This window comes from Neoarius graeffei, chromosome 11 (genome assembly GCF_027579695.1).
Source record: "Neoarius graeffei isolate fNeoGra1 chromosome 11, fNeoGra1.pri, whole genome shotgun sequence".
Taxonomy (NCBI): Eukaryota; Metazoa; Chordata; class Actinopteri; order Siluriformes; family Ariidae; genus Neoarius; species Neoarius graeffei.
The window spans coordinates 1,794,490-1,866,578 of record NC_083579.1 but is presented as its reverse complement, the minus strand read 5'-3'; the positions used below and the strand labels follow the sequence as shown (position 1 = coordinate 1,866,578).

The 72,089-nt window shown below is 42.6% G+C and overlaps 2 protein-coding genes across 3 annotated transcripts in view; both read left to right on the top strand.

Annotated features, from left to right (window-relative positions):
• Positions 1 to 2,094, top strand: part of slc8a1b (solute carrier family 8 member 1b) — an 84,071-nt gene extending 81,977 nt beyond the window's left edge. For both annotated transcript variants that reach the window (XM_060933241.1, XM_060933242.1), the window contains exon 7: positions 1 to 2,094. This exon is cut by the window's left edge and continues 1,565 nt beyond it. The gene's annotated coding sequence lies outside the window, so the exon portion shown is untranslated.
• A 28,021-nt stretch (positions 2,095 to 30,115) lies between these two features.
• edaradd (EDAR-associated death domain) lies at positions 30,116 to 64,667 on the top strand. Its single transcript, XM_060933240.1, has 6 exons — positions 30,116 to 30,200; positions 42,439 to 42,497; positions 48,259 to 48,307; positions 52,868 to 52,938; positions 62,630 to 62,681; positions 62,760 to 64,667. The coding sequence occupies exons 1-6, from the start codon at positions 30,167 to 30,169 to the stop codon at positions 63,146 to 63,148; spliced, it is 654 nt and encodes a 217-aa protein (XP_060789223.1). The 5' UTR covers positions 30,116 to 30,166; the 3' UTR covers positions 63,149 to 64,667.
• Positions 64,668 to 72,089: the final 7,422 nt, after the last annotated feature.

The window sequence follows — 72,089 nt, the reverse complement described above, 5'->3', positions numbered from 1 at the left end:
CTACTAGAAGTATTATACAGTTGCACAAAGTAACATCATTTTATCATATGTAGCTTTAAGGAATTGTGTATTAATCAGACTGCTGTAAGAAATCAGTTAACAGTTAGTTAAAGGATCGCTGGAAAAAAATTATTGGAAAACACAATACAGCATTAGCACTGGTGATGAGTTCTCTGGAAAACTGGTTAATATTCACACTCCATTTCATCAACAGGAAGGAGACAGTGTTCACAAACTCAAACGATTCAGTATTTTGAACAAGTCATAAAGGTGAATGAATCATTATTCATTCATAAATGATTCCATCTTTTTAAACGAATCACTGAAGTGAAAGAATCAGGATCAGTCGTATGGCGTCTTTTGATCACCAATAGTTCAGTCTTTTTTAACAAATCACTACGATGACTGAATCTTTATTGTGACCAGACATGTTTTATTCATGAACGATTCCGTCTTTTTGAACGAATCAGTAAGAAGAACCAATCAGTTTCGGTCACAACATGTGTTTTGTTTGTGAATAGTTTAGTCTTTTTAAACAAATCACTAAATTGAATTAGTATCGTTCACTGCCACGCACTGAGTCATTCCTTTTGTTCAGCTGATGCTGAAGGGCTTCGCTATTGCAAACCGCAAAACTGAAACGTGAAGCTGAACCACGACATTTCCAGAAACTTTTTTACGTAGTTTTATGTTCTATTTTTATTCGTCAGTGTTTTGTAAATGTCCGTGAATTGTATGAGTCGTTTGTGTAAGTGCGTGTGTGCTGAATCTTTTGGTCGGATTTGCTCCTCTGTCGTTTAGTGAATTGTTAACTTTCCAGAAGGTTCTGTGACGTTTCCTCGCTCACTTTGGCTTTACACGTTGTGAGTAAAGCTGGCAAGTCCGCTTCAGCTATTCGCAAGGCTCCCATTCTCAGTGTTCAGTGTCTTTTTCTTCCCTGATTCATTTGATTCCCATGTGCTAAATTAGCAAACACGCCCCACTTTCATGTTATTAAAATATTCGAATGTTGTTAAAATATTAAAACGTATTAAAATCTTCGTTAAAGATATATTTGTGTAGTTTTGTAAAACAAGTCCAGTTGATTTTTTTTTTAACCTTTGGATTTTATTGACTTTAAACGAGATGATTTTCAGAGACTGAAAGGCTTCATTAGATCAGCGTGTGATCGGAGTGTCGTTTCTGCCCGAGTTTACACTGATGACTGTTACACACACACACACACACACACACACACACACACACACACACACACACAAACAGTTCCCATCCATTCTTAACACACAACTATGGTCTCACACATTTCATAAGCAAATTTAACCATGCTAAAGAGAGGTACACACATCATAGCCGTGAGCTAAATCTTTCCCTCTCTCACTCACACACACACTCACACACACACACAGTGGAGTTTACGAGGGTGTGCGCTCCCTCCAGTCCTGCTGAGGTTATATAAATGAGGCTAACATTTTAGCAGATTAGCATGGTTTTAGACACAGCCGCTCGATTTAGTCTGGTTTTAAACTTGTAGATTAGCCTGAATGCGACACAGAGTGTAGCTAGCTTTATTTTTATTTAAAGAAGGTAAAGATTTCAGATTAGACTGGCTTTAAAAATAAACAGATTTTTCATCTATTTGTCCTTTTAGAGTCCAGATTTTCACACTAATCTAGAGTAGCCATGCTAGCGGTTAAGACTCGATACATTTAGATTTGGGATAAATGCTAATTGTAGTTTAACTTGATGATAAGAAAGAAAAAAAATTGCCAAAGGGAAAATTGTAAAATCGTTTCTAAAACACAATTCTGGTGATACAACTGGCTTTTGTATTCGATGCTAATGTTTTTTACCGAAAGAAAAGAATTAAAATGTAAAGTTTGAAAAATGGCCTTGGAGGACTTTCATACGAGAATTTATACAAAACTCAAGCACTGAGCACTAATTATTAGTGAATGTTTCAGCACGTGTGATAGCTCAAGCTTAATGCTGAAGGAAAATTCCAGAACTGGTTGTCCATTTATTTTTGGGTTTATTGTTTTATTTCGGGGTTTTTTTTTTCTTGTTCTTTCTTTTTTAATTACAAGAGTAAAAACAGTTCCCTGATGTTTCTTTATGAAGACAAATGACAAGGACAGCGTTGAAATACAAAGCAAACACACACACACACACACACACACACACACAAAACACAATAATTTAAAGAAAAAAGACAAAGACACAGACCCTTGGTATTCCTTGAAAAACAATATAAAGAAAGAAATAAAGGTGAGAAGAGGACGGTGGACACGTGTGAATTACAGCCATACTCTGCCGCAATGGACTTCCTGTGGGTGTGGCCTCCTGCTGATCACAGCATGTGTCTCTAAATGTGTCTGCATCTCAGTGTGTGTGTGTGTGTGTGTGGTCTCGGTCAGTCGGACGCATCTACAGCGTGTGGTCAGACTCCGATCCTGGACGGCGATGGTGTCAGGTTTATAAATACGAGTGCATGAGCAAAAACTAGCAGAAGTGTAAATCAGGAGTTAGCCGCTAAGAGACAACGCTAACTAACACTAAATGAATGGATAGGAAACTTTACTTACTTCAGATCTTTACTCCAATCTTAACATGTTCAGAAATTCTAGAACGATACAATCTGCTCTAATGTCATGTTTTATTTCTGAGTGCTTAGCGTTAGCATAGTTTGCTAAGCTAGCTGGAACATACAGGAGCTACAGACATTCATGTGTAAAGGTTTTAACGGAGTGGTCATTTATACATTGAAAGTTTCATTTCATACATTATAGATTAGCTAGCTGGATCACTTTGCAACTTTTCTTGTCTCAAATTACGCCTTTTTCTTGCATTGAGGCTGTAGTCACACGACAGCTCGAGATGGGTTTGTGAATACTTGCCGATGAAAAATTGTTCGCATCGCCACCAGTCGTGCGATACACGGTGAATGTTCTCGGAGCTTCGCGAGTTGTTTTTTGGCGTCTCCACCTTGTGAGTGGCCAAAAGCGTCACAAAATATTTCAGTGCATGCACTGAAATTTGGTGGCGATGTTTTTGTCAGCAAACTAAGCAGCGAATCCTCACAGATGTGTTTGGGAAAACTTCCTGAAGTTCAGGGAAGCATTGCCACCAAATGCCTTATTTTCATCGATAACCATCGCAAATGATCTCGAGCTGGAGTGTGGGCGTAGCCTTCGGGGGAAAAAAAACAGGTATCGTGATCGTTTCTAAAACAGCTACATTTACACTGATTTCTCTGAAAATGTTTGATTTGGAATCTTGGTTGTAAAACTGTAATGAGTAATCAGGTTATAATCTTTAGCTAATTTTTTAGCGCAAATTAATAAAACGCGCTCTTGCTTAAGGAACAGCTTCTGATACGTCGATTGTTTTCAAAACATTACTCGCTAGATTTGAATTTTTATGCTAACTTCTGAAAATATCTTTAGTCTTGTTTTAAAAACATAACAAGTAATTATGTTTAGTTATGTTTAGTTTATTTAGTGACTTTTCTTTTCCAAATTACACTTTCTTTGGTAACTTACTTATTTCAGTGAATTCTGATTTTTTTTTTTTCTTGAAAAGCTCTCATGCTTCAGAAAAAGCCCACGGTGTCGCAGTTATTAAAATAAATAATTCTGCATGTTTATGTGCTTTTTAATGATTGTTACAATTAATTCTAATGAAAAGCACCAATGCTTCTGAAAAAGACCATTTTAACCTGACCATTTAAAATATATATATAAAATGTAACAGGATCTTTAGCTAGATTTGAATTTATTTACTATTTTCAATAATAAAAATAGTTTTTGTGAGTTCACCTGCACTCTTGCACCTAAACCTGGCTATGTGTCCAGGATTAGAGTCTGATGGGGCGTGTCCGCGTCTTGGATCTCGTCTGCACCGATTGTGGGTGGGCTCGCATTTCAAAGTCCCTCCCTCTTTTTCACACGCTCCGCCCCCATCCCGACCCCATCCCTCGTTTCATATTTGGAATGTTAACGTGCTAGTTGTTGACACTGTGCATGGATGCTAACCTGTGTGTATATAGTAAGCCGTAACTCACTCATTAACGTCATCGATGAAAGTTTTCAGAAGATGTTTGTGGAGATATTTCGAGTTTATTTGCGGTTTTATCTTGCACATATGTCGAAAAGAAAAGAAAAAAGGCAGTATCTGTCGTTCCAGACAGTGCTACGAGGACTTTAATCACAGGGAATGCATGGGTACTTGTACAAATAATAACATTAATCACAATAAAAACAACAATAATAATAATAATATTATTAATGATAATAATAATAATAACAACAACAACGCCTTTTTTTTGCTTGTTGCCATGGTTGTAATATTATTATTATTATTTGATGGTAGATTATTATTGATGAAAGGCTGTTTTGTCATTGCGAGTTTGTGTGTGTATATAGTGTACAGTGAAATCGAGGCGAGTGTGTTATTGCCTCAGCGTTATCTCATATTTATTTTAAACCCTTTAGTCAACTCAAGAATGACAAATATTGCCTTTTAGATGTATGTCTTATTTCCTTCACTGAGCAGTGTGTGTGTGTGTGTGTCTCTGTGTGTGTGTGTGTGTGTGTGTGTGTGTGTGTGTGTGTGTGTGTGTGTGTGTGTGTGTTGTTGCCATTTTCCCCCTCTTTCCCCCGCTGCTCAGATGGACTCGTTTTTTCAGGGGTTTAATAATATCTTTGATAATGTTGTTTTCTTGTTTGACTCTCTCTCTCTCTCTCTCTCTCTCTCTCTCTCTCTCTCAAACATCGACACCTTGCGTTATCACCATCATCATTATCATCACATGACTCAAACTTGAGTTTTTACGACACACTGAGAAGAACATTCGACATTAACAAACTGGTTTTATTTGATCAGTTATCAAACACTAATATAATGCTGTATTTAAATAAAGACAGTATTTATGAGAAGATTGCACAATGACTCGCTTTCACAATGAAATACGTCACATTATTACTAGCTAGCATATTACACCAGTGACTAGCTCATTAACAAGCCCAAATTTGTCATCTAGCTAGCTAATAAGCCAAAACTTAGCATTCTCACAAATAAATACAATAAAATGTAACAATCTAGCTCACTGACAGGACAAAACTTAGCATGCTAGCTAATAAATATAACAGAATGTAACGATCTAGCTCACTGACAGGACAAAACTTAGCATGCTAGCTCAGCGTTTCTCAACCTTTTTTCAGTCACGGCACCCTTCAGAAGTATGCAAATTCTCAAGGCACCCCCATATAAAATATACGCAGTCATGCTGACCATACGCTGACCCCGGCAGTGACGTTGTGACATGGGAAAGGGGGCCGTGAGACAAATTTTGATGATGCATGAAGCGCCGATGATCTGCATTAGTGTAACTATCGTTTTTTGGAATTTTAATTCATTTTATTTATTTCAATGTTAGAATATATAATTTTTTGACGGCACCCCTAACGAAGCTAGACAGCACCCCAGGGTTCCGCGGCACCCCAGTTGAGAAAGGCTGTGCTAGCTAATAAATATGACAGTATGTAACGATCTAGCTCGCTGACAAGACAAAACTTGTTTCTGTCACATTTCCTCGGTCACTGTTAGCTTGCTAGTCATCCTTAGTTTCTCAGCGTTTATATATCTGTCCTGGTTTTCTGACACAAAAGTTTGCTGTTTAATCAGAATATATTTCACTTCGTTAGCTGTAACATACAGTGTGTGTTCATGGCTGTTTAATAGCTACGTTTATATCCATTTTATGTTGCTCGGCTTTAATTTCAATAGTAAAACTGCTCAAATTATCAGAAAGTTTTGGCACAAATTCCACATAACTGAATGGATTCTGATCAAAATCGTAAGCATTTTTAATCTCCTAGTTGCCTAGCAACAGTGTTCCTAACAGGAAGCATTTGTTCATGTTTAATCATGTTTATTACTTACACATTTTACATGCATATATGATCAAATGCACTTAAAATATCATACATAAATTAAATAAATTAATACAAATATAAATGAAATGATATCCTAAAGATAATATAAAAACCATAAAAATATCGCTAAGCTGTAGAATATATATATAAAACTTCAAAAAATATTAATTATTAAAAACTAAAGTAATGTGTTTTAAGTAAAAATTTTAAACTAGATAAATTATCAGCATGTTTAATTAACTTTGGCGGTGTATTCCAAAGCTTTGGAGCTGCCGATGCAAATGTCTGATCACGTAATGTCTTTTTAGTTATAAATGGTAACAGTTTCAGTAAAAGCTCATTATTAGATCTTAAACTATACTTGGACACCTCTTTGATCTTAATTAAACTTGATATATAATTGGGGCACAACCCTTAATAACTTTAAAAGTTCATGTGTTGAGAGCAAGAGGGATGATGACGCCATACACAGACTAGCTGCTAGCATACAGAGTCCAGATTAGCTGTGTGCTAATAATTAGTTGTGTGTTACATAAAACATGCAACTTGTTTTAAATAAATTAGGAAAAGTCAAAAAGAAGTTTAAAAGAGCATCAGGTATAAACTTCTCATTTACAAATTCAACTCCATGACTCGAGTTATTGTGTTGGAAATGTTTTAAATGTGTTTTTGCACGACAAACGTTTTACAGTTAACCGTGCAGTTCAGTGGATTACGCTCAGATTGTAAAGTGTGTTCTTAAATAATCACCATGAATTGAGTGATACTGAGTATTAATGTCTGATAACTGATAAAGTTCAACTCTGTTATTCCATGATTTGGATAAACACACATTATGCAACAAACCTTCAGGATGGGATTGGAACATGACCATTCTGTCGGTGCTGTGAGGAAGATACTGTTATTTTTAGATTAGACTCGCGATCGACTCACACCATGATTTTAATAAAACAGACGTTCAGACGCAAGGTGTCATTAATAACTTCTGTGTTCACTCTGTCGTTCTCCATCTTTATCTGGTTCCTATCAAAGCTCTGACCTTTACATTTTACTTTTATGATGAAGAATTGAAAATGCTGATTTTTTTCCTTTACGTTTGCACTCAGACTAATAAGAAGGAAGTCCACTAACTGTGATTGCCCCATGGTACACCTCTACACAGGAAATAAAGTTTGGGAAATCCTGTTTAGAGCTCACGGACTGCTGTGTGTCTTTATTAGTATATACACACACACACACACACACACACACACACACACACACGTTTGCACTGTGAAAACTAAGCTAATATAATCAAATGCAAAAGTTTGTGCACCCTTAGGACTATGAATAAGGATAATGTAATTTATAGCAACATTTTTTTAATCACAGGTAACAAAAAAATGCACCTCTGGTGCTGATGTAACAATAAACATAACAACAATAATAATAATAATAATAATAATAATAATAATAATATATCCATCCTTAACTTTTATGCCTGCTTCAATCCTATATTTAATCTATTTTTATGTCAGTTTTGTTTTACATTCTAGATTGAACCTCTAAATTGAGTTCAATAATAAGACATTTTTACAGCATTTAAAAACAATTAGGTCTGCAAATTTTCAGCAATCTACAGAGTTACCATGGTAAACTTAGCATTTTAGAAGAAGAACAACAACAACAACAACAACAAAGTTAAACTTATCTAGTTAACAAGCAAAAGCTATTTAGTTAACTCAAAACAAAGCAATCTAGCAACTTGGCAACCAAAAAGTTAGCAATCTAGGTAGTTATGGTGAAACGTATTCTAGTGAGTTAGCAACAAAAATTTAGCAATATAGATAGCTACAATGGTAAAACGTAGCAAGCTAGCTATAGTTTACAACCAAAAACTTTCCAAGCTCTCGAGTTAGTAAGCCAGTATGTAGATAAATTGTTTTATGATTTGATTAATGTTGTGTTTCAGGACATATCCATATTTCATTTTTGACTTTAAATTCTAATTTTACAACTCTAAATCAGAGAAAGTTGTGACGGTATGTAGAAGTTGAAATTAAAACTGAAAGCAATGATTTGTAAATAATCTTTGACCTGTATTTCACTCAAAACAATACAACAGCACATTATTTGATGTTTTACTTCATGATTTTTTTAAAATAAACATTGATTTCAATTTTGATTCTTGCAACACATTTCAAAAAAAGTTGTTACAGTAAAGCATTTCCCACTTTATAATGTTGCCGTTCCTTCTCCCAACACCAAAAAGATGTTTATGGACTGAAGACTCCAAGTGCTGAAGTGTTTCAGGTGTTATTTTTGTCCCGTTCTTCCTGCAAACAGGTCTTCAGGTGTGTAACAGTACGGGGTCGTCACTGTCATATTTTTCATTTCTAAATCTTCCACACATTCTCTATTGGGGACAGAGAGGACACGCCCTCTTCTTCCACAGCCACGCCTTTGTAATGTGTGCAGAATGTGGTTTTGTGTTGTCTTGTTGAAATCTCCCTGGAAAAGACGTCGTCTTGAAGGCAGCAGATGTTGCTCCAAAATCTCAGTGTACTTTTCTGCATTAATGCTCCATCACAGAAGTGTAAGGTACCTTTGCCAAGGGCACTGACCCAACACCATACCATGGCACACCTTGGCTTTTGGACTCGTTCCTGCTAACAGTCTGGATGGTCCTTTTCCTCTTTGGTCCAGAGCACATGGCGTCTATTTCTTCCAAAAAAGACCTGGAATACTGATTCATCTGACCACAGTACCCGTTCCCACTGTGTGATGGTCCATCCCAGATACCTCAGAGCCCAGAGAAGTCAACGGTGTTTCTGGACACAGTTAACTTAAGGCTTCCTTTTTGCACAGTAAAGTTTTAACTGGTGTTTGTGGATGTAAATCCATACTGTAGCTTGATAAAGGTTTGCCAGAGTAATCCCGAGCCCATGTGGTTCTATCAGATGTAGATGAAAGACGGTTCTTGATGCCATCTGAGGGATCGGAGATCACGGGGGTTCAGATTAGACTTGAGCCCTTTATACATCAAAATTCCTCCAGATTCCTTGAATGATTTAATGATATTATACACCGTAGAGGGTGAAATATCCAAATCCCTTCCTATCTTTCTTTGAGGAACATTGTTTTTAAACATTTCAATAATTTTCTCACGCATTTGTTGAAAAACTGAAGCTCCTCGGCCCATGTTTCTGGAAGGAGGCTCCAGCGTCAGCACTGTGTAACAGTCAAAGGGGAAGCTGGAACTTTTCCGAAAGTTTTCCGACGTCTTCAGGACAGAGGAGTTTACACTTCTTGACAGTTTCTCAGTAACATGATGGAACAAGCTGTGTGGTGTTTTTTTTTGTCTGATTAACTTTGAGAGAGAGAATAAAGACTCTGGTGAGCGAATGACTGTTTATAGCTGCTATCACATCAGTGACAACAGGAACTAACTTGTTTAATGATCATTAAATGTAGCAGTAAAAGGGTAAAAACTATAAAATGTTCTTTACTAAATAAAAAATTTAATTGTTGGTAAATTGCTGCTGTGGTATAAGAGGATGAAAATCTGCTGAGAAAATGCACATGGTCTTGATTGTAGAAAATTGTAATCTGTGAATACATTCAACACACCGTCTCAGTGGAGTAAAAACTCGACTTCACAGTTCTTCAGGAATTCAGGAACGTTTGGTGCATTTTCTGATTTTCAAGGATCATAAAACTCACGTAAAAAAAAATGTTTTCAGGATATTGGAAAAGGAAAAATCACTGCAGGTGCATGAGGATAGAAATCTGCTCTGTGTGTGTGTGTGTGTGTGTGTGTGTGTGTGTGTGTGTGTGTGTGTGTGTGATTGCTCAACTGTCAGTCACACAGAGAACACGATCACTAAATGCCACATTTCAGACGATAACGCGCACACACACACACACACACACACAAACAGAGAGAGAGAAAGTGCTGCTTGACAAAGCACTTAGCATTTGTAACATTTATTTGGGAGCAGTTATCAGAAAATGTCACACAGCGTCTCGTGATTGCCTGGTTTGCCAAATTCGTGTTTTTCTGAGTGGGTAGGTGTTCATGCATGGACTGTGTACATAATGTGTGTGTGTGTGTGTGTGTGTGTGTGTGTGTGTGTGTGTGTGTGTGTGTGTGTGTGTTTAGATTAGACCATAGAAATGTCAAATAATGACCTGAAGTGTTTGTGTGGGTGTGTAACCATTGCGTTTCATGGTTTAATGTAAAAACAGGTTACACACAGAGAGAGAGAGAGAGAGAGAGAGAGAGAGAGGAATAATTATCTTTGCTCCACAAAAATCCATCCCTAATTTTCATAAACATGTTGGATCTCCATCTCAAACCTGCTGCCAGACACCAGGGTGTAAAATATGACTGACGTTTCCTTTGAAAACAGTTGACATCGTCATGCTTTTATCATCAATTACACAGAAAATCAGGTCTTTTCTCTCTCAGCCTGATCTGTTAGTCAGCTCATTACATTACAGGCGTTTAGCAGACGCTCTTATCCAGAGCGATTTACAACAAGTTCTACCTATTCTGCATGTCTCTGAAGTGGGGGGGAAACCAGAGCACCCGGAGGAAACCCATGCAGACACGGGGAGAACATGCAAACTCTGCACAGAAAGGCCCTCGCCGGCCACGGGGCTCGAACCCAGACCTTCTTGCTGTGAGGCGACAGCGCTAACCACTACACCACCGTGCCGCCCCTCCCGATGATCAGTTATTCGTAAATGTAAATGTGTATTTCATGTTGTTAGAATAAAGTTCCTTGTTCCACACTCCCCAGAGACTCCAACAATCTCTGTTACTTCCTTCCAAGTCTTTCTTCCTTTATTTTGTCAAACAGTAAACAGGAACGAACTGTGTATTGTTGCTTTATGTTGTCTTCCCAAATTTTAAGAGAATTAAGTAAACGCAATCCTGTGCAAAATTCTTACACGCATGTAAAGAAATGCTATCAACCAAATGAAAATGAGTCTTAACATCCTCTCTCTCTCTCAGGTGGGGTTTACATTAGACCGTATCAGCGGATCATCAGATTAACGTTTTTAAAACGATTCGCGTGCACACAGCAACGCCAATACACGGAGACGCTAATCACATGACTAATTAGATGGCACGTAAGTTGAAATGTGTCAGTGCGGCTCAGCGCTTCCTCCTCAGCGGCTGCGCTCCAAATCACTCCGCCCTGAACAGCGAGTGCCCTCTGGAGGGTGCGCACTCCGGCCCTGCGCAGCTCACAGAGCGCGCGAGTGAAGCGCACGAGCAGTGATTCGGGACTGAGCCGCTGTGTGTGAGATCCCAGTGCATATCAGGCATGCGCAAGTCACTCACCACTTGCAAGTGGAAGGATGGCAAGCCTAAAGACAATCATAACTACACAATGGGCAGTATTTGCATCTTACCATGAACAACATTAAGAATGACAAAGCAAAGCATTATATTCATACTTTTATACTCTTTAATGAAAAACAAAAAGGTGATACAAGGCGGAAACAATAGCAGGAAGTGAAGTCCGCGCCGTTTTTCAGCAGTCGCGTCACATGACCAACGTGGCATGAACAATGCCAGCGAATCAAGAAGGTGGATGTCACAGTGACGTTGTCCAATGACGACGTCAGCTAGAGCTCAGCACTGCATTTCCTCGTATCTCAATGTTTACACAGCACCGGATCAGATATGAACTGGGTTGAATACGTGGGCCCTGGCGGATTCAAGTTGTTCCGCCTGTGGAGTCGTTTCCCGGCGTTTTAATGTGAACGGACAGTGCATCCGCGACGAAAACGAGACGGATACGGTCTAATGTAAACACCACCTCAATAGTCAATAGAGATCTTGCAGTCACGTGACCGGAAAGTACGCAACCGCCATCTTGTCGGTCAAAAACACCGCTGAATACTGCTGCACTCGTGTACAGAATGGATCAATTTCAACCGACGGACTACACGGCTCATTTTTCTAATGAACAGATAACTAGATATATGTCTAAAATAAACGATCTACAGATTTGTGACCCTTATGGCTTACCGGACGGAGTTTTCACGACCGGATTTTGAACTGCCAGCGGAATACCCGGACGTGTATAATTACCTCATCAACTTTCCCTCGCTGTTCAGTGGTGAAGCACTGCGTGCTTATAAATCTCTGGACAGTTATCTTTACAGAAATTCAGGATTTGTCAGCGACTCAGATGTGGCATCTTGTAAACAAGAATCCTCATTGGATGGGTAAGTCACTTAAGTATTGAGTATAGACCCTTTTCAGTCACGTGACCTTCGTAAACGCGACCGCCATTTTGGACATGTAGTGGACTTCAGCTCGAATCAGTTTGAATGCGAGGAAGGCGACAAACGAAAAACATAAAAGAAAAAGGAGCGAGATACAGAAAACACCTTCACTATCCAGAGACGTAGGGCATTTACAGGGCGAGCAGAGGGAGAGGTATTTGCAAAAATTGAGGTTAGCAGGCTTAGAGAACGACGTTTACCTGCTTCCACCAGGATTGTTCACTGACGTACGGAAGTACACGAAGCCCTCGTCTTTACCTGACTTCGGCCCACATGATCTGTATACCTATGTCGTTAAAAACCCATCGCCATACACATACACGCCAACGTCCGAGGTTCCGGAGTGCGCTCCGGCTTGCTCCAGGAGTGCTCCGTCCGAGGTTCCGGAGCGCGCTCCGGCTTGCTCCAGCCGAGGTTCCGGAGCGCGCTCTGGCTTTACTGGATTTACTAGTTTACTGTAATTATGATCCAGCAGCTATTTACACCGGATCCAGTGTAAATAGCTGCTGGAGCCAACGTCCGAGAATTAAGCAGCGCGCTCTGGCTTGCTCCCGGAGTGTTCCGGCTGAGGTTCCGGAGCTCGCTCCGGCTTGCTCGCCCTCAAATTAAGCAGCGCGCTCCGGCTTGCTCCCGGAGTGTTCCGGCCGAGGTTCCGGAGCTCGCTCCGGCTTGCTCGCCCTCAAATTAAGCAGCACGGTCTGGCTTGCTTGCCCTCAAATTAAGCAGCGCGCTCCGGCTTGCTCCGGAGCAAGCCGCTTAATTTGAGGGCGAGCAAGCCGGAGCAAGCTCCGGAACCTCGGCCGGAACACTCCGGGAGCAAGCCGGAGCGCGCTGCTTAATTTGAGGGCGAGCAAGCCAGAGCACGCTGCTTAATTCTCGGACGTTGGCTCCAGCAGCTATTTACACTGGATCCTGTGTAAATAGCTGCCGGATCATAATTACAGTAAACTAGTAAATACAGTAAAGGAAAAACTTGAGACTGAAGGGTTTTAACAGTCATCCAAATGACTGAACGTAAACATTGCTACAGTAACATACCAGCTACTATGTTGTTGACATTAGCTAGTCAACAATAGCTACTACAGAAGAACAAAGAGGTTACAATGGGTTATTTTAGCCTATTTGGTTACACACTCGCCGCCACAGAATGTTAACAGCAATGTAATGCCTTTTCTGGCTAATTTTATTTGTCTTACCTCCAACAAAGTGGTCACTACACAAGCGTTGGTATGCCGAGGGCTGCCAATCTGTTAATGGCCGCTATCCATCTTCTCCATCGGGATCCGATAAAATGATAAACCTTGCCTTGTTTGTTGATGGTTACTACATCCAGGTGCACAACAATATAGTGGCATGATGGAAGTCTTGCTGAAAATAAACACTTTCTTTGCTGCCGTTCCTCAATGCTGGCTGTGGTAAACTACTGGTAGTACACGTCCAAAATGGCGGCCGCGTTTGTCGTGACATCACGTGAAAAGGGTCCATAGCACTGACCAGCCGATTATAGAATAGAATAAGGTAATTCCAGCTGTAATTCCAAATCGTCCGTCTTGTTTACATGGATCTGGCGTTGGAGAGGTAGAGGCTTAGCAGTGGAGATTTGAGTGGCTGTTTTCTGAGCTTAGTCAACAGGCCGGCTCTGCAGCCTCGCTTTTGCTTCCTCTCCCGACGCCGCCTCCTTCGCTTTGCTTCCGATAACAATCCACGGAGACCCCGCTGGTCTCGCTATCTCGTCCGGAATGTTGTGCATGCGATGGAAATCGCTACAAACTGTCATTTTCTGCTGGAAACCAATGTCCAGTAAGTCCATACGGTTGTAGTGGATATTGAAGTCTGGTACAGACGAACAACATGCAAAAATACACACAAAAAACATAAAAAACGTGCACAGGTAGGGAGAGCTTGTAGCCGCAGCCGTTGTAGTAGAATTGTATATAGTAGGGTTTTCCAGAAGAAAAGGTAGAAGTAGAAGTAGAAGGCGGAAATATGGCATTTGACCTACAAGATGGCGTCTGTCACAATCTGGATCGGCTGTGACGTCACATGCAAGTGCTCCATAGTTCCCTTTCTTCTTTCTCTCTTCATTCCATCTCTATAGAGATCTTGCAGTCACGTGACCGGAAAGTACACAACCCCCATCTTGTCGGTCAAAAACACTGCTGAATACTGCTGCACTCGTGTACAGAATGGATCAATTTCAACCGACGGACTACACGGCTCATTTTTCTAATGAACAGATAACTAGATATATGTCTAAAATAAACGATCTACAGATTTGTGACCCTTATGGCTTACCGGACGGAGTTTTCACGACCGGATTTTGAACTGCCAGTGGAATACCCGGACGTGTATGATTACCTCATCAACTTTCCCTCGCTGTTCAGTGGTGAAGCACTGCATGCTTATAAATCTCTGGACAGTTATCTTTACAGAAATTCAGGATTTGTCAGCGACTCAGATGTGGCATCTTGTAAACAAGAAAATAACAATCCTCATTGGATGGGTAAGTCACTTAAGTATTGAGTATAGCACTGACCAGCCGATTATAGAATAGAATAAGGTAATTACAAATCATCCGTCTTGTTTACATGGATCTGGCGTTGGAGAGGTAGAGGCTTGGCAGTGGAGGTTTGAGTAGCTGTTTTCTGAGCTTAGTCAACAGGCCGGCTCTGCCTGTAGCTTCACTTTTGCTTCTGCTCCCGGCACCGCCTCCTTCGCTTTGCTTCCGATAACAATCCACGGAGACCCCGCTGGTCTCGCCCGGAATGTTTTTTTTTTTTTTTTCTCGTCCGGAATGTTGTGCATGCGATGGAAATCGCTACAAACCGTCATTTTCTGCTGGAAACCAATGTCCAGTAAGTCCATACGGTTGTAGTGGATATTGAAGTCCGGTACAGACGAACAACACGCAAAAATACACACAAAAAACATAAAAAACGTGCACAGGTAGGTAGAGCTTGTAGCCGCAGCCGTTGTAGTAGAATTGTATATAGTAGGGTTTTCCAGAAGAAAAGGTAGAAGTAAAAGCAGAAGTAGAACCAGAAGTAGAAGTAGAAGGCGGAATATGGCGTTTGACCGACACGATGGCGTCTGTCACAATCTGGATCGGCTGTGATGTCACATGCAAGTGCTCCATTGTCATCTCTTCATTCCATTCTGTTGTAAACGACTCTCTAATTGCCTGCTAATGAAGCTTAAATCTCCTGCCATCCCACTCACTGAGTGAATAATAGTGTTATTAATGTGACTTTCACACTCCAGCACCTCTGCTTTCTCTCGGAGAGGTGCAAGAGCTCGTCTCTGAGACCAAACTGGGCGTGTCTCAGGTAACAGGTGATGTCAGTTGGAGTGAATGGAATTAATGCTCTTTTAAAAAGTGTTGATTCAGTAAACATTCAGATAGAGATGTCTTGGAGTGGTGTGTGAAGTGTCCAGGCTTGTTCTCGAAGACATTAGACCTGGTTAAGAGAACATTAGTTTACTGAAGGATGAAATAGTGCTTGGGCTGGAATTTAGTGAATTAACATGAAACGTTAGAGTTGTTGGGGCTTGATGTGGGGAGGAAGGTCACCAAAAAATCCACTTTGTTTGAGGAAAAGCTCTTCTTTTATTGTGTATATCCCACAGCTTTAGAGAATGCTCATGACTGGAATGAAGTTTCTAGTTGAAGATCAATGATATGATGTCATATCAATAACATGATCAACTGTGTCACTGTGTGCTTTTATTTAATCCTGAATTGAGATTGATTGATTGATTGATTGATTGATTGATTGATTGATTGATTGATTGATTGATTGATTTGTCACATCAACACTGAATCTTAATTTTTAATCTTCATTTCCCAGAACAACACACAGTCTACAAATATAGCCACTGAAGACTACAACACCCAACTACCACTACCATACTGATCACACTCACCTGTGCACATTTACTGTCACACTATTTAAGGACTCAACACACACACACACACACTGTAAAAAATGTCCGTAGAGTTAACAGTGAATTTATGTAAAATCATGACATAAAAAAACTGTAAATACAAAAACAATGAAGCAGTGTGTAATTTACATCAATATACTGTAAAACTCCTAACCAAATACCACTGTTAATTTAACAGTAAGAATATGTTGAATTGATCATATTTTTTTTGTAGAATTTACAAATTGTTGTAGTTTAAACACAGACAAACTATAATACTAAAACAGAATGTGATAGTTAAAATTACATCATTGCCCTGTTAAAAAAATTAAAAAATGTCAGTAGAGGCTCTCCAGCACATTTCGTAAAACTCTAAATCAAATAAAATATCTGTCTAGTAGATCATTGCTTGTAACCATCATTTTGGAGCCACAAAAACCAATAATCGAGAACACTCGCAATTCATTCCTAGATGCTTTTTTATTGTACAATGAATATCCGTAAAATTAACAGTTATGTATTGATTATTGTACATTGAATACCTGTAAAATTTACATTTAGTTATCATTAATTGTACATGGAATCCCAGTGAAATGTAATGTTGTTTACATGTTTCACTGTATTTTTAACAGGATTATTCTGGCAACCACAGCTGCCAGTATTTTTCCGTAAAAACAACGGTTTTTTTTACAGTGCACACACACAAACAAACACTTTGTGAAGTATATGCTCTGTGTTTTAGCTAGCAGTCCATACCAAGCCTCACTACTGTATTGTTATCTGATTTTCTTTACTGATTGTTACATAGTCTGTCTCAGGTTGTTTTATTGATCACCTGACCATTGATGGTTTCCTGATTGCAATTTGTCAGGTACGTGAGGGAGGCGGATGTATGTGCAGAAGTATTCAGTTTAATTAAGTGCCAATACACACAAAGGCAAACAGTCCAAAACGGCAGGCTACCCATAGATCAGAGACGTGAAAACAGGCAAAAGGGTCGGTTGAGGCGCAAATAGTACATGAAAGCCTAAGTGAGAACAATAACGAGAAACGGGCACAAGAATCAAGAAACCAGGAAAACAAGAACACGGGTAGAAAGGCTCAGTAATGCATACTTAACGTAGCGTAATACTTTGCGATGCACTTGCATCAGCACAGTCCTTAAATAGGTAAACACATAGTTCTCTAATTGAGAACAGGTGCGCCTTGTTCACAGCACGCGTACTGGAGTCCACTCAGCGCACGCACAGCCCGAGGTGCACTTTCAGGTGCACGCACCACAGTGCGCAGGACTGACAGAACCCCCTCCCAAAGAGCTCCTTCTGGGAGCGAAAATCCATAATACTTGGATATTACTTGGATACTAACCCTAACCCTAGCTTGGATCCAGGACTGAAGGTGGTCTCAAGCTCCAGGCTGGATTCGAGTTCTAGAGACAACTTGAGCTTCAGCAACGACTCTGGCTCCAGCTCAGGAGATGAGTCAAGCTGGAGTTCTGGAACTGGCTTGGACATGGGGCTGGAAGTGTGCTCGAGCTCCAAAGATGACTTGAACTCTGGTGACAATTCAGGCTCTGGAGATGGCCTGAGCTCTTGACTGGACTCTTGCTCAAGCTCTGGAGAAGACTTAGGTAGGAGTTCAGGAACTGGTTTGGGCTCAGAGCAGGAAGCAAGCTTCGACTCAGGCTCCAGGCTGTATTCGGGCTCAGGGGATGACTCAAGTTCTGGACTTGGCTCAAACTGTGGACTTGGCTCTCTTTCAGACTGTGGACTTGGCTCAGGTACAGGCTCGAGCTCTGTCAGTGCACTGCTTTGGTCTGGGTTAGGACCTGGCGACAGGACGACGCAGACGTCTTCCTGGCCGAGTGAGGCAGAGGTTGTGCCGACATCCTCTGGCACAGGTTCAGGAACAGGCTCCGGTTCTGGCCTTAACTCTGGCACTGGCACTGAAGCTGGCACAGGTGCCGATTCTGGCGCTGGCTCTGATGCAGGTTCTGATGCTGGCTCTGGAGTAGACTCTGACGCTGGCTCTGGAGTAGGCTCTGATGCTGGCTCTGGAGTAGGCACTGACGCTGGCTCTGGAGTAGGCACTGATGCAGTCTCTGACGCTGGCTCTGGAGTAGGCACTGATGTAGGCTCTGGCACTGGAGTAGGCTCTGGCACTGGTTCTGGCACAGATGCTGACTCTGATGCTGGCTCTGGAGTAGGCACTGACACAGGCTCTGACGCTGGTTCAGGCACTGGAGCAGACACTGGCGCTGACAATGGCTCCAGCTCTGGAGCAGACACTGGTGCTGGCACGGACGCTGGCACTGGCTCAGGCATGGATTCTGATACATACATGGGTTCAGGCATTAATTCAGTTTCTGGTTCTGGCTGAGAAACCAGCTCAAAAGAGACAGCCTCCAAGAGGGGCTTAGGAACAACAGCCTCCTCTGCTATCTCTACATCAGCCACTAGGGAGAGCTCTGGAGCAACAGTCTCCTTGGCTGAGTCGGCCACTGCAGAGAACTCTGGAGCGACATCCTCTTCAGCTGGGTTGGCCACTGGAATGATTGCCCCTCCCCAAAAATTTTCATGGGGTTCCTCCTTTTCTAATGATTCAAAAATGAACTTGAGCATGGCAAAGAAAGTCTGTGAACTTCGAAGGCACAGGTGCTCGACACGAATCAGGTAATCCACCCATCTGCATGCTCGTCCAGAAATAAAAGTTAGTATGAAACTTACCCAGATGGGTTCGGGTGGTTTGGGCTCTTGGAGGTCCTCATAGAAGAAGTCAAACTGTAGCTTGAATCCCATAGGGTGATACATTCCATAGTAGATTGCTGGGGGGCTCCAGTCAGTCTTCAGCTGAAAATACAAAGCGAGGGGCTGAGACAGGGAAACCCGGAAGCAGTGTGGGATTGCATACTGAAATGCTTCTGCTACATCCATTGTATGGCGAAGTATTCTGTCAGGTACGTGAGGGAGGCAGATGTATCTGCAGAAGTGTTCAGTTTAATACAGTGCATATATATATATATATATATATATATATATATATATATATATATATATACACACACAAATACATACAAAGGCAAAACAGTCCAAAATAGCAGGCTAGATCAGTGACATGAAAACAGGCAAAAGGGTCAGTCGAGGTAGCCTAGTAAACTAGACCCACCCGCCTAGCAGCCAAAAATATTTTTGCCTACGAGTAAATATTCACATTTAGTCTGGCTTGCCAGGCTACAGTTGAGGTGCAAACAGTACATGAAAGCCTAAGTGAGAACAATAACAAGAAACAGGCACAAGAATCAAGAAACCAGGAAAACAAGAACACGGGTAGAAAGGCTCGGTAATGCATACTTAACATAGTGTAATACTTCGCGATGCACTTACATCAGCACAGTCCTTAAATAGGTAAACACGTAGTTCTCTAAATGAGAACAGGTGCGCCTTGTTCACAGCACACGTGCTGGAGTCCACTTGGTGCATGCGCAGCCCGAGATGCACCTTCAAGTGCACGCACCACAGCGCATAGCACTGACACAATTTTGCTTGTCGATTTGGATATGTATCACTAAAGCCTCCTCACCCTGCACTTGTGTCCGTTCCTGCTGCCTGACAGTGTGATATTAAAATTGTACTTGAATCAGCTGTCAGATTAGAGCAATCAGTGTTACTCTGTTAGTATATCAGGATAATCTCATTGCTCAGTGTTGAAGGAAAGATCTTCTTCGGCATTGTAGCGAAAAGACTGGCTGATTTCTTCCTCAAAAACAGATACATTGGCACTTCAACGCAGAAGGGTGGCATCCTGGGGGTTCCAGGCTGTTTAGAACACACAGGAGTGGTCACACAACTCCTCAGAAAAGCAAAAGAGAATAGGGGTGATCTGGTGGTGCTGTAGTTCAATCTGGCTTACATCTACAGTTCACTGCCCCATAAGGTAGTGCAAGAGACACTGGAGAGGTACCACATTCCAGCCTCAGTAAAAGACCTCATCATGGACTATTACAACAACTTCAGCTTGAGAGTATCAGCAGGGCCAACTACATCAGAGTGGCACAAACTTAAGGTGGGAATCATCACAGGCTGCACCATTTCAGTGATCTTGTTCACCCTGGTGATGAACATCCTGGTGAAATCCACTGAACCAGAGTGCAGAAGCCCCAAATCCAAGACCGGGATATACCAACCACAGATTTGTGCCTTTATGGACAACTTGACAGTGATCACTGAGTCAGTGCCTGGAGGCAGATGAATCCTGAAGGGGCTGGAGAGGTTCATGGGATGGGCCAGAATGTCATTTAAGCCAGCAAAATCAAGATATTTGGTTTTGAAGAAAGGCAAAGTAGTGAACAGGTTTCATTTTTTTAAATCTCAGAAACACCCATCCCTACCCTCTCTGAGAAAGCTAGGAAAAGTCTTGGAAAGATCTTCAACAGCAACCTCAGGGATTCAGCAACAATAAAGAGCACCTGTGAGGAGCTGGTGAGATGGCTGAGAGATGTTGACAAGACTGGCCTTCCAGGAAAATTCAAGGCACAGATCTATCAGCATGGGATTTTGTCAAGGATCATGTGGCCCTTGCCCCTCTATAAGTTCCCGACCTCCATCATTGCAAACCTGGAAAGGAGAATCAGTCAATAGCTGCAAAAATGGCCAGGGTTACCAAGGAGCTTGAGCAGTATTGCCCTCTATGGAAACACCTGCAAACTAAGGCTCCCCCTGAAATCCACTGAGGAGTTCAAGGACTTGCATGCAATGAGGTGCTGCAGTTCCGAGAGTCAAGTGACCCTAATGTCTCTGGGGTGGAGTAGCAGTCAAGACCGGCAGGAAGTGAAGGGCTGAGGATGCAGTGGAGCAGGCAGAATCATGGCTGTGCTGTGGAGTCCTGGTAAGAGTGGTGGCCAGAGGAAGAACTGGGCTAGGAACCTTCACAACCCCCCCACCCCCATAGGACGAATCTTGGGGAAGGGACTGGAGGCAACTAGTGAAGAATGAGGTGAGGGGAGTTATCAAGGAGGAGAGGTCCAGCAGAGCAGTGGAAATGACATGGCAGGGGGTTCTGGGCAAGATGGGAGCAGGCTGCAGAGAGAAAGTGCTGACCTGTGGTGAGCAAAGCCATACCGTATCAAGTTCTTGGTCCAGGTAATCTATGATGTCCTTCCCAGCCCATCTAACCTGCTCTACTGGGGCCTAGCTGACACACCAGCATGCTCACTTTGCCAGAGAAAGGGGACTCTCAAGCACATCCTCAGCTGCTGTCCAAAGGCTCTGGGGGAAGGCCAATACTGCTGGTGACTCAACCAGGAGCTCAAGACCATTGCAGAGAGCATCAGTGCCATCACCAGCTGCTGGAGAGAAGCCAAGGAAAACACCCAAGGCAACATCATCAATGCTCAACACCACACAGGACTGGCAACTGGCAGTGGATTTAGGCAGACAGCTCGAGTTCCCCCCAACATTTATCCAAGACCACCCTGAGACCCGACATCATTTTGGTGTCAGAGGCCACAAAGAATATTGTCATGCTGGAGCTTACTGTGCCATGGGAAGACTGTATGGATGAGGCCCATGAGAGGAAGAAGGGAAGATATGAGGACCTCATCACCGACTGCCACAAACAAGGCTAGAAGGCAAGGTGGTTATCTGTGGAGGTGGGGTGTAGAGGCTTTGTAGGGCAGTTTCTCTGCAAACCCTACACTGCATTCAGCATCACAGGTGAGAGAAGGAGGAGAGCCATTTCCAACAACACGGAGGCAGCAGAGGAAGCCTCTAGGTGGCTCTGGATTAAGACAGGGGATTTGTGTCAGAATGCTGCTAGGGCACAAGTTGAGGCTTGATCAACCTCAGCTGGGTCGCCAGAGGGAGGGTGTCTGATGTTCTAAAGACCCAAAACACCTGATGATTTCTAGAAAAATGTAGCATGTTAAATTAATTTTACAATTTTTCGTCTTTTCAGTGTTCAGTACAAGTTTTCATTCCCACTCCGTCTTCCACAACGGAAAAGTAACGGATATCATGTATTCTCACCTGATTGTATTTAACAAGATGGTTCTGGTTCCAACTGGAGCCATAAGAAAAGAGTGCTGGAAATGTTACTAGGTCAACAGGGGAGAGTTTAGTTTAATGTTTCAACTTTAAATATTCCATTTTGCTCCCATTCCCATCAGATACCATTCCTGCATAATCAGGGAAAATGTCAGGTTTTCACTGTGAGGGGGAATGGGGTACATGATCCTTGTTAGCGTGAGAGCTCAAGGGCAAGTTGTTGAATGTTTGAAGAATTTATATGGAATTATCATCATCACCAACACAATGAACTGAATAGATTTTGGACTAGAACCAAACAGAGGAAAGGTCATAGTAAGGTCAAATGTCACATAGTCTTTGTTTAATTGCTTTCTTCCTGTTTGAAGTGTATTTTAAGGGTATTGGAGGACATTAGAAACCAGAAGAACCAGACGTGTTGGCATCAGAGGCGACCCCGTCCGTGTTTCCATCCACACCATTGGCATCAAGTTCTATTTGTTGTTTATACAATTTACCATTTTTAACTTATTTTTTTACATCAAATAAAGTAATATCAAACAGGTTTTTTTTTTAAATATGACTACCATTTTACCTGGCAGTTTGTTGTACTGTGTGTTGTGTAAATGTCCTTAAGAATTGTGTTGTGATGTTTTGTCCCTATTTCTAATGAACAGTTTCCATTTTATATTCTTGAGTTTGAAGTTTGATTAAGCTTTTTGAAGACTTTGTGTCTCTCAGGAGCTTAGTGAGGAATCTGAGTTGCTTTTCACACAATCTGGAAGACGTCCCACATGCTGAGGAATCACATGCTGCTTTTCCTCTGTTCGCAAATTAAAACTGCTGATCTAAAATAACTAAGTTTTATTTTGGAACTAAATGTCATACATAAGCCTTTAGATCAAAATATCATTATGATCTGAGGAGTCAAACTTACAGCTTTCTCAGCACAAGCTCAGAATCTTTGAGGTGAAATTCTTGAGGTACTGGACATAGATAGATAGATAGATAGATAGATAGATAGATAGATAGATAGATAGATAGATAGATAGATAGATAGATAGATAGATAGATAGATAGATAGATAGAGATGCATGGATGGGTTATTTTTTCATCCGCAACCGCCTCACAAAACCACTATCCGCCCGCTATCCATTTGCACAAACGTTTTTTCACCAATTTTCAAAACCGAGCCCGCCCACCATCCGCCAATCGGAGCCTCAATGAAAAAAAAACGTAGCTCATTTATTTCAAATTTTGCTCCACTGGACAACGTGAATGTTCCCTAATTGTTTATAACAACCAACGAACGTCCGTACTCGAACTATAGCAATTCAAATGCCTATTCCCCAAGTAGGCACTAGTACAGTGTCTGGCTGTTTTCAACTGATAGGCTATCGAAACAAGAGTCATCCATGACCATGAGCCTGCATGTTTGTCTGATAGACGAGACGCGACATACAGCAACTTGTGAATTGTTTGGGCTTGTGTGTGTGTGTGTGTGTGCGCGCGCGCGTGTGTGTGTGTGTGTGTGTGTGAAGAAGGGGGCGGGGGGGGTGCTCCGTTTAATATCGGAAAAGACCAAATGCGCGACAAGACTGATGAACCTTTATTGATATCGAGCAATGCCAAATCTGTCAAATAGGGATGACGTGCAAGAAAAACATGAAAATAAATAGGCCTAACAAAAGAAAATATGTCACATGCCCTATAGCCACGTATGTAGTTGAATAGTTTAGGCTAAATAAAAATAATAGTGGGCCTATGCCTATACAAAAAATAAACGGCATAGCATCGGCTAACAAACAAAATATCTGCGCATTGCCTATAGCCACTTGTGGTTTGGTAAGTTGTTGAAATAATTTTAAAAAATAATAATATGTTAATACAATAAAATAAAATAAACGGCATGGGCCTATGTGCCTACAGTAGCTTATAAACCGTTATCAATCACCCGACACAATCTTCAAAACATAAACGACATCAAATACCACACAATGTGTCTAAAGAACAAACAACAAAAGGTGTGTCTAGATTTTTTTCTTTGCACTATGCAAGAATAAAATGGCATCTACTGTGTCGGGTTTCAGGCGAGAGCGCCTGGCCTCTATAACGCCCTGCTGCGCTGAAGGAGCGCTCGCTCGCAGCACTTGTTGCTGGAATGCATAAAATTCTCTTGGCGAGGTGCTGTAGTCGTGGAAATGCCTGCCCATGTTTCTCCCAAAAGGAAAGTAGATTTTCCTCTGCTGATCCATCGATATGGAAGTTTGTGGAGGAATACTCCCCTACTTCCACAAATTCACCTCCTGCATCCTCCTCCCATTCCGAGAAGTCAGTCCTTGACTTTTTCGATTGTGCACCACCAGCTATACAAAAGACAGATGAAATAAAATGTCATAAATACTCTACAATGCAAAGATGCATAATTGGGATAGTGTAATTAAACAGAATAACCTATGCCATCTCATACCCACCTTGCTCTGTGTCCGTCATGGGCTCTGGGTTGCTTTCATCTCCTTCATGTCTCACATGGACGCCTCCCTCAGGTAGAAGTTTGCGAACTTGCTTGGTGACTTCTTGTCTGTCATTGTCGGTCAGCATTTTCAGGGACTTAAATTTTGGGTGAAGAAAAGTGGCGATTTTATGAGTAGCTGTGGGGAGCATCTTCTCATCAAGAAGGGCAGACGCACGGAAGCGGAGACTTCTCATGAAAGGCACGTCTCCAAACTTGGGCTCGCAGTGTTTTTTAAGTTTAGAAAACCAGAGTAACACCATGTGGATGGTTGGGTAATGTTCCCCTTCAAGCTCACCGATTGCTAACTTGAAAGGGGAGAGAAAGTCGATCACCTGTGTGAGTTGGTCCTGGTGGATCCCATCAAGGCGATGTTCTTGGTCCTCGCTCTCCAGCAGCTCTCGTATGCCCTGGTATTGTGTGTGTATAGATTCCAACATGGTGATTTTGCTGTTCCATCGTACATCACAATCTTGGTGCAGAGTGTGCTTGAGGCTGGCCACCGCACAGGTTCTCTTCAGGTAAGCAACAAGCTCCTTGCAGTAGTCGATCATGTCCAGAACATTTTGAATGCCATCGACATCAGCATCCTTTGTACCGAACGTATGTCTCAGCACCGTGTTAAGGATGTGTGCGGAGCACGGAATCCAATGGTAGCATCAGAGAGCGGCCTTTATATTGGACCCCTGATCACTGACAAAAACTGTTTTGTCGGGTTGTATTCTGTAGGAAGCCAACACACTGGTAATTTGCTCGTGAAGGTTTGCGCTGGTTTTTTTCAGCGTAGGGTCAAATTCCACCATTGCCAAAACACGGTTTACCAGCTTCCATTCGCAGATGTAGTGGCACGTAAGGACAGTGTATGCCCTCTTTTTAAACTCATCCGTCCACATATCTGTGGTTATGGCAATACCGCTGTTGGTATTTGGAGCTCTCTGGATGTCGTCCGAAAGTTTCTGTTTATCAATGGATGCCTGCTGCTTTGCCCGATCACATACAGTTTGCCTATGTGGCAAGATGGCAGCAGCGTCAACTGTACCGAATTTGGCGCCTATGTCAATCAATGTCTGGGCCACTTGATGGAATCCTTCACCAGATACTGTGTCAAATGGGCGCATATCAAGACAGCATAGGTCCACACATGCATCTGTCAATTTTGATTTGACATCCTGTGGTACTCTGTTTGGATCTCGACGGACAAAACTTGCTAAGGTGTTTGGGGAGGTTTGGGGTTTAGAGCACCTGTGATGCACCATGTTAGACGTGCCCGTCTTATGACTATCGTGAACATAAACAGCTTCACAAGTTTTGCACATTACATAACCTGCACTGGTGTCATCTTGATTCACCACCTCAAGAAATCTTTCCCAGACAGCACTTTTTCGCCCTTGTTTTTCCTTTGTTTTCAGTTCACCTCCTTTCAGTTTCTCACGTACCGAGTCCGACTTCGCTGCCGCTGCCATATTTGTTCTGGCCAAAACAAAGCAGCATGCAAACAACAGGGCCCAACTGCCTGATAGAAAAGGTGTATTCGTTTGGTTTTCAATCGTTTGTTTTCGTTCGGAACAAGATTTTAAAATGTTTTTTGTTATTTATTTCAGTGCTTCAACCGCCACCCGCCCGAATTTAATTAAATTTTTATTTTTCGCTAGTTCACCCACCCGATCCGCGGATTATCTGCGGACTCCGCGGCTGCAACCGCCATCCGTGCATCTCTAATAGATAGATAGATAGATAGATAGATAGATAGATAGATAGATAGATAGATAGATAGATAGATAGATAGATAGATACTTTATTGATCCTGAAAGAAATTTAAGCACCCCATAGCTTGGAATGACACACATAATAAAAAATTAACTTGTATAAAGTAGCTGCACTATACTGTACATAGCCAAAGTATACTAAAGAGTTTAAACATATATTAACATACAGTGTAGTGTTTTTTTAACTTTTTTTTTTAATTCCAGCATCATTTTACCATTTTAGACACAAAAACTCCCAACACAAATTCTTCCTGCATGGGAAAAAAAAGATTAGTTAATTAATTGATGAACAATTAGCATGTCATACCAGTTTTGACCACAGGGGGCACCTGCTGTGTTTCCCCAAAGCAGCAACCTCCGGTCCTGAAAAGTGAAGCCAGTGTGGAAGTGCTAAAATCTGCAGTTCCTCGGATGGCCACTTGAGGCTGGTTCCAAAAGCGAGTCAATTCCCATCGACCCATGTTGAAATGTCCAACTTTACAGTGAAAACACGTTTACAGCCTGGTACAAACGACAGTTTTGGTCTCTATAGATAGTTTCCTCCTTTCATGCCAACTGTATGGGGGGGTGAATTTTATAGAATTCAACAGTTTAAATAATATTGAGCCATACATTTATGCATAATTGGGGTGGGGCCAATTTGAGTGACAGTGGATTTGTGTCATCTTGTTAGCCACTAGCTAGCATTATCTCAGAAAATAAATAATTTATGGAGCCTTGCCTATTTTTTCTAAGAGTTTTTCCATGCAAACACAACTTTTACACACTACAACACCTGGAAGTGACTTTAATTTGCTTTATTAGACTGTACTAACCTTTCAATATTTTTGATGTAGTTGCTGCCGATGAAGTTTATCAGGGTCTCCCCTTCAATAAATTAGGCTCAGACTGACAGTTTGAAAGATTGAGCGACTAAAAAAAATAACATTTTAGAGTTTGACAGAGATATAATATACATTCAGCAAGAAGATGCATGGAGCAACAGTCAATCGGCTTCTTTTAGTTTAGCTGGCTAGCTTGCATAGCGAGCTTTTTAACTTCAAGGTTAGTAGGCGTGTTAGTAGGCGTATTCCAGCTATACTATTCCAGCGGCCAGACTTCCCTATCCCTGCCCCTTTCTCCATTTATGGACTAGGCGGAGTCAGGCGTGCCAAGATGGCGATGCCCGTAGCCTCCTTATTAGAGCTTCAAACCCGCTTTTCAGAAATCCTATTAGTGACATCACAGAGGGTTGGTCCATCTATTTTTACAGTCTATGGTTTCCTCATTTTAGCCTTCGAAGTGTGAAAACACTTCTCTCAGGTGCTGTGTGTGACAAACTCATCTCATCTCATTATCTGTAGCCGCTTTATCCTGTTCTACAGGGTCACAGGCGAGCTGGATCCTATCCCAGCTGACTACGGGTGAAAGGCGGGGTTCACCCTGGACAAGTCGCCAGGTCATCACAGGGCTGACACATAGACACAGACAACCATTCACACTCACATTCACACCTACGCTCAATTTAGAGTCACCAGTTAACCTAACCTGCATGTCTTTGGACTGTGGGGGAAACCGGAGCACCCGGAGGAAACCCACGCGGACACGGGGAGAACATGCAAACTCCACACAGAAAGGCCCTCGCCGGCCACGGGGCTCGAACCCGGACCTTCCTGCTGTGAGGCGACAGCGCTAACCACTACACCACCGTGCCGCCCTCGTGTGACAAAGTGTGTAGCGTAATTATTGAATCATCAGATTTCCTTCATAGGATCATCTTTGTAAAGTGTGTTCACAAAAGCTGAGGGAGAAAATGCTTCAACATTGTCCAGTCAAGCGGAACTGTTTTTATTAGTGGAGTAAATGTTACATTTCTGAATTTCATCAAATGAATATTTTTGTCTTTTTGTTATTATGTCCTCAGAATTCCAAGACCGTGTGTGTGTGAGAAACCTGGTCCCCACAAATACACAATACTGTGTGTAAATTACAGTACTGGCATTTGAGGTAGTGTTTTCTCTTTTCTCTCTCATCCCCCCACCTCATCCCCCCCCCCCCCCCCCCCGTGTAGTATCACAGCGCCTCCTGCTGGACGTCCACCAAATGCAACCTCTTTTTCCCTCCAGCTCATTTATTTTACTAATTCTCTCTCTCTCTCTCTCTCTCTCTCTCTGTTTACAGCTGATGATTATTGCGCTTTATTTTTGTCTTGCTATAATCTACAGGAAGTACCTGAGCTAATTAAGCGCTAAATTGCATTGTTATTGTTTTCTTCCCTCCTGGTTCCTCCTGCATCACATTATGGAGTGTAAAGAGAGGAAGAGAAAGAACCCTCAGCAGTGCAGAGCTATAGATCATACACACCACGGTGTGGCACCTCAAACAGCAGCAGTGCTTTAGCTTCAGGCTCACAGTTAATTATCCAGCTGGAGCAGGATGAATGTTCTCCTTCTGCATGGATGAGTTTAATAGCACAGGCCGGTGGAGAGAGGGAAGAGAAGAGAGAAGAGCACATGGTCAGAAAGCTTCTCCAAAAAATCCCTTGATGATGATAGAGTGGATCCGTGCAGCGTTCATTAAAGTTCACTAAAGCTCAGTAACAGCTTGTGTTCATTAGTCCAGTGATGGAGAAGGAAAAAAAGAAGATTTTACAAAAATACATGATGTTTCAAAGTTCATCCTTTATCTAATGTATTATTATTATTATTATCCTCTGTCATTGTTATTCATCAGCTAAACATTTTAACTCGGAAACTTACCACTGTTAATGATTTGTGATAAAGAATAACCTCCTGCAGAATAATAATTTAATTTAAGTGATTTTCAGTCCTCTTCATTTATTTCACAGGTTGCTGAAACTGTCACGTGATTGTCGGTGAGCTCATAGATCTGAACTTTTACCCGAGAGGAAAATCACTGAACAAAATGTGTGAGTGAATAAAAATATTTTCATCTTAAAGCCCGAGTCTGTGTCCGAGTCCTGAAAACCGTCTGATTCATTAATGTTCGCGAATCGATTCCTGCCAACCCTGAGAAAACCGCCAGAGAATCATTTTGTTCTAAATGACTCTTTAATGCGAATCGACTCACAAGTACAAACGAATTAAAAAAATGTTTTCTATTCTGTTTGTTTATTCTAGCGAGAACTTGTGAAGTATTTACACGTTAAAAAAACCACAAAAAGGTTAATATTCAAATCATGTACAAATTGGAAAAAAATAATATAAGTTTTATTTCTATAGCACATTTAAAGACAGAAGGACAGGAGGCCAAATGATGCCACAAAGGTGAACAATAAAATACACAAATTCCAAATAATGATATAAGTAAAATTTAATAAATAAATCAATGAATAAAACAATTAAAAGCATAAGTACTGAGATATAAAAACACCAATAATAATAATAATAATAATAATAATAATAATAATAATAATAATAAATAACTGTTTATCGTTATTAGTAATTAGTAGTAGCTCTTTCTAAAGCTTAAAAACAGAAGAAGAAGAAAAAAAAACCTCAAACGAATCCAAAACCCCCTCAGTTTGATTCAGTAAAGTGACTCGCAACGACCGATTCACATGAAGCGAGTCGTTTAAAGGAACCGATTGTGCTGGTGAATCAGCTCCCGGAGCCCACAGGAAGTGCTGGAGTGCGCGCTCTCTCTCTCTCTCTCTCTCTCTCTCTCTCCTCCCGCTGCGAGCGCAGAGCGCTGAACCACTCGGTCCCGGAGCTTCTCTCTCTCAGCATGAGCGGTTTACCGGCGCTGCACGAGCCGCTCGGTGAGTCACTGCACCTTTACACTCACCTGACCTCTGACCTCTGCACGCGCACTGAGCAGGGCCAGGTTAAAGTTCACTGTTCGGTTCTGGCACAGTAATGATTATTCTCTCCTGGGTGATCAGGAGCGGATTAGAATAATAATAATAATAATAATAATAATAATAATAATAATAAACTGCATTTTGTCAGCAAAGTCAGAATGATTGTGGTGCGAAAAAATAATTTATATAAAATTATCAGGTGATTGTTTTAGTTAAAGATAAATATTTGACTTATTAATTTTATAATAAGGAAGTTTAAACTGTTTCAGCCTCATTAAATACATTCAAGCTTTCACTTATAATAATAATAATATTAATAATCATCTTTATTATTGTAATATTGCTGATTATTTTTGTGTATTTAATCACAGAAATTAGTTTTAATAACGATATATGATATGATAAATCAAGATATTTCCATTATGAGATTCAAATCTTGATGTTTATCATTTTTCTGATTTTCTTAACAACATGGTAATAAGAGTGTAAAGCTATCATCATTTATTTAATGTATTTTCAGTAGGAAAGAAAGAAAGAAAGAAAGAAAGAAAGAAAGAAAGAAAGAAGACAGTTTGTTGAATGTTTCAGTCCAGTCCCTGTGCTGTGAGTAACAGTGGAGGTGTTTAGTGTGTGTGTGTGTGTGTGTGTGTGTTTATTCTGATTATTTGCTACAAAACAAGATCTTCACAGTGGAAAGGTTTCCCCAAACTAACCTGATTTAGTGTAAAACGTGCGACCCTGTGATTACCTGTCCCGTCCCGTCCCGTCCCGTGTTGTGCTGTGCTCCACCCCCAAGCGTGGAGCAGCGTGATTCCTGCCCTATTGAGGTATTTCACCTGACGTCACAGGGTCACGTGACGCCCCGGTGTCCACCATTTTGGACGTCAAGCTAGCTAATGTCAACAACAGTAGCTAGTATGTTACTGTAGCAATATTTACGTTCAGTCATTTGGATGACTGTTAAAACCTTTCAGTCTCAAGTTTTTCCTTTACTGGATTTACTAGTTTACTGAGCTAGCGCGCGATGGCTCCCGGCTTGGCCGGCGAGCGCGCGATGGCTCCCGGCTTGGCCGGAGAGCGCGCGATGGCTCCCGGCTTGGCCGGAAAGCGCGCGATGGCTCCCGGCTTGGCCGGAGAGCGCGCGATGGCTCCCGGCTTGGCCGGAGAGCGCGCGATGGCTCCCGGCTTGGCCGAGCGCGCTAGCTCAGTAAACTAGTAAATCCAGTAAAGGAAAAACTTGAGACTGAAAGGTTTTAACAGTCATCCAAATGACTGAACGTAAACATTGCTACAGTAACATACCAGCTACGATGTTGTTGACATTAGCTAGTGCTAACAGCTAGTTGCTAATACACTGCTACAACTACACCGATCCTAATAATACAGTTCTTGGTCATTGCCTGGTAACAGCAAATTTATAACGGGCCATGTCTCAACAGACTAAGAAGTTATTTCAATGACATTTAATAACATTTTGTTTATCCTGAGGACCGAAAGTAAATGAAAATGTGAACAAACCTTAGCTGTAATAAGATGGCGACCACCAGCTCCAGGGACGACCCACTGATGTAGGCATGTTACCCAGCCTGACACAAAATATTTGTAGGCATCCAAACTCTTATACGCTTTCAGATCAATACCTGTGTATGGCGATGGGTTTTTAACAACATAGGTATACAGATCATGTGGGCCGAAGTCAGGTAAAGACGAGGGCTTCCTGTACTTCCGTACGTCAGTGAACAATCCTGGTGGAAGCAGGTAAACGTCGTTCTCTAAGCCTGCTAACCTCAATTTTTGCAAATACCTCTCCCTCTGCTCGCCCTGTAAATGCCCTACGTCGCTGGATAGTGAAGGTGTTTTCTGCATCTCGCTCCTTTTTCTTTTATGTTTTTCGTTTGTCGCCTTCCTCGCATTCAAACTGATTCGAGCCGTGCCGTCCAAAATGGCAGCGTCACATGACTTGGTCACGTGAGTGAAATACCTCAATTCCTGCTTCTGCGAGTGCTTATGTGTTGCAGTTCCCATGTTTGACCACTAGGAGCATTAACTCTCTGGAGCGAAATGAGGCAGTGAGTCCACCGCACAACAATCCCACAACATTTCAAAAGACGCACAAATCAACACGACACCGGTTTATATCTGTCACATAGCGACATTTTTAAAATTGTGGTTCATTCAATTCAACAATAAACAGAAACTAAAATGTATGACGTTCTGAACAAGGGCTTTACAAAGATCAGACGATGTTTCTGGTGGAGCTCTGCTTCACTGCCACTGTGGACGAGCCGCCAGCGCAACAGCATGACAACACGTCACTTTTTATCCGTTTATAGTTACATTTAACATTCAGTGAAACGATTGAGTTCCTGTTCTCAGTTACGTCACAGCAGATGTAAACAGTCACTCCCTCAGCGGAGTCTCTTTATTTATTTCTGTCTCTTGAAGTTAATAAGACAAAGATTATTGTAGCTTGTTACCAAGAAACGGTAAAAAAGCGTAAACTCATCTGTCCTTCTGTAAATGTTAAATAAACGTCTCATTACTTTATGAAAACATCACCATGTCAACAATTCCACGTGTTTTAATCTGTTAAAGTTTGAGTGCACAACTGATACGGATTTACAAGAAAAGTTACAGTAACATACAGAAAAAATCCAGCGTGCACACACACACACACACTGAAGTACTGTATGTCTAAACTGAATACAGCATTATGATTATGAGGTCTCGGTGAAACCTGAAACCTGAAGTATTCGCCTCTTCATGTCTTCGGTATTTTTTTTTATCTTCGAAGGGTTCTACATGTTTAAGACTCCTCTCTCTCTGTCTATAGTTAAAAGTTCTTAGTTTATTAAAAAGGGTTGGATGTGATGTTTTTCCTGAAAGCGAAACACTCAGGTCGAGGGTTCTGTGTTGTCTAAGGTACTTTATATAGTTCCTGCATCTTGATAAAAGGGTTCTACTAGGAACAGTCAGAGGAACCATTTCAGTTCAGAGGTGTTTTGCTGTTTCTCATTAAGACAACGAGGTAATGATCGAGTACGAACCTGTTCCTTAGACCAGTGATTCACAAACTGTGGTACACGTACCACTAGTGGTACGTGGGCTCCATTCTAGTGGTACGCCAAAGAATCACTTAATTAAATATAAATAAAATTTAAAAAATAAAATAAACCGTGAAATACTATCCATAATATCGGAATGGATGAAAATATCTTATCAACCGATGACAAGAAAATGAAAGGAGATACAAATTAAGTTAATAATTTTAAAAAGTTTGCAAGTGCTTCTGGGTAGCCATACGTAGCGTACGTACGCATTCCCGCCGGTTCCGCTGACAGACGGTTATCCGCCATTGGTAGACTAGGCTGTGATGGGAAAGGTGGAGGTGGCTTTGCTAATTATGACGAGTACGACAAAATTACTGTCGTGGCTTAAATCCGCGAATGGGAGCGTGGATCAGGAGAGAGGGAGAACTGAAGAGGACGTGCGTGAGCCGAGTGCAGATGCTAACGACAGTGGCAAAACCAGCCCCAGAACTGCTAGCAAACGGCAGAAACCAGTAAGGAGGAAGTATGACGAAAAATACATAAAACTGGGATTCATTTGGAGCGGGACGGAGGAGCTGCCCAGGCCGCAGTGTGTTGTATGCGGCGACGTTCTGAGCAATGAGTCCATGAAACCGTCGCATCTCAAACGGCATCTTACAACCAAACACACAGCACTAAAGGACAAACCAATGGATTTTTTTTACAAAAACGTGATGAACTGAAGCAGTCCAAGTCCACCATTCTGTCCTATGGTACACCCGTAGCCAAAGCACAGGAAGCTTCATATCGCACCAGCCTCCTGATCGCCAGAGCCGGTAAGCCGCACACAATCGGGGAACTGCTGTGTTTGCCATTAGCCAAAGAGATGACACGTATCATGTGTGGAGAGAAAGCTGCCAGAGAGTTAAACTTGGTGCCGCTTTCAAATGACACCGTGTCAAGGAGAATAAACGACATGGCTGACGCTGTTAAAAAGACGCTGATTGAGCGCATTAAGAACAGGAGATATTTTACCATACAGCTTGATGAGAATACAGATGTTGCAGATTTGGCCAGTTTATTTGCTTCATTATTTAAGTACAGTGTTTTATTTTCCTATATTTAAACTCAGTGTTACTGTTCAAAGTACTGTGTGTAATGTTACAGTGGCCAACAATATAAAATATACTTGTTAAATAAAACCTCCGCCTTGTTTTTAATGAATACTTAGGCCTACTACGCTACTGTATTTTAATGTTGGTCATTATGGTGGTACTTGGAGAGCCAAGTATTTTCTGAGGTGGTACTTGGTGAAAAAAGTTTGAGAACCACTGCCTTAGACATTCCACCACAGTAAATGTAACTATAAATGGATGAAAAGTATGACGTGTTGTTTTTTAATAAATAATTAATAGCTGTTGGTAAGCTGCTGTGGTGTCATCTCATCTCATTATCTGTAGCCGCTTTATCCTGTTCTACAGGGTCGCAGGCGAGCTGGAGCCTATCCCAGCTGACTACGGGCGAAAGGCGGGGTTCACCCTGGACAAGTCGCCAGGTCATCACAGGGCTGACACATAGACACAGACAACCATTCACACTCACATTCACACCTACGCTCAATTTAGAGTCACCAGTTAACCTAACCTGCATGTCTTTGGACTGTGGGGGAAACCGGAGCACCCGGAGGAAACCCACGCGGACACGGGGAGAACATGCAAACTCCGCACAGAAAGGCCCTCGCCGGCCACGGGGCTCGAACCCGGACCTTCTTGCTGTGAGGTGACAGCGCTAACCACTACACCACCGTGCCACCACTGCTGTGGTGTAAGAGGAATAAAACACACAGGCACGTGCTGTTAGAAGAAAATAATCACCTTCAGGGTGAGAACCGTGACTGCGCTTCATGTCAGGTCGTATCTCATCACTCCAGCGTGGATTGTTTTCCCATAACGGCGTGTTCTGTCATGTGTTATTCCTGACATGTTCCACACTCCTGCGCTGGTGTGAGGGGAGTAAAATCAGTGTAACATCACAACTCTGCAGCAGTGAGGTTTTATTTCACAGTGACCCGTCGTGTCGATGCGACGTCTCTGTTTTACAGACAGACGTGAGGAGGGGAATGAGAGTGTAGAATATAATCAAAGTGTGGAAATTCACGAGCTTCAGGTTTATGAATAAAAACACAGCGCGAGAGTTTGATCCTGTTCTGGAGACAAGCTGAAGTGCAGGTCTGGACTGCTCAGGGTAGCACAAGTTATAGTGTTTATCAAAGGAGGTGTGTGTGTGTGAGAGAGAGCGAGAGAGAATCCTGCATCATTATATTTATAGTCCTCATTAACCTTCTGTATGTTTACTCATTAACGCGTTTCCGTCTCCATGTCAGTGTGAAGTTTGTGTGTTTTAACCCCAGGGTCGGTTTGTGCAACAGATCTAACGATATCATCATCTCCACACGATATTACACACATCACTGCACACACGAGATCCTCTCATCTTTACTCTCGTTATATTAGATCCGACATGACCAGAGCTGCTAATCTTCAGTGTCGAAGCGCTGTAACTTATGGTGCGTTCATGTGCTATGGGAATTATGGTAAATACCAAACGCCGACATGGAAAGCACACATGAACACCCCCTCTTGTGGTATTTTCCACTGGGCAACTCGTAGAAAATTTTGATACACGAGTTGCCGAGATGAGATGAACTTTAACCTTTTCAACATGGCGGCGAGCGGTACAAGACTAGCTTATGAACCAAGAAAGAAGTGGTTTTCACCTACGGAAAGCTGACTCTCACCTTTTAAACGAGTCATGTTATGTATATTATATTATTATAATATGTATATTATAGCCTAATACAAAATATTCTGTGCTGTCCAAAGAACGCCAACAATGATCTAGATACTGGCTACACTCATTGTGGCTACAGCCAAATTTACAAAAACTGCGTGGCATTCAATGTGTTAAGAAAATCTCTACTTGTCATGATCAGGAAATATTCAGCATTATTTACCTTTTGACTTTTGATAACTCATATTCCTGCTGCAGCTGATGAACAAGGCAATCTATAATTGTTTTAGCCAAATAACAGGCCTGATTCTGAATCTGGTCCACCATCTTTAATTTGTCAACAACAACAAAAGCATGTGAACACAACACACTGGTAAACACCACTTCCCAACTGGAAAACATCATCTTCCCATAGCACATGAACGCAGCATTATCATCAGAGTTCACTAGAGCGAGTTCTCACTCAGAAATACACCTGGAGTGATTGACAGTCGCGTAAGTGTTCCGAACTCTGACGTTAACTGACCTACTGGAAGCTCCGCCCACTTCCCCATCAGCTCACACGCTCTTGTTTTCCATCACGGTAAACATGGAATGTTTTGAGTTCGTTAACATGAAATAAAATATATCAGTGTGTGTTCTACTTAGCTATCATTAGCTAACATTATATAAACACACACATACACACACATGTATATATAGAGAACACCAGGTCTATAAATTCATGAGTCGAAAAGGATCGAAAACATCACTTTGGGTTTTTGACTGAAAGAGAAAGACGGTCTTAAAACAGAGTGTCAAATCAAACACTTTAGAACTCATGTTAATTAGAAAGTGAGTAAATACGTCTGGGGGGTTTTCCTGGTGTGTCGGTGTCGTGTCGCGTTCCAGAGTCCGACTCTCCGTCACATGCAGAGTAACTTCACTCATTCTGCGTGTTCACGTGAGTTTCTGTTGTTCTTTTGGTTGACGATTAAATCATTTATCAAGATTTATTGAAAAATCCATATCACACGAGCCCTAGTGAGCGAGACCCAGGATTATATTTGGTGTTAGTTTTTACAAACAGCTGGTTATTTACAAAAAATTATAATAATCTACAAACTGCAGTGAAAACCTTCACTTACATCAGAAAGGGTTGATTAATTTTCTATAACAGCAGCTCTGACGGGGCGGCACGGTGGTGTAGTGGTTAGCGCTGTCGCCTCACAGCAAGAAGGTCCTGGGTTCGAGCCCCGTGGCCGGCGAGGGCCTTTCTGTGTGGAGTTTGCATGTTCTCCCCGTGTCCGCGTGGGTTTCCTCCGGGTGCTCCGGTTTCCCCCACAGTCCAAAGACATGCAGGTTAGGTTAACTGGTGACTCTAAATTGAGCGTAGGTGTGAATGTGAGTGTGAATGGTTGTCTGTGTCTATGTGTCAGTCCTGTGATGACCTGGCGACTTGTCCAGGGTGAACCCCACCTTTCGCCCGTAGTCAGCTGGGATAGGATCCAGCTCGCCTGCGACCCTGTAGAACAGGATAAAGCGGCTACAGATAATGAGATGAGATGAGATGAGCAGCTCTGACAGGAGTGCAAATAAAATCGCATTGGTTTTGATATATTGTCGTTTCTTTAGCAACACACTGCGTAATTGTTGAAGTTTCCTGACGTCTTCAGGACAGAGGAGTTTACGCTTCTTTGCGGTTTCTCAGTAATACGATGTAACAAGCTGCATCTTTTTGATTGGCTGTGATTACAAGCTCCGCCCCCATGCGAACCCAGAATCAGTGTAAAAAAAAAAGCATGTGACTATAATAGAAGATCAGAGACGAGTTAGTCCAACAACGAGCGCAAACATGATCTTATGACTTGTTTTTGTTTATGGGATATGATCATGAACAATTCTGCCACGCCCTTTATCACCTGCATGTGCAGTTTGACCTTCAGGAAATGTTTATCACAGGACCAGATGCAGTGTGCTGCAAGTCAGGAGGTCACACAGGAAACCTGAGATCTTTGTGTGGTTCTTCCACACCGTCTGCTTCCCGACACTGACTGTAATTATCTCATCGTCATGCATAGCTTTTAGTCTTCTGTCTCCTTCTTCTTCTTCTTCTACTCGTTCTTTAAACCAGTGTCACTTACAGCTTCAGTCACAGAGAACATGTGAAGGGTTTCTTGTTAGTTTTGCTTCAGAAACATGTTCTAACCATCTCGAGGTTCTGATCTAGAAACCTGACACATGTTATAAGTCTTTTAGCTTCAGAACTTTTGTTATTTGCATCAGAGATTCTCTTAGAACCAGAAGACGTGGGGGTTCTTGGTATCGTGAAGGGCTTCGTCTGATTATTTCACTGATTCTTTTTATCAAGAAAAACTCTCTGTTTCTGGTGGAGCTTGAAAAGGTCAGCTTTTATTAAAAAAAATAGAAAAAGAAGAAGAAATGGAAGTCTGTTCTGAGCTCCAGGTCTGTAGGGAATCAGGGTTTTGTTTGTTTGTGGATCATAAAGTGAAAAATGGAAGAAAAAAGCACATATAAATAAATTGTGTGTTCTAAAATTTAAGAACAATTATAAATCAGTCAGGTTTAATTTTGAGAAACTGTGACGTTTTTGTGAATCTGTGTTTAAAGCACGTGTTCACGAGGCTGGTGAATGAGCTCCGTGTGGACGAGGAAGCAAACGGTTAATAATTTACACAAGCAGAACAGCAACATGTGACAGATTCACTTCACACTCACGTCGTTTTCAACATTTTCTGTAATCGCAAAAAGAAAAAAAAAACGTTGTCTGTTATTAATGCACACATTTTTTCTTTATCTTCCCTGAAACAGGGTGTGTATGGGTGGCCGTGCGTGCGTGCGTGCGTGTGTGTGAGCACACGGGCAGCCCTGCAGTCATGTATTATGATGTGGTTTTCATTTCATCTCCTCAAGTTCATCCTGAACATGCTGCAGCACGCCGCCTGCATTCCCTCCACCTCCGAGAAACAATGACGGCCTGATTTCAGGAGTCACGATTCATCTGAGAGGCTTTTTAAAAAAAAGAAGAAGAACAAGAACACAGCGACCAGTCCGTGTCTCGTATTTCAGAGAAGAAACAGGCTGCGTCTGTGTGTGTTTGCTGTCTGTAGTGTTGTGTAAACTCTGTTCAGGGGAAAGAAGCTGAAACATGCTCACAAGTTCACCAGAAGACATTCTCAGCTCATTTGCATATTCATTTAATATCAGTGATCATTTGCATATCAGTAGAACAGAATGGAACGGAACAGAACACACACACACACACACACAGTGTTTATTATTTACACATTAGGGATCGACTGATGGAGAAATTCATAAACAACGATTTTTTTCTTCCAGATGTTTTCCTGGATGATGGTGGACGCTGTAGAACATTAATACCAGCGATTATAATCTACAGATATCGCAGCAGTGAGTTAGCAAAACTGTCTGATGGTAACTTTATTAATGCTTTTGCACAAAAGCTGAGCTGCATTTGGCCCTCGATAAAGCCCAGGAAAAACTGTTTAAGGTAAAAAAAAAAGAAAGAAGAAGAAGAGGGAAGAAAATAAAGAGCAGTTCCAGGAGCAAAGGTGGAAACTGGAATAAGGAATAAACCAAACCAGTAGAACTGGACAGGAACCAGGAACACCTCCACCAGAAAGCCTTCAAACGGGAAGGAAGTTATTGAATTTCAGACATTTGACCTTGCTATGACCTTGACCCTGTTTGGATCGGTGCTAAAATCTACAATAAATCCTACAAACGTTCAAGCGCTCGGTCTGGAGATATTGTGCTAAGGGGAACCTTGGACAGACCCATGGACGTCTCCATGACGACGGAGGAACCTGTAAGATGTGCAAAGAACAAGGGATTTGATCTCAATGCTGACGATACAGATTGAGTCACAGGCTGTAGCTAACCACAGCCGTGCTGATGTTCACTTCAGCAGCACCACCTCGAGTGTGAGATCACGTTTATAAAACACTTCGGTAAACAAGAACTGAATATCTGTGACATTTTGGATACAATATGATGAAATGTTCTGTTTATTTTTGCTTCGTGACAGAACTCCGATCCTGAAGAAGCCACACTCACTGTATAGCATGGCGGCTAGCTCACTAGCTCATGGTGATTTGTACTTTCCTGTTAAAGGTGAAAAGTAAAACTGGTGTCCCTTCTTCCTTTTCATCTTCACTTTTTATATTTTAAGTTAAAAGTTATATTCCTGAAAAGTCAAATCATTTCACACGTCTACTGATGGTCACTAACGCTACCATAGTAACCAGTTAGTACTAGGAAGTGGAGTTTTACGTGACGAGCAGAGTGATACACGCAGAGAGAAACGTCTCAGTGCCACACTCTTGGAACGCCGCTCGACCAATCAGATCAGAGAACCACAACGAACTGTTGGATAAAGAGAATGAGAGAGTGACTTGGAGCACCATGATCTGAAGATGTGAAGTTTATCTTCGGGTGGTGAATGTATAGATCACGAGTGAGTGAAGTGAACGAGTGAAAATATTTTCACCATGAGAAGATAAACTTCATATCTTCACACCACTGTGTAATGTTCTTTATATTATATGGACACATCCACAAAAACATACACAAGTTACTCAAAAGAATTTTAATTTTGAACCGGTTCACCATTTTGATAACACACAGCTAGTCAGCGGGAAAACACTGAAAGTGACATCATCAGAGTGAAATATCAGGAATTATTCAAGCCACATTCACTGGATATGAGCAATCATGCGCTCTGATTGGCTACTCTACTACTAGGATATCAGCTCATATACCCTGAGGAGAGAAAAACAAAATGGCGGAGTGTGTTGCTGAACCAACCGAGGACAAAATAAAAACTCTACTTCAAAACAAAACCCCATACAAAAAAAATACAAAAAGTAACAAAATATGGAATAAAAGTATTTGATGGTAAGAACATGTCTTTTTTTATTTTTCAAGAATTATTATTATTGCATTTTTCACAAATTGCTCCTGTCATTTCACCAGTTTGTTTACCTTCTAAGTGGAAATGATTTTGTCGGACATTTGGTATAAAATTTTAATTTATCAAATTTGCCAAAAATATAAATGCTCTGTTTCTCAAAATCCAGTGAATGTGGTTAGAATAAAACAGTTATTCCACTCAATCTCGGTGCTACGCGCCTCGTCGGCTCTCAGCTCATGTACGACTCAATTTCATGGAATAACTGTTAAATCTGTCACTCAGATCTGTGGTGTATTTCGTATGAAAAATGTGAGTTTTTCAACATGAGAAAATAAACTTCATATCTTCAAGCCAACATGTGATTTTCTTTTTATTATATCGACACATTCACAAACAAAAAGTCCCCACATTTATCAAAACAATTCATCGATTTCCTCACAAGTGACAGATAGAGATTTATGTCACGGTTTTGGTTCTCCATGTCCCGGTTGGAGCTCCGATTAAAAACACCAGTGGAGTATTTCCCAGTAAAACACTCGTGTCTGTGTAATAAAAATATCTTTATATATATAGGTGCATCTTTAAATGAAACATATCACCAAACAAAATCTTCAATTTCTCCAGACCTGGAGCCCAGAACAGAGTTCTATCAGGAACAGAGAGATTTTCTTTCCTTCATTCTTCACTCCGAGCACAGAACATCCTGCCATCTGTAGGAACCTCACATCATGAGCTGGAGGTTCTTTAAGGCCTGACTGTTCTCTGTAAAATGGCAAATTAAAAAAATGAAATTTGGATAGCGTATAATGGGGGTTTTAAGTCAAGTCTGGAAACGTGTCATTGAAAATAAGTTAAGAACTCTAAGGTTCTTGTACAGTTCTTAATCCACTGTGGTGCTCTATCCTGGTCAGGCCGGAGGTGGGTCTGGAGTCTATCCCTGGAACATGAAACCTTACGTAACACCGGTCCATCATCACTCAACACTCATTCACACCTTGGTGGAAATTTAGAATCACGAATCCACTTACTGAGGTTGGAGGAAACTGGAGAACTCAGAGGAAACCCACATGTGGAGAACATGCACAGAAACTGAACCCTGACAGAAACCCAAGGTCAGGATGGAACCTGGGAGCACCGGAGCTGTGAGGAGACGACGGTACACGCTGTAGTGCTGTGACACACCTACACTTTAGAGATGTGACCGGAGGAGTGGGAGCTAATGTTAGCTTTCCGCTCGCTCATATTTTCAGAGTGACAGGACCATCATCATCACTGACGTGTGAAGAGAGATCCGGAATAACGCTGCTGTTCCTTCGTCTGAGAGAATGTTGTCCTTTTGACAGCTTCTAACAGGATGAAGCTGAACTGAAACACGTGTGTGTGTGTGTGTGTGTGTGTGTGTGTGTGTTGCACTATAAACACTCCTTTACCTTGTCGTTAACAGGGCGGATCGCCTCTGAGCCGGTCGAGGACATCGATCCCAGCAGCTTCATTACAGACACGGTATGAAGTTTTACTAAATATATTTATTCATGGAAATTTATATATTTGTTTATTCATTTATTTAAACAAATGCAAACAAACATACAGAACATATTTACGTCCAGTTACCTGTTTATTCTGTTATAGCATTTGTAACGTGTATGAAGTATAAGTTAAGCTTGATGAGTACAGAACATGAAAAGAAAAACCCTTGTGGTAAGTTTTATCTGCTGTGTTTTACCCCACAGCACCACTGACTCCTGGACTCTGATTGGTCAGAAGGTGTTGATTAATTCTCTCTAACAGCAGCTCTGACTGTAGCACAGGTTTATATTAATGCACTCGCTCGGATACAGCAGACGCTCCACATAAACATTGTTGATGTGTTAAAGTTTTCTCCAGCATGAGGAGAAATGTGTGTGTGTGTGTGTGTGTGTGTGTGTGTGTGTGTGTGTGTGTGTGTGTGTGTGTGTAAAACGTTTCTGGAAGGAGTCTCCAGTGTCAGCGCTGTGTAACAGTCAGAGGGGAAGCTGGAACTTTTCCCAAAGTTTTCTGGCGTCTTCAGGACAGAGGAGTTTACGCTTCTGTACAGTTTCTCAGGAACACGATGGAACAAGCTGCGTTTTTTTGTCTTTTTAAGTTCAAGAGAGAGAATAAAGAGGGAGTGGTGAGGGAATGACTGTTTATCGCTGCTATAATGTCAGTGACAACAGGAACTCACTCATTTCATGGAGCATTAAATGTAACTATAAACAGATAAAAAGTACATGTTCAACAGATTCAGCAGAAGGGTATAACAGCCAGGAGTGAAGTACAGGAGGCAGTGAGTGGAGGAGATGTGTTGAGGCAATGAGTGGAGGTGGTGTGTCAGGGCAGTGAGTGGAGGTAGTGAGTGAAGGCAGTGTTTCAAGGTGGTGAGTGGAGGCGGTGTGTCGAGGCAGTGAGTGGAGGTGGTGTTTTGAGGTGATGAGTGGAGGTGGTGTGTCACGGCGGTGAGTGTGTGGAGGTGGTGTGTGGAGGCAGTGTTTCGAGATGGTGAGTGGAAGTGGTGTGTCATGACGGTGTGTCGAGGCAGTGAGTGGAGGCGGTGTGTTGACGTGTTGTGTCAAGGCAGTGAGTGGAGGCATTGTTTCGAGGTGGTGAGTGGAAGTGGTGTGTTATGACAGTGTGTCGAGGCGGTGAGGTGAGGCGGTGTGTCAGGGTGTTGTGTGTCAAGGCAGTGAGTGGAGGCGGTGTGTCAGGGTGCTGTGTGTTGAGGCAGTGAGTGGAGGCTGTGTGTGGAGGCAGTGTGTCAGGGTGCTGTGTGTGGAGACAGTGAGTGGAGGCAGTGTGTCAGGGTGCTGTGTGTGGAGGTGGTGTGTGGAGGCAGTGAGTTGTGGTGGTGAGTGGAGGCTGTGTGTGGAGGCAGTGTGTCAGGGTGCTGTGTGTGGAGGCGGTGAGTGGAGGCAGTGTGTCAGGGTGCTGTGTGTGGAGGTGGTGTGTGGAGGCAGTGAGTTGTGGTGGTGAGTGGAGGCTGTGTGTGGAGGCAGTGTGTCAGGGTGCTGTGTGTGGAGGCGGTGAGTGGAGGCAGTGTGTCAGGGTGCTGTGTGTGGAGGTGGTGTGTGGAGGCGGTGAGTTGTGGCAGTGAGTGGAGGCGGTGTGTCAGGGTGCTGTGTGTCGAGGCAGTGAGTGGAGGCAGTGAGTGGAGGTGGTGTGTCAGGGTGCTGTGTGTCGAGGCAGTGAGTGGAGGCGGTGTGTCAGGGTGCTGTGTGTCGAGGCAGTGAGTGGAGGCAGTGAGTGGAGGCGGTTTGTCAGGGTGCTGTGTGTCAAGGCAGTGAGTGGAGGCGGTGTGTTGAGGTGTTGTGTCAAGGTGGTGAGTGGAGGCAGTGAGTGGAGGCATTGTTTCGAGGTGGTGAGAGGAAGTGGTGTGTTATGACAGTGTGTCAAGGCGGTGAGTGGAGGTGGTGTGTGGTGGTGTGTGTCGAGGCGGTGAGGTGAGGCGGTGTGTCAGGGTGTTGTGTGTGGAGGCGATGTGTCGAGGCGGTGAGTGGAGGCGGTGTGTCAGGGTGCTGTGTGTGGAGGTGGTGTGTGGAGGCAGTGAGTTGTGGCAGTGAGTGGAGGCTGTGTGTGGAGGCAGTGTGTCAGGGTGCTGTGTGTGGAGGTGGTGTGTGGAGGCAGTGAGTTGTGGCGGTGAGTGGAGGCGGTGTGTCAGGGTGCTGTGTGTCGAGTCAGTGAGTGCAGGCGGTGAGTGGAGGCGGTGTGTCAGGGTGCTGTGTGTCATGGCAGTGAGTGGAGGCGGTGTGTCAGGGTGCTGTGTGTGGAGGCAGTGAGTGGAGGCATTGTTTCGAGGTGGTGAGTGGAAGTGGTGTGTTATGACAGTGTGTCAAGGCAGTGAGTGGAGGTGGTGTGTGTCGAGGTGGTGAGGTGAGGCGGTGTGTCAGGATTTTGTGTGTGGAGGCGATGTGTCGAGGCAGTGAGTGGAGGCGGTGAGTGGAGGCAGTGTGTCAGGGTGCTGTGTGTGGGGGTGGTGTGTGGAGGCAGTGAGTTGTGGCGGTGAGTGGAGGCTGTGTGTGGAGGCAGTGTGTCAGGGTGCTGTGTGTGGAGGTGGTGTGTGGAGGCAGTGAGTTGTGGCGGTGAGTGGAGGCTGTGTGTGGAGGCAGTGTGTCAGGGTGCTGTGTGTCGAGGCAGTGAGTGGAGGCGGTGAGTGGAGGCGGTGTGTCAGGGTGCTGTGTGTCGAAGCAGTGTGTGGAGGCAGTGAGTTGTGGTGGTGAGTGGAGGCTGTGTGTGGAGGCAGTGTGTCAGGGTGCTGTGTGTGGAGGCGGTGAGTGGAGGCAGTGTGTCAGGGTGCTGTGTGTGGAGGTGGTGTGTGGAGGCAGTGAGTTGTGGCGGTGAGTGGAGGCAGTGTGTCAGGGTGCTGTGTGTCGAGGCAGTGAGTGGAGGCGGTGAGTGGAGGCGGTGTGTCAGGGTGCTGTGTGTCATGGCAGTGAGTGGAGGCGGTGTGTCAGGGTGCTGTGAGTGGAGGCAGTGAGTGGAGGCGGTGAGAGGAGGCGGTGTGTCAAGGTGCTGTGTGGAGGCGGTGTGTCAGGGTGCTGTGGGTCGAGGCAGTGAGTGGAGGCAGTGAGTGGAGGCGGTGTGTCAGGGTGCTGTGTGTCATGGCAGTGAGTGGAGGCGGTGTGTCAGGGTGCTGTGAGTGGAGGCAGTGAGTGGAGGCGGTGAGAGGAGGCGGTGTGTCAAGGTGCTGTGTGGAGGCGGTGTGTCAGGGTGCTGTGGGTCGAGGCAGTGAGTGGAGGCAGTGAGTGGAGGCGGTGTGTCAGGGTGCTGTGTGTTGAGGCAGTGAGTGGAGGTGGTGTGTCAGGGTGCTGTGTGTCGAGGCAGTGAGTGGAGGCAGTGAGTGGAGGCGGTGTGTCAGGGTGCTATGAGTGGAGGCAGTGTGTCAGGGTGCTGTGTGTGGAGGAGGTGAGTGGAGGCAGTGTGTCAGGGTGCTGTGTGTGGAGGTGGTGTGTGGAGGCAGTGAGTTGTGGCGGTGAGTGGAGGCAGTGTGTCAGGGTGCTGTGTGTCGAGGCAGTGAGTGGAGGCGGTGAGTGGAGGCGGTGTGTCAGGGTGCTGTGTGTCATGGCAGTGAGTGGAGGCGGTGTGTCAGGGTGCTGTGAGTGGAGGCAGTGAGTGGAGGCGGTGAGAGGAGGCGGTGTGTCAAGGTGCTGTGTGGAGGCGGTGTGTCAGGGTGCTGTGGGTCGAGGCAGTGAGTGGAGGCAGTGAGTGGAGGCGGTGTGTCAGGGTGCTGTGTGTTGAGGCAGTGAGTGGAGGCGGTGTGTCAGGGTGCTGTGAGTGGAGGCAGTGTGTCAGGGTGCTGTGTGTGGAGGAGGTGAGTGGAGGCAGTGTGTCAGGGTGCTGTGTGTGGAGGTGGTGTGTGGAGGCAGTGAGTTGTGGCGGTGAGTGGAGGCAGTGTGTCAGGGTGCTGTGTGTCGAGGCAGTGAGTGGAGGCGGTGAGTGGAGGCGGTGTGTCAGGGTGCTGTGTGTCATGGCAGTGAGTGGAGGCGGTGTGTCAGGGTGCTGTGAGTGGAGGCAGTGAGTGGAGGCGGTGAGAGGAGGCGGTGTGTCAAGGTGCTGTGTGGAGGCGGTGTGTCAGGGTGCTGTGGGTCGAGGCAGTGAGTGGAGGCAGTGAGTGGAGGCGGTGTGTCAGGGTGCTGTGTGTCATGGCAGTGAGTGGAGGCGGTGAGTGGAGGCGGTGTGTCAGGGTGCTGTGTGTCATGGCAGTGAGTGGAGGTGGTGTGTCAGGGTGCTGTGAGTGGAGGCAGTGAGTGGAGGCGGTGAGAGGAGGCGGTGTGTCAAGGTGCTGTGTGGAGGCGGTGTGTCAGGGTGCTGTGGGTCGAGGCAGTGAGTGGAGGCAGTGAGTGGAGGCGGTGTGTCAGGGTGCTGTGTGTTGAGGCAGTGAGTGGAGGTGGTGTGTCAGGGTGCTGTGTGTCGAGGCAGTGAGTGGAGGCAGTGAGTGGAGGCGGTGTGTCAGGGTGCTATGAGTGGAGGCAGTGTGTCAGGGTGCTGTGTGTGGAGGAGGTGAGTGGAGGCAGTGTGTCAGGGTGCTGTGTGTGGAGGTGGTGTGTGGAGGCAGTGAGTTGTGGCGGTGAGTGGAGGCAGTGTGTCAGGGTGCTGTGTGTCGAGGCAGTGAGTGGAGGCGGTGAGTGGAGGCGGTGTGTCAGGGTGCTGTGTGTCATGGCAGTGAGTGGAGGCGGTGTGTCAGGGTGCTGTGAGTGGAGGCAGTGAGTGGAGGCGGTGAGAGGAGGCGGTGTGTCAAGGTGCTGTGTGGAGGCGGTGTGTCAGGGTGCTGTGGGTCGAGGCAGTGAGTGGAGGCAGTGAGTGGAGGCGGTGTGTCAGGGTCCTGTGTGTTGAGGCAGTGAGTGGAGGCGGTGTGTCAGGGTGCTGTGTGTCGAGGCAGTGAGTGGAGGCAGTGAGTGGAGGCGGTGAGTGGAGGCGGTGTGTCAGGGTGCTGTGTGTCGAGGCAGTGAGTGGAGGCAGTGAGTGGAGGCAGTATGTCAGGGTGCTGTATGGAGGCGGTGTGTCAGGGTGCTGTGTGTTGAGGCAGTGAGTGGAGGCAGTGAGTGGAGGCGGTGTGTCAGGGTGCTGTGTGGAGGCGGTGTGTCAGGGTGCTGTGTGTCGAGGCAGTGAGTGGAGGCAGTGTGTCAGGGTGCTGTGTGTCGAGGCAGTGAGTGGAGGCAGTGAGTGGAGGCGGTGTGTCAGGGTGCTGTGTGTCAAGGCAGTGAGTGGAGGCAGTGAGTGGAGGCGGTGTGTGGAGGCGGTGTGTCAGGGTGCTGTGTGTCGAGGCAGTGAGTGGAGGCAGTGAGTGGAGGCGGTGTGTCAGGGTGCTGTGTGTCAAGGCAGTGAGTGGAGGCAGTGAGTGGAGGCAGTGAGTGGAGGCGGTGTGTCAGGGTGCTGTGTGTCGAGGCAGTGAGTGGAGGCAGTGAGTGGAGGCGGTGTGTCAGGGTGCTGTGTGGAGGCGGTGTGTCAGGGTGCTGTGTGTCGAGGCAGTGAGTGGAGGCGGTGTGTGGAGGCGGTGTGTCAGGTCTTTGTGCTGTGCTGGAATGGAGATGTGTTTCAGCTTGTCCTCATCTCATTAGCCTCGAAGTGTTTGCTCTTCTCACTAGCCTCTTATCTGTTCAAATACACCTCTACTCTGGGAAAAAAAGAGGGATAAGAAAAATACCGAGTCAGTGTCAGGTGTGTGTGTGTGTGTGTGTGTGTGTGTGTGTGTGTGGAGTCTCTGCATGACGAATAAAAAGTGTGACGCTTTTTCTTTTCTTTTTTTCCTCAGTCTCGCTCTCTGAAGTCCAACTACCCCGTTCAAGTCACTGATCCACACGGTAATGCAGGATCTTACCCCATTTAACCCACTGCCTCTTCTCACCTCTCTGCCTCAGTCAGCTTTCATACATGGCTATAGCGTGAGCTAACACGCGACGCTTGGGTTTAAGTCCATCACATATACAGCAGATATACGGTATAACGTCTCCTAATATGAGGCTAAAACTGATGAGCTACTAAAGTCTAATAACTACTGCTAATGCAATAAGTGAAATAAACTACAGTACAACATTATCACACTGCTAGGTTTAAGCACATGGCTAGCTTAGCTAATGTTGCTTAATAAGATTTACTTTATTATTATTATTATTATTATTATTATTATTATTATTTTGTCTGAGCAGAAGTTGTACTTTGTTGAAGCAATGTTAGACACACTGCTTTAAAAATACAGTTAGCTAAAACTAGGTCGCTCCATTACACGCTATAGTCAGTGGAACTTCATGATAAATAAATATTATCAAATCACCAAACAATTTGTCCTCGTTAACAATCAGGACACGTTATCAGCCTTGAGTCGTTTTCTCTGGTATAAATATACAGCATTTGTTAGGAAAAGGAGACAATGTTTAGCTAGCTAGCTTTGTGGGTTCCTAAAATTGTTGAGTGTATCATCAAATATTAGCTGACTACATTTGAGAATGTTTTCTAATGTTAGCTTGCTAGCTCTAGTTTGGTGTATTCTCTCTAATATGTAAATAGCTATCTTATTTAGGGCTTTAGCGCTAATCTCCACTGTTAGCTTTATGTTTGAGGTTATTTGCTAATATTACCCAGATAACAGAGTCACGTTTTGCTAGTTTGAACTGTTATTGATTTCTGACATTAATTTTTCTCCTCCTTATGAACCAGCAGCTCTTAAGGATTAGCATAAAAGCTTCCAAGCTAGCAGGGAAGGCAGTACGAGGCATATTTCTTTAGGAATGTATTTAAATAGCATGTAAGTGATTTTTAATCAGTTAGTTTGTTGTAAACACGGATTCTTTTCCAGGAGGTTTGCTCAGGATTTATTTCCTCCGTGGACTTTATGTCGCTCCTGTTGTCTGATCAGATTCTGAAGTCTCATGGATGATCAGTTCATTGTTGTGTCCACAAACCAGAAAACAGGACACGTTTATTCTGTACGAGAAAATCATATCGATAAAATATTACACTCTAATTGTTCGACACTGTGGATTGCTGTGTCATGGTTAAAGTTTGATCTTCTTTAATTTCATTAAAATTAATTAATAAACATTTTTAGGATTACAGGAATGAATGCATTTTTATTACAGCAATGAACTAAAAACATTTTTGTGATTACAGCAATGAATAAAAATTCATTTGGGGAATTGTGATATTTATGATAATTAATAATTAATTTTGGTGATTGTGCCAATGAAGAAAATTGATTTTTAGAATGAATACACAATGAATAAATAAATTATTTTAGGAATTTTGCCAGTGAATAAAAATTAATTTTGGGGATTACAATGATTAATAATTTTTCTGAGGATTATAATAAATAAAAATAAATTTTTGTATTACACCCTTTACAAATATTTATTCACATTTCACTGATTTGTAAAAAAAAAATTCACTCAAATTAATAAACCATTTTCTGGGACATTTTCTCAATTAATAAAAATGTGATTTATTTACATCAATTAAAAAATAAAATTTGATGTATTATGCTACTTAATAAAAATTATCTTTCAGTGGTCAAAATACTTTTTTCCAGTGTTCTGCAATATTGCAGAATGTCAAAATTTTGTTCTGCAATTTGGAAATATTTTCTGCAAATACACAAGCCTCCATACTACACCCTTCTCAACCTAATAATGCCTATATTTACATCATATCTAGCTTTACAACTCATAGCATTACTGTAATTCTTTATTCTCTCACTATTTTTAATTTCAGTCTTCACAGATCCTTCTCTGCAGCAAAGTTATCATTCCATGATCCCTCCACAGGTCTTTCATCCCCCTCGCCCTGACACTACGGGCTACTACAGCTTGAAGTATACCAACTAATTCATAAATGTACTAGTTATCACACCCACACATTATCCTTCCACACAACATACTAATAAAGGCATCACCACAATAAAAAATAGAACACAACTGTTCTTCAAGAAACAAAACATTCATTTTCATGTTACACGCCATGTTACATTTTGCCAAGATTAAGTTTCTAGCTTGAACAATAGATTGTTACCCAAAATGTACTTCATTCACAGTGTTTGCATCTGCAACCTGTAGTTTTAAATTGAAAGCAAGGTTTCAATTCTACACTCTGTTACATCTTACGATGATGCAAAGAACTGATGCCATTAAGGAATAAAACCCAACTGGCAAATGGAAAGACGTTTGGGTTCATGGTGTTTGCCTGGCTTCTAAAGTGCAAGGTCATGAACTGAACTGAGAACGACTGCAGGGGCTTCACTGCTCTAAACTAACAACAGAGAACTGGGTACAAACTAATCATGGCACAACTGAGAGCTACAGAACTACTGAGAGCTACAGAACTGAACCGATGAGCTTTGTCTTACAGGGCGGCTGTTTTACTTTGTGCTCGTCTGCACCACAGGCAACACAGCACTAGAAGAAAAAAAAAATAGAACATGCACACAAAACATGTATTAGTGTAGCTTGGTATGAGAAAACAAAATATTCAAAAGTATCTATGAATAAAGGTAAAATACTGTTGCTGTCTTCAGAACAGATATAATATCAGTATAATTTTGCATGATTCAACAATACAATATATACAGCGACCGTCTTCATTTTGTCAGCGATCTGTCGCTGTTGTTGTTGGAGTCACGCTGGCTGCCGGTTTTGCCGAGATACGACAAAATCGTCCTTGTTTTCTTGGCATTTTTGTCGGACTCTTGCCCCGAAGAAACAATCCTCCTCTTAGGAGCCATGTTTGTTGTGCCGCATTGAATTCTGGGAGATGCATGGCGGAAACTGCCGAACACTGCCGAGGTAGTTGTCGTGTCCTCCCGGCGGGTAGTAAAAGTGACGAAACCTTACATCGGAAAATGGCAACTGCCCTTATTTGGTTGTCGTCGCCTTTCGTCGGTATTACGTAAATGTTGCTCAACTTTGACCTGGAAAACGTCGTCAGGTTCGCGCGGCGCAGGTTTCAGTTTATTTACAGCGCCGCTAGTTTGCTAAATTGAGAACCATTGAATCTCGAGCCTGATTTTTTCATTCTGCAAAATTGCAGGTTGTTTAATTTTTCTTCTGCAATCTTGAAAATCGTTCTGCAAAATGCAGACTGCAGACGGGTATTTCGAACACTGTCTTTAATTATCTCTAATTTTTTTAAACAATTTTGTGTTTATGCCAGTTAATATTTTTTTTTCATGACAGAGATTTTATCTCAGTTCCTGTAAAACAGTTGTGTAATCTTAGATAATAAAAAAATAAAAAGATAAAAGATGCTCGTTACCTTATTTCATGTTTATTTGATATAGTCGTGAATCAGGAGTCAAATATCGTGATAATTAATAAACACTATATTCCACAGCCTTAACATTTGTCCATTTTAGCTATAAATATACACAACATGAATTTTATTTGTGTATAATTCTTTAACGGAGGGTTAAAGGACAAACCTTTCACTGTATTTAACAGCAGTAACCCGAGTGAATGAGTGGTTTCGGATATTACAGCGCTGATTAAATGAGACTGACAGTTTAATGACTCTGATGTTTATTATAACCTCAGCTCTAAAGTCACACTTTCGGATCTCGGATCTGCCTCAGACATGTCGAAGGCGGTTGTTGACACGCAGTGGTTCGTCCCTGTGCTGCTGAGCTCCGTGTCCTTTCTGTTGTTAATCTGTATGCTCATCACCGATTGAGCAGCAAAATACTCCATCAAGTGGGGTGGGTGGGGGGGGGATATAGCTGGGTATGACAGTTCGCTCCTTTAAATATTCTTAATAATCCTTTGTTTCATAGAGGATCTAAAGCTGATTGGGAATTGAATAGATTCATGTCTAAACCGAACCTCGAACTCTAGCGCTGATTTTCTTAAACAAAGAATTGTCTAATAATTCATAATTCATGCACAAGTTCATCATAATGCAGTTATTTTTTCTGGGGGGGTAAATTATTTTAGCCCTTCATTCAGGACAAAAGTAATGGCACCTTATAAGAAGAGGAGGAGTTAGTGTGTGTCTGTGGTAGCTGAATCTCTGCAGTGGCTGAGCTGCATTATTGGAAGAATTAGCACTAAGGAGGCGCTCTTTCACCGCTCAGTCACCATTTTATTATTTTCAGCTGTCGGTGAGCTTCATGGAGATCTGTGGGTGTGGCTAAATATAAATTTGCTGTGAGCATGCTTTGACACTTACAGCTGATTAGTGTTTATCCACATTCACACACGAAAGTACGAAGAAAATGTGGTGGGAATTTTTAGTTTGGTTTGTTCTCCAAACTAAAAAAATGCACAACTTTACAAAAAGACTGATGAAAGAATCCTGACTGGAGCAGGACATTACAATCAGTAATGTTGAGTGTGAGTAGTTTGTGAGTAAATGTGATTTGTTTATTCTTAATTTTGTAGATAACGTGACTCTACAGCTCAGTTCAGTGCCTCCAGGATACCTCACACCTCCCATGGACCGAATACAGCAGGTGAGTAACTTCTTTCATGGGATGTAACTATAAATGGATAAAATGTGGGATGTGACGTTCTTTAATAAGTAAAAAAAATTAATTAAACGTTGGTAAGTTCCTGTGCTATCAAATGTTGGGACTTTCATAGCAGTTGATTAGATTTTTTATTTTGTAGACATTAAATAAAAGTGGGTGGCACGGTGGTGTAGTGGTTAGCGCTGTCGCCTCACAGCAAGAAGGTCCGGGTTCGAGCCCCGTGGCCGGCGAGGGCCTTTCTGTGTGGAGTTTGCATGTTCTCCCCGTGTCCGTGTGGGTTTCCTCCGGGTGCTCCGGTTTCCCCCACAGTCCAAAGACATGCAGGTTAGGTTAACTGGTGACTCTAAATTGAGCGTAGGTGTGAATGTGAGTGTGAATGGTTGTCTGTGTCTATGTGTCAGCCCTGTGATGACCTGGAGACTTGTCCAGGGTGAACCCCGCCTTTCGCCCGTAGTCAGCTGGGATAGGATCCAGCTCGCCTGCGACCCTGTAGAACAGGATAAAGCGGCTACAGATAATGAAATGAGATTAAATAAAAGTAACACTGACCTATTGAACTATAATTTTAAAAGCATCAGCGCTGGTTTGCTGGCAGTTTGTTTGTAAATCTGTTTATAACGATGCACATTGTACTGTATACAGTGCCTTGAAAAAGTATTCATACCCCTTGAACTTTTTCACATTTTTCCACCTTACAACCACGAACTTAAAAGTTTTTTATTGAGATTTTATGTGATAGACCAACACAGAGTAGCACATAATTGTGAAGTGAAACGAAAATGATAAATGGTCTTCAAAATTTTAAACAAATAAAAATCTGAAAAATGTGATGTGCATTAGTATTCAGCCCCCCTGCGTCAATACTTTGTAGAGCCACCTTTTGCTGCAATTACAGCTGCAAGTCTTTTGTGGTATGTCTCTACCAGCTTTGCACATCTAGACACTGAAATTTTTGCCCATTTTTCTTTGCAAAATAGCTCAAGCTCAGCCAGATTGGATGGAGAGCGTCTGTGAACAGCAATTTTCAAGTCTTGCCACAGATGCTCAGTGGGATTTAGGTCTGGACTTTGACTGGGCCATTCTAACACATGAATATTCTTTGATCTAAACCATTCCATTGTAGCTCTGGCTGTATGTTTAGGGTCATTGTCTTGCTGGAAGGTGAATCTCCTTCCCAGTCTCAAGTCTTTTGCAGCCTCCAACAGGTTTTCTTCCAGGATTGCCCTGTATTTAGCTCCATCCATCTTCCCATCAACTCTGACCAGCTTCCCTGTCCCTGCTGAAGAAAAGCATCCCCATAGCATGATGCTGCCACCACCATGTTTCACAGTGGGGATGGTGTGTGCAGGGTGATGAGCAGTGTTAGTTTTCCGCCACACATAGCGCTTTGCATTTAGGCCAAAAAGTTCAACTTTGATCTCATCTGACCAAAGCACCTTCTTCCACATGTTTGCTGTGTCCCCTACATGGCTTCTGGCAAACTGCAAACGGGACTTCTTATGCCTGTCTTTCAACAATGGCTTTCTTCTTGCCACTCTTCCAAAAAGGCCAGATTTGTGGAGTGTACGACTTATAGTTGTCCTGTGCACAGATTCTCCCACCTGAGCTGTGGATTTCTGCAGCTCCTCCAGAGTGATCATGGGCCTCTTGGCTGCTTCTCTGACCAGTGCTCTCCTTGCTCGCTCTGTCAGTTTAGGTGGACGGCCATGTCTTGGTAGGTTTGCAGTTGTGCCATACTTTTTCCATTTTTGAATGATGGATTGAACAGTGCTTCTTGAGATGTTCAGAGCTTGGGATATTTTTTTATAACCTAACCCTGCTTTAAACTTCTCCAGAACTTTATCCCTGACCTGTCTGGTGAGTTCTTTGATCTTCATGATGCTGTTTGTTCTTCAGTGTTCTCTAACAAACCACTGAGGCCTTCACAGAACAAGTGTATTTATGCTGAGAGTAAATTACACACAGTAGGACTCTATTAACTAATTAGATGACTTCTGAAGGCAATTGATTGCACTGGATTGTATTTAGAGGTATCAGAGTACAGGGGGCTGAATACTAATGCACACCACATTTTTCAGATTTTTATTTGTTTAAAATTTTGAAGACCATTTATCATTTTTGTTTCACTTCACAATTCTGTGCTACTCTGTGTTGGTCTATCACATAAAATCTCAATAAAAAACTTTTAAGTTCGTGGTTGTAAGGTGGAAAAATGTGAAAAAGTTCAAGGGGTATGAATACTTTTGCAAGGCACTGTATCAGAGAAATGCTTTAAAGTAGAGTGAATTATATTTGTTATATCACCCAGCCTTAAACTGTATCAACATCTCATCTCATCTCATTATCTCTAGCCGCTTAATCCTTCTACAGGGTCGCAGGCAAGCTGGAGCCTATCCCAGCTGACTACAGGCGAAAGGCGGGGTTCACCCTGGACAAGTCGCCAGGTCATCACAGGGCTGACACATAGACACAGACAACCATTCACACTCACATTCACACCTACGCTCAATTTAGAGTCACCAGTTAACCTAACCTGCATGTCTTTGGACTGTGGGGGAAACCGGAGCACCCGGAGGAAACCCACGCGGACACGGGGAGAACATGCAAACTCCACACAGAAAGGCCCTTGCCGGCCACGGGGCTCGAACCCAGGACCTTCTTGCTGTGAGGCGACAGCGCTAACCACTACACCACCGTGCCGCCCTGTATCAACATTTATAGCTAAAACATTTGAGCATATCTGCAGTATTTACAGGACACTTTTCCCTTTAAAATATTTGCGACATTTAACTTACCTGGTTTTGTTACAGAAACGTAGAGAAAATAACGGCGGCCACATGAGGAGGTGGGATTTTAGGGATGTGTACTGTGTGTACGTAACTTACTAATTTAAAATAAATTAAAAATAATTCTGTTTAAAGTATTTTAAAAAATGGCCAACTGAATTATTGGCTTGATTGAGAAAAAAATTATTATTAGCAATATTTGGGAATATTGGAAACTGTAATAAAAAAATTTGAGAATTACCATAATATAAACTTTTAAAAAATTATGAATATTGAAAGAGAACCTCGTAACAACCAGGTCTGGATTTTGAGTGTTGTGTGGATTATAAGGACCGATACACGTACAGCTACAATATATATAAAATAGTTACACTGATATGTTATGTTGAAATACACCCTCCCCGGCCACTTTAATAGGAACTTGCTGTTGGTTCTAAGATCCCTGTTCTTGGCTGCAGGAGTGGAACCCAATGTGTTGTTCTTTCTCCTGTTTCATGCTGAGATGCTTTTCTGCTCACCACGGCTGTAAAGAGTGATTATATGAGTTACTATATCCTTCCTTCCTGGCAAAAAAGCTCAAACCAATCTGTCCATTTCCCTCTGACCCTCTCTTATCAACAAGGCGTTTGTTTCCACCCACAGAACTGTCGCTCACTCACTCAGTGTTTTTTGTTTTCTGCGCCATTCTGTGTAAACTCTAGAGACTGTTGTGTGTGAAAACCCCAGGAGATCAGCAGCTTCTGAAATACTCAAACCAGTCCATGTGGATCAAACCAACACCCAGACCACAGTGAGAGAAAGTCACACTGTGAGATCACAATGTTTCCCGTTCTGATGTTTGAACATTGTGAACATTAACTGAAGCTCTTGATTTGTATCTGTGGGAGTTGATGCATCGTGCTGCTGCCGTGTGATTGGCTGATTAGAGAACTGCAGAAAACAGCAGGTGGATGTAGGGGTGTTCCTAATAAAGTGGCCAGGAGTGTGTGTGTATATATACAGGATATATTTATACACACACGGGCGCAGATAGAGGGGGGGACGGGTGGGATTCGTCCCACCCAGATTTAAATTCACCTCGTTCGGTCCCCCCCACTTATAGGGAGGAAAAAACGTCTATGCTGTCTTTCTTTGCATAAGGCAAACCTCACGGAAAAATCAAAAGACTAATTACCATTCGGTTTATTGAGGTGCACAGCAGTACTCACATAGTTGCAACTGCGCAGACTGCACGGGTTGCGAGCTCGAGCTTGGTTGCTATGGTTACCCACAACAAGTTTGACAGGCATATCGGGGACAGCTCCTCCTAGTTCAGGACCCCAACACGGCATGATGAAGGGTGCCAAAAGGCAGAAAACGATTGCATCGTTTTTTCAAAAAAACGCGACTGTAAGTAAACTGTGCCTTACTTTATCATATCACCTTGCAATTTTTTGATAGTCTGTTCAAAGTAATGTCGTAGTGAAAGTAAAATCGTACGGAGTAGAGATGCCTTTCTGGTAGCCTCCTTCTCTCGGTGGTAGCCTGTAGATACAGTGCTCAGAAGGCAGTTTTAATGTTTAATCTGGCGTTCCCTGCCATAATTTCAGCGAGCATATTGTTTCATAAGGAAACTTTGCGAAGAGTTGTTGACTGACTGCCGCTCACGCAACACACAGGCATAGTTAGAAAGTCAGGATGCACTGGTTTACACTTTACACACACACACGTAGCCCAGCCTCTCGCTATGTTTAACAGTTGGAACTTAGCGGTTTTAAAACTAGTTTTGCAGTTTTGCAATTTCTGTGCGTGATGATAATGTGTAAACTTTGGATTTCCATAGGCTATGTTAAAATGTTCTCATTGTCCTGCCTGCAGGTAGTTCCTGGTGATGGCAGTGAGGGAGGTGAAATAACATGTATACACACTACCGTTCAAAAGTTTGGGGTCACCCAGACAATTTTGTGTTTTCCATGAAAAGTCACACTTTTATTTCCCACCATAAGTTGTAAAATGAATAGAAAATATAGTCGAGACATTTTTCTGGCCATTTTGAGCATTTAATCGACCCCACAAATGTGATGCTCCAGAAACTCAATCTGCTCAAAGGAAGGTCAGTTTTATAGCTTCTCTAAAGAGCTCAACTGTTTTCAGCTGTGCTAACATGATTGTACAAGGGTTTTCTAATCATCCATTAGCCTTCTGAGGCAATGAGCAAACACATTGTACCATTAGAACACTGGAGTGAGAGTTGCTGGAAATGGGCCTCTATACACCTATGGAGATATTGCACCAAAAACCAGACATTTGCAGCTAGAATAGTCATTTACCACATTAGCAATGTATAGAGTGGATTTCTGATTAGTTTAAAGTGATCTTCATTGAAAAGAACAGTGCTTTTCTTTCAAAAATAAGGACATTTCAAAGCGACCCCAAACTTTTTATACACACATACATATATATATATATATATATATATATATATATATATATATATATATATATATATACACACAAAATAGAATCATTTGCTGACAGCTCAGTCCCCCCCAGTTCAAAAATCCTATCTGCGCCCCGTATACACACACACCTTCTGTACATCTGTACATGTAGAATGATGTATTGTTTTTTCCCCTCATTTTAATGCCTCTTTGCGACTGCTGTGAAGTTTCCTCCTCCTCACCAGAGCTGTGTGATCACACACCATTTACTACACTTCATTTCCTGCAGGAAGTTTATTCTCAGACGTGCCAAAACCCCACTCTGCAATTACTTTCTCTGGGGGTTATGAGTGTACGTGTGTGTGCATGTCACACTGAGCACTCTATTTCTTTACTCTGTAGGGCTCAGACTTCACAGTTTAGTCTTTTAATACTTTTTAGTCATTTATTTTAATTGTCAAACACATTTCATTGTTGGTTAATGTGAATGTGAAATAACAATAACGAGGCTGCTGTAACAAGGCTAATTGGTGTCAGGTGATGTCATCAGTTCAGGTGTGAGGCACCGACTTACAAATACTGAACCACATCACAGAGTGAATTATAGAAGTCTGATGTTGGAGAACTTCTGAGCCATGTGGTAGTAGATGTTCTGAAGAACCTTGTTAAATTTTTTTAGCTGATTCTTTTTAGGGATTCCACAGAAATCAGATGTTTTTCTCTAGCGATAAATAATGCGATGTAAATTTAGTAACTACATCAGCAAGTCAAACAATTTATTGATATTCAATGAAAGAACTTAATTAAAGTAATTAAAATAGATTCAGAAGTAAACACACTCTGAGGACAAAAAGGTTCTGAAAGAGAAACTCTTGATTCCAGGGTCCCACAGAAACTAACCCAAAAAAAAAAAAAAAAGATTTAAGATCCATTAGATTTAACGGAGCCTTTTTTCTCTTAAAGTGTAGCTACATCCCTAGCTATTATTAGTTTTATTATGTTTTAGATAAGGTCACATGCAGATATTTGTGTCACTTTGGAACCAAATTAAAAAGACAGAGAAATTTCTAGCAACAAGACATTCAGTGTGTGTGGTTTCATGTTTACATTTGGTTCTTTTATTATCAAAGTAACAAAAACAGCCAAATTGTATATATGAAACTGTAGTAAACTGTACCTGTGAATAAATGAATATCTATTTCATATTGTGTAAATATTTTCAGAATAAGTTTTTTTTGTCACAATCATGTTAAGTTCTCAGGAGTTTTAAACTGTGTTTCAGAGTTTTACACTGCTGAGTTTTTGAGATGAAAATCAAACAAATTTTAAATGAGGCACAAAAAAATTATTGGGGAAGATGAAATGTTCTCAAAAAGCACTGAAAGAGAAAATTCATGCACTTTCCAACAAGCATCATTAAGGTGATTAAGAACAGTATATGTTCATCAGAGCTTTGAGGTCAAACCACGACTGGTGCTGCCTCACATGGGGCCTGATCAATCAGCTTTCAGTCTGAGGAAAAAAGATTTCCTGAAGGGTTCTTTAGATAGTTAATGGTTCTGCTTGTTGATAAGACAGTTTGGGATAAATTTAAAAAGTACATTTCATCAGCAAGTCTAACAATTTCATCATATTTTCTGTATGGTGGAACTTACTGATAAACCTCAACAGACAAATACAGTGGGGCAAAAAAGTATTTAGTCAGGCACCAATTGTGCAAGTTCTCCCACTTAAAAAGATGAGAGAGGCCTGTAATTTTCATCATAGGTACACTTCAACTATGAGAGACAGAATGGGGGGAAAGAATCCAGGAAATCACATTGTAGGATTTTTAATGAATTAATTGGTAAATTCCTCGGTAAAATAAGTATTTGGTCACCTACAAACAAGCAAGATTTCTGGCTCTCACAAACCTGTAACAACTTCTTTAAGAGGCTCCTCTGTCCTCCACTCGTTACCTGTATTAATGGCACCTGTTTGAACTTGTTATCAGTATAAAAGACACCTGTCCACAACCTCAAACAGTCACACTCCAAACTCCACTATGGCCAAGACCAAAGAGCTGTCAAAGGACACCAGAAACAAAACTGTAGACCTGCACCAGGCTGGAAGACTGAATCTGCAATAGGTAAGCAGCTTGGTGTGAAGAAATCAACTGTGGGAGCAATTATTAGAAAATGGAAGACATACAAGACCACTGATAATCTCCCTCGATCTGGGGCTCCACGCAAGATCTCACCCCGTGGGGTCAAAATGATCACAAGAACAGTGAGCAAAAATCCCAGAACCACACAGGGGGACCTAGTGAATGACCTGCAGAGAGCTGGGACCAAAGTAACAAAGGCTACCATCAGTAACACACTACGCCGCCAGGGACTCAAATCCTGCAGTGCCAGACGTGTCCCCCTGCTTAAGCCAGTACATGTCCAGGCCTGTCTGAAGTTTGCTAGAGAGCATTTGGATGATCCAGAAGAGGATTGGGAGAATGTTGTCATATGGTCAGATGAAACCAAAATAGAACTTTTTGGTAAAAACTCAACTTGTCGTGTTTGGAGGAGAAAGAATGCTGAGTTGCATCCAAAAAACACCATACCTACTGTGAAGCATGGGGGTGGAAACATCATGCTTTGGGGCTGTTTTACTGCAAAGGGACCAGGACGACTGATCCGTGTAAAGGAAAGAATGAATGGGGCCATGTATCGTGAGATTTTGAGTGAAAACCTCCTTCCATCAGCAAGGGCATTGAAGATGAAACGTGGCTGGGTCTTTCAGCATGACAATGATCCCAAACACACCACCCGGGCAACGAAGGAGTGGCTTCGTAAGAAGCATTTCAAGGTCCTGGAGTGGTCTAAGCCAGTCTCCAGATCTCAACCCCATAGAAAATCTTTGGAGGGAGTTGAAAGTCCATGTTGCCCAGCGACAGCCCCAAAACATCACTGCTCTAGAGGAGATCTGCATGGAGGAATGGGCCAAAATACCAGCAACAATGTGTGAAAACCTTGTGAAGACTTACAGAAAACGTTTCACCTCTGTCATTGCCAACAAAAGGTATATAACAAAGTATTGAGATGAACTTTTGTTATTGACCAAATACTTATTTTCCACCATAATTTGCAAATAAATTCTTTAAAAATCAGACAATGTGATTTTCTGGATTTTTTTTCTCATTTTGTCTCTCATAGTTGAAGTGTACCTATGATGAAAATTACAGGCCTCTCTCATCTTTTTAAGTGGGAGAACTTGCACAATTGGTCTCATCTCATTATCTGTAGCCGCTTTATCCTGTTCTACAGGGTCGCAGGCGAACTGGAGCCTATCCCAGCTGACTACGGGTGAAAGGCGGGGTTCACCCTGGACAAGTCGCCAGGTCATCACAGGGCTGACACATAGACACAGACAACCATTCACACTCACATTCACACCTACGCTCAATTTAGAGTCACCAGTTAACCTAACCTGCATGTCTTTGGACTGTGGGGGAAACCGGAGCACCCGGAGGAAACCCACGGGGACACGGGGAGAACATGCAAACTCCACACAGAAAGGCCCTCGCCGGCCCCGGGGCTCGAACCCGGACCTTCTTGCTGTGAGGCGACAGCGCTAACCACTACACCACCGTGCCGCCCCTGCACAATTGGTGACTGACTAAATACTTTTTTGCCCCACTGTAACTACAACTCTCAGTAGAGGTTTTAAAGGTTCCTCCTGAGGAACTAACTGAAACACCATGACACATGATCCTTGTGCATGGAGCTTCAGCAATAAGCTGACACTATATCAGGAAAAACAAGTTCCTCCAAGGTTCTTTGCATGGTCTTACTTTCTGAATAGTTTCTACTTGGGACTGTTTCTGAAAAGGAAGCCACATGGAATCTTATTCCCAGAAGAACCCTTTGGAGTGCTTGATGAAACCATTTTTCAAAACTGATTATGTTTTGTTTTTATTTATCTTTTATTTTCTACTGCAGCAGAACTTTCAAACCTATAATTTCATTGTGCAATAAAACTTGTTCATGTGATAAAGTTCTTGAATGTTGGACAGTGAAGTTTCTGAACAGAAGATAATACTCAGCACTTGTTTTTTCATACCCAAGTTTATCTGGTGTATTTTATCTTGATTCCTTATACTCCACGTTATTCAATAAAATAAAGTAGCATGAAAGTATCCTCAGATGTGGACTTGTCCAGCATCCAGGAACAAAAGAAGATCAGTGATCGAGTCACATGATTCAAATCCAGGGCTCAGTGGACGGAGATGTGCGTTTGGACATTTACACAACATTTAACGCTGCTCTCCACAGCAAACCCTGTGGAGAGAACGGACTGGTGTACAGTTATCTTGTTCACAATATTATCACGAGTGTAGGACTATAGTGTCACGTGACAACGGTGATGTTTTTCTTGGGTCTTTTTGTTTTGTTTTTTAATAAAACATGTCTTTGATACCGTTCTCTTGTGTGGCAGCCTGTTGAAAATGACGCAAGTGCATTTATCTGTCCAAGATCCATTGCTGCAGGTACGTGTGACACTTTTACTTCCTGCTATCGCTTTTTATCATCAAACAATTTAACATGTCACGACTTCTCCACCTCAGAGTTCACCAAAGATCTCCAGTGCTTGTCAAGCTCCTGTGAGAAGTGCCTCTGCTCCATTCCACCTCCCAAAATCAGTGACCTTCTGGACGATGAGGATCTTCTCTACACACTGCGATTGAAGCTCGACCCTGCGCACTACACTGTCAAGAACTGGAAGAACTTTGCCAGCCGCTGGGGCATGAGCTACGACGAGCTGATTATGCTCGAGCAGCGGACGCATGGCTCCACCTCCCACAGTCCCACTCAGGAGTTCCTGTTCCGATACAGCCAGAAACCGGTGACGGAGCTCACCAAGCTCTGCCAGTTCTACCAGCGTATTGATGTCCTGCGGCTTCTTCAGCAGTGGGTGGAAAATGACTGGCCCTCACGTTGGAAGCAAGTACATTAGCAAAACAAAAAATACGGACAGCTGATAAAAGAGGGACACGAGGCTTGTGAGTGGATGCTGGCAGACTGGTATGTGGTCCAAACATGCTGCTGGACTGCTCCTGGATTCTCATCTCATCTCATCTCATTATCTGTAGCTGCTTTATCCTGTTCTACAGGGTCGCAGGCAAGCTGGAGCCTATCCCAGCTGACTACGGGCGAAAGGCGGGGTTCACCCTGGACAAGTCGCCAGGTCATCACAGGGCTGACACATAGACACAGACAACCATTCACACTCACATTCACACCTACGCTCAATTTAGAGTCACCAGTTAACCTAACCTGCATGTCTTTGGACTGTGGGGGAAACCGGAGCACCCAGAGGAAACCCACGCGGACACGGGGAGAACATGCAAACTCCGCACAGAAAGGCCCTCGCCGGCCACGGGGCTCGAACCCAGGACCTTCTTGCTGTGAGGCGACAGCGCTAACCACTACACCACCGTGCCACCCGCTCCTGGATTCTGATATTTTTTATTTTTGGACTTTCTGGAATATCTATTTTACGCAACCCAATTTTATATTTCTTTTCGAAAGCTTACGAGTTGCATCAAATCTGAAAATGGATACTGAACTGATTTAACAGGTTTTAACCAGACATCGCAGAAAATTAAACCCTGTGGCCTTCATGATGTTTATCAGTAAATAACAATTAAAGGTAATAATCAATGCATACAGTGTAAAACATGCCGAATCAACCTTCTGTTACGTCAACGACACGGAGTAGGAGTTTTTATGGATTGAATCCTGACACCTGAGAAACCCCGATAGATACCTGATGTCTTTGTGCAGTGCATGCTGGGTAATGTAGTGATGGAGCATTAACTAATATAAATACAACAAAGATACAAAATGGAAAATTCTATTCAAACAGTAAGGCTGACCTGCAACACTGAGATACATATTTATATATAAAAGGGTTCCTCAGGGGTTCTTTGGATAGTTAAACCTTCTCGACTGATCAGGAAGCAAGCTAATGTCAGGTTCTCCACAAAACATCAAAGGTTCCTAGAGATGGACTGGATTTATGGATCTAAAGTATGTTTGTACATTACAGGGACAAATTTAAATATCTTTTAGAGTTCTGTGCAGAATCCTACATGCAATACTTTATAAAATAGAGGTTCCTGTAAGGTTCTTTGGAAAGTAAAGGCTTCACTTACAGGTCAAGTTCTACTCAGAAGCAGTTTGTTGTTGAGTTCTGCATTGAACCTCAGAGGGTCTAAAAGAGATGGACAACAGAAAAACCCTTTCTGGTTCTTCACACTTTATTGGTCACGTTGCTGTTTTGTACTGAAAAGCCCTGCTGTGTGGGATATTTTATAATCTTTCATGTCCACTGAATAGAATTATAGGATGTGCTTTAAAGTGAGGCCCCAGTTGTCCTCATGCTGCCTTCTGAAAATAACTCGCAATATTTTCTGTTAAATGCTCCAATGTATCGTGTGCCGGTTATCAGTAAATGTCTTGGACATACCTCACGTTCACACTCACAAGCAACAAGTCACTTCTGTCACATGAGGCACAGTAGTAGCGAGATCCAACTTTTAATGCTAACAAGTTCAACATATTAAATAATGCACCAATCAGTGTGAAACTCAGCTACATGATTGATGTTACATGCTCAGCTTCATACTCGGATTAGATTACTGTTACTTCCTTCCAAGCTTTGTTTTTCTTCCTCACATCTCTGTGCATATTTAACGAGAGCATGTATATGACGGGAGAAATTGAAACCATGTTTATTCTTCCATTTTAAGCATCGAACAATAAATGGGAACTGATTACAGGCAGGAACTAAAGTTGAGAGGAACATCAGACCAGATGTGGTGTAGGATCAGTCTGGGAAATCATTCGAGACAATCATTTAGATTTGTTACTTTACGGCATCATACCTAATTTGCATAGAATTCAATAAATACAGCTGTGGTCAGAAGTTTACATACACTCATCATGGACATAATACTGCGAGCTGGCCTAGTGGTTAGTGTGGCCACCTCTCGACTGGGAGATTGCAAGTTCTACTCCCAGTCAGGTCATATCAACGACCATCATAAAAATGGTGCCTACTGCCATCTGGCAAGGCACACCACAATACAGATGCGAGTAGGGAGTCAAACTCTCGTGGTTACCAGAGGACACCCCCCCACACACACTGTAACCCTAGCTATATATGACAGGCGAGAGGCTGAGGGCTACAGAAACAGAGATCAGCCCCACACCCATGTACCTCAAGAACTGGGGTGGGTTTTACAAAAGCCTCTTAACACTAAGAGCATCTCAACTAGGAGAGAGAGAGAGAGCGTTCATTATGCTGCTTGCTCTACCATTTAATGATGATCTTTGTGCTGCGATGCTTTTGGGAAACTCAGGCCTGGTTAGTACTGGGACAGGAGATTGCCTGGGAAGACCAGATCCTGGCATGGGAGGGACCTCATGGACATGAACGTGATGACAGTAGTGGACTTTCTCTGATTTCTCTGAATGGATCTTTTTCTGTGTCAGAATGATTACAACATACATCTTTAATGGAAACAAAAACGAGATTATTGTGGGTTTTCTGAAATCAATACAGGGTCAAAATTATACATAGTGTCAAATATTCATACACCCACTTAGATGATTAATTCAGTAGTGTTGAAAGTTCAAAAAATGTCTTGACTTGCCAAGACCAAAGCCTCTGAATTTCCTGTTGGTGATGATTGACTACAGCTGGTAGCATCTCTGTGTACAACAGAAAAAGGGTTTGTTTGACAAATACAAGTTATTGGGAGGTGAAGCCACCTTGCCAAGGTCTGGAAGAAAACCCAAACTGTCCCTCAGCTGGTTCAGATGGTCAGGAACAACCCAGGAACCACCAAGGCACAGACCTGCCATGAACCTGAAGCTGCTAGAACACCATCTACAGTCAGGTGAGTTTTACCGTCCATGAAAGAAACCCCTCCTCCAAAATCCACACCTTCAACTCGACTAAAGTTTACAGCTGACCACATGGACGAAGAAAAAGCCTTCTGGAGGAAAGTTTTATGGTCAGATGAGAAAGATTGAGTTATTTGGCCACAATGACCAGGGGTATGTTTGGAGGAATAAAGGTGAGGGATTCAACCCCAAGACCACTGTACCAACTGTTGAGCATGATTAAACAAAGTGGATGGAGTAATGAAGAAGGAGAATGACCTCAGAATTCTTCAGCATAACTTCAAACCATCATTTAGAGAGTTGAAGTTTGGACACAGTTGGATGTTCCAACAGGACAGTAACCCCAAAGCAGGCTAACATTAAAGCAGATACGCAGAACCTTTATTTTTAAATAAATTTCTGAGTGGATAGTATCTCCATCCTTGACTCTTGTATGCTGCATAAATGGGAATAAATATATATATATATTGAGAGTTAAAATCGACCGCAAAGTTGGCATTGGAGCCGCCCCGCTGAGCCAGCCAGCCCTGAGTGCATGACATCACAGCAGGAACCGGTTTTAAGGCCGAGGCCTTTTACAGCTATAGACCAAAGTCATATAAATAAAAATTTATGATGAAAGTAAGAAATCCCGTTACCGACTCGCTCAACTAAGACTGATTTGACTTCATTGACTGTGGGTTGACTCTCATTAAAACAGGATGGGTGTTAGAACTTATGCAACATACATGTACATGCATGCATTTTCACTGATAAAACGTAAAAGACTCATTAAATAATCAGATGAACTGAGACAATCACATTCTGAAGCAAATTAAATAATCTCATACCGCTAACTTAAACACACAATACAAGTTACATAGATTAATCTAAATGCAGATAAACAATGAGTTGTTTTTTTTATCCAAATGAGAGTCGGAGCTTACCCATCTGTGTTCTCGCTTCTTGTGGCCGATTGTTTTTGAAACAGTCTGACTTTCAGATGTTCGTTCAGTTCTCCGTTCATTCACTTCTTCCACGTAAGGGCAAGATGGCAGCGATATCCAGTTTAGAAATCAGACGGCTGCTCCACTCATTCACTTTTCTTCATACTGTGTATTCCGCCATTACTGCTGGGCTCAGGCAATTACTAAAACCCGGGACAGAGCGGGACGTCACCGGTTTTAGCAACAACTGTGGGGAGGTCCCTGCCTGAGCAATATGTTCCGTCCCATTCTGTCCTGGGTTTTAGCAACAACCCTCTGCTCACACTCCAGGAAGACTGGTGCAACTGAACTCAATTTCCTTTTAAATAAATAAATAAAATAAATAAATACTTTCCTTTTCTTGTAGTTTTCTTTTCCTTTAATTGTTGGTACTGCACCCGCTTTCAGTCCGGGCTTATAGCCAACGCTCCTCAACAGATCAGAGGTCTCGTACGAGTCTTCAGTAAAATGTGCAGAGCAGAGGAGAGACCACTTCGTAGGCGCCCAATGTGCCCGTGAACTTCTCGCAAAACGCCTCCAAATCTTTGCAGTTTGAACATTCTTGGGCCGTGAATGCAACGTAAATCCACTTTCTGTCGTGTTGCTGTACTGGCCAAAAACACATCTGTGTGGCCTGGCGATAAATTAGCTCAAAATGGAGGATCGGAGTTGCAGTCAGCTCTGTGTTTTAGTATAGCGGAAATGGCGATGAAACCGACTGCTGTAACGTTACGGACGTCAAGGTCGTTCACTCAGACCGCTACCTATATAAATCACTTTAATCATAAAAATTACTATATTAGATTTATTGTTAACACTTAAAACTATTCCTGTGCTATTCTTGAGGTCTCAAGGCATTTATAAATGAAAGTGAGGCCATGGCTCTGCATACCTGCTTTAAAGGAATACTCCGGAGTGAAATGCTTTCTAGGTCTATTTTTGAATTATTGGGAGTGCATACGTTGAGTTGCTACCACAATCACGTAAATTGGATGTGTTTTGAGGAAATTCGTTTTTTGCGATTTCAACCGGAAAGTGCTAACATGGCAGTGTGAGGGGCGTGTCTTTTTGCCGATACAAAACGCTAGTTTTAAAACCATTGCAAAGCTCAAAACAACATGACAGTTCTGTGGAAGTGAGTAGAGGGTTCCTACAAACAAAACGAAGTGTCCCTGGCTCTGCAAGTGCACGGACAGAGTGTATAGAAGAGTAAATACAAAGCCAGTGACCTTACCTGAAGTTGTTATTCTCCAGACACCATCTTCAGGGGACAGTCCGTAAAAGCCGAGTGCAGAGCCCATCCTGCTGGAAATGCACAATTGTGGTTCGTTTTGTTTGTAGGAACCCTCTACTCACTTCCACAGAACTGTCATGTTGTTTTGAGCTTTGCAATGGTTTTAAAACTAGCATTTTGTATCAGCAAAAAGACATGCTCCGCGCTAGACCCCGAAGCCGTTTGTTTTCAGGATAATGGCTGGCTGATGAAATTATTGGCTGGCTAGCTGACTCAGCCAAAACCTTAATGGCTGCTGCAGCCACCAAAAATTTTATGGCTACAAATGGCTGATACTGGACGTCACTGTGTGGCATATATCCGGGCGAACGGATCAAACAAATGGGGGGAATAAATAGCAAATTACCACAGGTCCCCTGGTCTCTTACTTCATTGTAAATATAAATCTAGCAAGATTGTAGTTCAATGCTAATAATAAGCTAATCTGGATTGTTCGAGGAAGGCATCTAGCTATCTACTCTCACTAGCAATGACCAGTGAAGGACTGGCAGCTATCTTACTATGATGAAAGTAGAGTGGTGGAGTACTTTTTTTTTATCAATCTCGAAGTATGTGAAACAAACAAACAAACAAAAAAAATACCTTTACACTTTCCCTCAGCAGCGGCAAAGAATGCAGCCATCTCGTCGATATCGGAGTCGATTGATGCTCTGGGTGGGTTCCCGGGTTCCCCAGTGTATCGTGGTAACGGTGTGAGGGGCGGGAAGCCAGACAGGTAGTCACAACGGCAAGCTTGTGGTGGCTCTCTGTGCTGTGATATCAGTTCTAAATCTCTACAGTGTATGCCTATACGTCTCTATTGTGTTACTACTAGTGTGTACAGTTGATCATGTTTGTGTCACTTTTCTTGTAGCTCATGATGTGGATAAACCCATTATTTGATGTACACAATTCTTAGTGGCTCAGCCAAATTTTATTAGATAGCGGCTCAAATTGGCTTACAAAATTATTGGCTGGCGGCGGCTCAAATTCTAAATGGCGGTTTTAGCGGCGCCTGGCGGCGGCTTCGGGGTCTACTCCGCGCACTGCCGTGTTAGCGCTTTCTGGTTGAAATCACAAAAAATGAATTTTCTCAAAACACATCTGATTGACATGATTGTGGTAGCAACTCAATGTATCCACTCCCAATAATGCAAAAATAGACCTAGAAAGCATTTCACTCCGGAGTATTCCTTTAAGCTTTAGGAATGCCCTTCCCAACGTCCTGACCTTAACCCTGCCAAAAATATGTGGACTGTGATTAAAAATCAGGTCTGTTCCAGGAAATACACTTTTAATTAAAACTTGACCAATTCTGTGAAGAAGAGAGGACAAAAATCCAACCAGAACTCAGACAGAAGTGTGTTGATGTCCGATGCTGTAGTATGCTCTGGCCCCATCCCAATGCGGCGTGGCGATGTAGCTTACAGCAGGTTATGGTCGCTGAACTGCTGGCTGTCCAGGTGGTGCTCTGAAAACAGTGTGGGCTTTATAGATAATTGGGCTAATTTTGAGGGCACTGCTGGCCTGTTAGGGCAGGACGGTATCCATCCCACTCGGGAAGGTGCTGCTCTCATTTCCTGTAGCATAGGTCATAGTCTCAGAACAGGCCTAGTTAATTCCTGACAATCCAGAGCCAAGGCCAAGGAGCAGACGAACAGGCTAAACCGACTGTCTGCTAGCTGCACAGAGTTGTCACTCAGGGTCCACTACATCGAGACTGTGTCTGTTCCCCGAGCTTAACAAAAAGGTAGAAATATTCAGAGAGTTTGTTCCAGTAACCTAATCAATATAAAATTAGATCATACTGACTGTACAGCTACTGCCAGCACCTTTGATCTAAAGGTGGGGCTATTAAATATTAGATCTCTTACATCTAAAACGCTAATGGTTAATGAACTCATTACTGATCAGGAGTTTAATGTACTTTGTTTAACTGAAACATGGATTAAGCCAAATGAATATATAGCATTAAATGAAGCGAGTCCTCCTGGATACAGTTATATACACCAGCCTCGTCTAACTGGCAGAGGAGGAGGCGTCGCGGTTATTTATAATGATTATCTAGGTGTAACACAAAAACCTGGTTATAAATTTAATACATTTGAAGTTCTTCATACTCATATAATGTATGTAGCCTCGAAAAATAAGTCTACCCAGTTAATTCCGTTACTTATTATTTACAGGCCCCCGGGGCCATATTCTGAGTTTCTTTCTGAATTTGCAGATTTTATCTCAGATCTGGTTATTTCCTTAGACAAAGCTTTAGTTGTCGGAGATTTTAATATTCACTTCGATAACCCAGAAGACCCTTTGAAAACAGCGTTTGTGTCCATTTTAGATTCAGTAGGGATTAATCAGAATGTCATAGGACCGACCCATAATGGTGGTCACACCCTCGATCTAATACTAACATTCGGGTTAAACGTAGACAATATAGTCACACTTCCACAGTCTGAAGTTATCTCAGATCATTATCTCATCTCATTCAAACTATGTCTGAGTAATAATATATGCACCTCACCACGCTACTGTATTAAACGTACTTTCACATCAACTACTGCACAGAGCTTTATAAATGATCTCCCAGAGTTATCAACTTTGATTGGGTCACTGTCAGCCCCTGCAGAACTTGATCAGGCAACTGAATGCTTAGAGTCAACATTCCGCCATACTTTAGATAATGTAGCTCCTCTTAAAAGGAAAATGGTCAGAGACAAAAAATTAGCACCCTGGTATAATGATGACACTCGCACATTAAAACAGACCACTCGAAAATTGGAACGTAAATGGCGTCAAACAAAATTGGTAGTGTTCAAATTAGCGTGGAAGGAGAGCTTCCTGAAGTATAGAAAAGCTCTTAGTGCTGCGAGATCAACATATCTCTCCTCCCTAATAGAAGATAACAAAAATAATCCTAGATTCCTGTTTAATACTGTAGCAAAATTAACCAGGAATAAGTCCACTATAGACACATGCACACCTGCAGTATGGAGTAGCAACGACTTCATGAATTTTTTTAATGACAAAATTGAGAATATCCGACAAAAAATTCAAACTACTAATTTAAGGTCAGACAATGTAAGTGACCCTGTAGTTAACTATATAACTGTATCAGATCATCAGTTAGAATGTTTTACTCCCCTTAAAGAAACTGAATTACTTTCATTAATCTCGGCATCAAAAGCCTCAACTTGCGTACTAGATCCCTTACCTACACGTCTATTCAAACAGATAATACCTGAAGTAATTGAACCGCTTCTAAAAATAATAAATTCTTCTCTTACGATTGGCTATGTACCCAAATCCTTTAAACTATCAGTTATCAAACCCCTGATTAAAAAACCTGACCTTGATCCCTGTCAGCTGTCCAATTATCGGCCAATATCAAACCTCCCCTTTATCTCCAAGATCCTTGAAAAAGCTGTGGCACAGCAGTTATGCTCATATTTACATAGGAATAACATCCATGAAATGTATCAGTCAGGATTTAGACCTCATCATAGCACAGAGACAGCTCTGGTTAAAGTAGTAAACGACCTACTGTTGGCGTCTGATCAGGGCTGTGTCTCGCTACTTGTGTTGCTTGACCTTAGTGCAGCATTTGATACCATTGATCATTCCATTCTTCTGGACAGACTAGAAAATGTTGTGGGAGTTAAGGGAACGGCCCTCTCCTGGCTCAGCTCTTATTTAACTGATCGCTATCAGTATGTTGATGTAAATGGTGATATTTCTAGACGTAC

Excerpts from the sequence above, each read along its gene's own strand:
- edaradd (XM_060933240.1), top strand. The coding sequence starts at position 30,167 with ATGAGCGGTTTACCGGCGCTGCACGAGCCGCTCG. Across the intron at positions 30,201-42,438 it reads GGCGCTGCACGAGCCGCTCG|GGCGGATCGCCTCTGAGCCG; the intron begins GTGAGTCACTGC and ends TGTCGTTAACAG. Across the intron at positions 42,498-48,258 it reads GCAGCTTCATTACAGACACG|TCTCGCTCTCTGAAGTCCAA; the intron begins GTATGAAGTTTT and ends TTTTTTCCTCAG.